This window comes from Lottia gigantea (assembly GCF_000327385.1).
Source record: "Lottia gigantea unplaced genomic scaffold LOTGIsca_162, whole genome shotgun sequence".
In the NCBI taxonomy this organism is placed as follows: domain Eukaryota; kingdom Metazoa; phylum Mollusca; class Gastropoda; family Lottiidae; genus Lottia; species Lottia gigantea.
This window is the reverse complement of record NW_008708003.1, coordinates 106,215-169,047: the sequence shown is the minus strand read 5'-3', so window position 1 is coordinate 169,047 and position 62,833 is coordinate 106,215. Positions and strand designations below refer to the sequence as shown.

The 62,833-nt window shown below is 35.1% G+C and overlaps 3 protein-coding genes across 3 annotated transcripts in view; all 3 read right to left on the bottom strand.

Moving 5' to 3' along the window:
• Positions 1-15,638: 15,638 nt before the first annotated feature.
• Positions 15,639-33,803, bottom strand: LOTGIDRAFT_141492 (hypothetical protein; the record flags this gene model as incomplete). The annotated part of the gene is made up of 5 exons (XM_009051261.1): positions 15,639-15,887; positions 18,733-18,935; positions 29,353-29,373; positions 32,151-32,296; positions 33,433-33,803. The coding sequence occupies 5 exons, from the start codon at positions 33,801-33,803 to the stop codon at positions 15,639-15,641; spliced, it is 990 nt and encodes a 329-aa protein (XP_009049509.1).
• Positions 33,804-40,687: 6,884 nt separating this feature from the next.
• LOTGIDRAFT_226093 (hypothetical protein) lies at positions 40,688-48,470 on the bottom strand (the record flags this gene model as incomplete). The annotated part of the gene is made up of 3 exons (XM_009051260.1): positions 40,688-41,194; positions 41,521-41,953; positions 48,259-48,470. The coding sequence occupies 3 exons, from the start codon at positions 48,468-48,470 to the stop codon at positions 40,688-40,690; spliced, it is 1,152 nt and encodes a 383-aa protein (XP_009049508.1).
• An 11,809-nt stretch (positions 48,471-60,279) lies between these two features.
• The window catches only part of LOTGIDRAFT_226091 (hypothetical protein), a gene marked incomplete at its 5' end in the record, with an annotated part of 10,020 nt that continues 7,466 nt past the window's right edge, over positions 60,280-62,833 (bottom strand). The window contains 3 exons of the mRNA XM_009051259.1: positions 60,280-60,919; positions 61,537-61,659; positions 62,261-62,345. Coding sequence (XP_009049507.1) covers positions 60,773-60,919; positions 61,537-61,659; positions 62,261-62,345 — 355 coding nt within the window. The 3' untranslated portion in view covers positions 60,280-60,772. The remainder of the gene's footprint in view (positions 60,920-61,536; positions 61,660-62,260; positions 62,346-62,833) is intronic.

Below are 62,833 nucleotides of genomic sequence, written 5' to 3'. Positions count from 1 at the left end.
CTACTTTTTCCCTAACGGGAGATTTCTCAGTTCTGTTTTTTTTCTAAATGTGTAGTGGGCCCAGGTGCATATGTGTGCCAAATTTCAGCTTTGTAGCTTTGTAACTTTTCAAAATAAAAATTTATTTGTGTATAAGCACAATTCGTGCAGTAGTCCATTGTAACTAAAAAAATTCAATTTTTTTCTCTAATTGTTTTTAATTCGGTTTTAAGTATTTTTCCGACTCCCTGGGGTCTAATTACTAGGAAAAACCCAAAACATGGGCCAAATCGGATTATTTGGCAAAGTTAGCTATTGCACGTTTTCCGTCTATATGGCCTATAAGAGTCGAATATCGGCAACTTTTCCTGGGCTAACTTTTTCCCTAACGGGAGATTTCTCAGTTCTGTTTTTTCTAAATGTGTAGCGGGCTCAGGTGCATATGTGTGCCAAATTTCAGCTTTGTAGCTATGTAACTTTTCAAAATAAAAATTTATTTGTGTATAAGCAAATTTCGTGCAGTAGTCCCTTGTAACTAAAAAAATTCTATTTTTTTTCTCTAATTGTTTTTAATTCGGTTTTAAGTGTTAATCCGACTCCCTGGGGTCTAAGTAGTAGGAAAAACCCAAAACATAGGCCAAATCGGTTTATTTGGCAAAGTTAGTTATGGCACGTTTTCCGTCTATATGGCCCATAACAGCCGAATATTGGTAACTTTTCCTGGGCTAACTTTTTCCCTAACGGGAGATTTCTCAGTTCTGTTTTTTTTTCTAAATGTGTAGCGAGCCCAGGTGCATATTTGTGCCAAATGTCAGCTTTATAGCTCTGTAATTTTTCAAAATAAAAAATTTATTGTGTATAAGCACATTTCGTGCCGTAGTCCATTGTAGCTAAAAAAAATTCAATTTTTTTCTTTAATTGTTTTTAATTCGGTTTTAAGTGTTTTTCCCACTCCCTGGGGTCTAATTAGTAGGAAATATATAAAACATGGGCCAAATCGGTCTGTTTGGCAAAGTTAGCCATGGCACGTTTTCCGTCTATATGGCCTATAGAGAAGAATATCGGCAACTTTTCCTGGGCTTACCTTTTCACTATGGGAGATTTCTCAGTTCTGTTTTTTTCTAAATGTGTAGCGGGCCCAGGTGCATATGTGTGCCAAATTTCAGGTTTGTACCTTTGTAACTTTTCAAAATAAAAATTTATTTGTGTATAAGCACATTTCGTGCAGTAGTCCCTTGTAACTAAAAAAATTCTATTTTTTTTCTCTAATTGTTTTTAATTCGGTTTTAAGTATTTTTCCGACTCCCTGGGGTCTAATTACTAGGAAAAACCCAAAACATGGGCCAAATCGGATTATTTGGCAAAGTTAGCTATTGCACGTTTTCCGTCTATATGGCCTATAAGAGCCGAATATCGGCAACTTTTCCTGGGCTTACTTTTTCCCTATGGGAGATTTCTCAGTTCTGTTTTTTTCTAAATGTGTAGCGGGCCCAGGTGCATATGTGTGCCAAATTTCAGCTTTGTAGCTTTGTAACTTTTCAAAATAAAAATTTATTTGTGTATAAGCACAATTCGTGCAGTAGTCCCTTGTAACTAAAAAAATTCTATTTTTTTTCTCTAATTGTTTTTAATTCGGTTTTAAGTATTTTTCCGACTCCCTGGGGTCTAATTACTAGGAAAAACCCAAAACATGGGCCAAATCGGATTATTTGGCAAAGTTAGCTATTGCACGTTTTCCGTCTATATGGCCTATAAGAGTCGAATATCGGCAACTTTTCCTGGGCTAACTTTTTCACTATGGGAGATTTCTCAGTTCTGTTTTTTTCTAAATGTGTAGCGGGCCCAGGTGCATATGTGTGCCAAATTTCAGGTTTGTACCTTTGTAACTTTTCAAAATAAAAATTTATTTGTGTATAAGCATATTTCGTGCAGTAGTCCCTTGTAACTAAAAAAATTCTATTTTTTTCTCTAATTGTTTTTAATTCGGTTTTAAGTATTTTTCCGACTCCCTGGGGTCTAAGTAGTAGGAAAAATACAAAACATGGGCTAAATCAGTTTATTTGCCAAAGTTAGCATATAGAGTCGAATATCGGCAACTTTTCCTGGGCTAACTTTTTCCCTAACGGGAGATTTCTCAGATCTGTTTTTTTTCTAAATGTGTAGCGAGCCCAGGTGCATATGTGTGCCAAATTTCAGGTTTGTAGCTTTGTAACTTTTCAAAATAGAAATTTATTTGTGTATAAGCACATTTCGTGCAGTAGTCCCTTGTAACTAAAAAAATCTATTTTTTTCTCTAATTGTTTTTAATTCGGTTTTAAGTAGTTTTCCGACTCCCTGGGGTCTAATTAGTAGGAAATATCCAAAACATGGGCCAAATCGGATTATTTGGCAAAGTCAGCTATGGCACGTTTTCCGTCTATATGGCCTATAGAGCCGAATATCGGCAACTTTTCCTGGGCTTACCTTTTCACTATGGGAGATTTCTCAGTTCTGTTTTTTTCTAAATGTGTAGCGGGCCCAGGTGCATATGTGTGCCAAATTTCAGCTTTGTAGCTTTGTAACTTTTCAAAATAAAAATTTATTTGTGTATAAGCACAATTCGTGCAGTAGTCCCTTGTAACTAAAAAAATTCTATTTTTTTTCTCTAATTGTTTTTAATTCGGTTTTAAGTATTTTTCCGACTCCCTGGGGTCTAATTACTAGGAAAAACCCAAAACATGGGCCAAATCGGATTATTTGGCAAAGTTAGCTATTGCACGTTTTCCGTCTATATGGCCTATAAGAGTCGAATATCGGCAACTTTTCCTGGGCTAACCATTTCACTATGGGAGATTTCTCAGTTCTGTTTTTTTCTAAATGTGTAGCGGGCCCAGGTGCATATGTGTGCCAAATTCAAAAAAAACATGGGCCAAATCGGATTATTTGGCAAAGTTAGCTATTGCACGTTTTCCGTCTATATGGCCTATAAGAGTCGAATATCGGCAACTTTTCCTGGGCTAACTTTTTCCCTAACGGGAGATTTCTCAGTTCTGTTTTTTCTAAATGTGTAGCGGGCCCAGGTGCATATGTGTGCCAAATTTCAGCTTTGTAGCTTTGTAACTTTTCAAAATAAAAATTTATTTGTGTATAAGCAAATTTCGTGCAGTAGTCCCTTGTAACTAAAAAAAATTCTATTTTTTTCTCTAATTGTTTTTAATTCGGTTTTAAGTGTTTATCCGACTCCCTGGGGTCTAATTAGTAGGAAAAACCCAAAACATAACAGTAATAAATAAGTGATCAACATCTGACAAGAGTCGAATATCGGCAACTTTTCCTGAGCTAACTTTTTCCCTATGGGAGATTTCTCAGTTCTGTTTTGTTCTAAATGTGTAAAGTAATAAATGAGTGATCAACATCTGACAAGAGTCGAATATCGGCAACTTTTCCTGAGCTAACTTTTTCCCTATGGGAGATTTCTCAGTTCTGTTTTGTTCTAAATGTGTAAAGTAATAAATAAGTGATCAACATCTGACAAGAGTCGAATATCGGCAACTTTTCCTGAGCTAACTTTTTCCCTATGGGAGATTTCTCAGTTCTGTTTTGTTCTAAATGTGTAAAGTAATAAATAAGTGATCAACATCTGACAAGAGTCGAATATCGGCAACTTTTCCTGAGCTAACTTTTTCCCTATGGGAGATTTCTCAGTTCTTTTTTTTTCTAAATGTGTAGCGGGCCCAGGTGCATATGTGTGCCAAATTACAGCTTTGTAGCTTTGTAACTTTTCAAAAAAAAAAATTATTTGTGTATAAGCACATTTCGTGCAATAGTCCCTTGTAACTAAAAAAATTCTATTTTTTTCTCTAATTGTTTTTAATTCGATTTTAAGTGTCTTTCTGTCTCCCTGGGTTCAAATTAGTAGGAAAAGTCCAAAACATGGGCCAAATCGGTTTATTTCGCAAATTTCTGCTGCTGTGGGGTACAAGAAATGGACACAATTGCAAACTATTTATTTAACTAAGATATAAATGCTTTAAATTTTGTTTGTTTTCCTATGAACATAATCCACATGCACAAGCCACTGGAATATTGTAAGCTTTTTGAATTGTTCTACCACTGTCACAGGTTAAAACAATTGTCTTGGTAACTGTATTGGTCGCTTGGCAACAACTACATGTATTGCTGAATCCGCGCAAGATATCTGGGTATGTCGCTGCTGAGCCACATGATCCAGAACAATGTTTCAAGTCACTGATTGCTTGTTTATTAATGCAAATTTCATTTGAATCTTTGACTTTAAAAAAGTTGACAGTATTTTGGAGTTGAGCGAACATTGGTTTAGGTTGACACGCTGAACATGAACCAGAGGTTATTGTTTTTTTAGGAACACAAACAGGACAACATCCACTGGAATCATACTCAATTTGATCCTGTAATTAAATATAATCGTCATTTTAGTTTTAAAAATGATTCACCAATTCCATAATCATCCTCATTCTAGCATACAAACCTCACTAATAGTCCGACACCCAGAGTGACTGACAGTCTAACACCCCGATTGATCATTGATAAGTCTGACACATTGACTGTTAATCTGCTAAGTTTACTATTCCGATTAACTGATTATCTGATTATATATAATAGTCTGACATGCTGGTATAATGCCCAAATAGTTATACTGTTTCTGCCAAACTTTGTAACTATGCTGGGAAAAACCATATTGCTTTGGAAGAAAGGAATTTCTACAGCTCACGGCCTTCTGTTAATGTCAAATAAACCATATCAGTTGCAGTGTGGTATCAATGACCATAGAGCAAATGCTCTGCCTCGCACTCAGCACTTATTTTGTGGAGCTCATATTTAATCTCTTTTGACACAGAGCTTTAGGCCATCCTCTCTGACACCAAGATAAAATGACAACTTACTGTTGTACAAATGGGTAGTTTAGCAGCAGAGACACATTTAGTTTGAGATTCCTCTACGTAATAATTTCCCTGTGAATCAATCATACAGGATTTCTCATGACATTGTTTCGATGATGGCACATTATGACCAGTCTGAAAAGTATAAAAATGAAATGGCGTTTTACTTCCTGTATATATTTGACTCATTATTTTGTGTAATGAAAATGAATGAAATGGATCAATTTTCATCTTTTCTGTAACTAATTATTTTTACGAAGAAGAGCCATGTCGTGCACTGTTCAATGATGGAAATTTGCCAGACCATGAGTTTTAGACTGCCACATATACAGTCGTTAAGGAATCTTTAAGTGCAAATTTTGTGGCACACAAGTCATCATATTATTGTCTGTTTGAAAAGGGAAAGGAAAAAATCTTATGTTGAGGATAATTCTTTAAGTAGCAGCCTAATATCAGTTTGCAACCAGATCTCCACCCTCGTTTTGAGATATGAATATACTTCCCTTTAACATTGAGTTTGAACGATGCCTCTTTGTGGCAGGGGAATAGATCAATCCAGATTGGGTTAGATTGGTGATTCAATATAATACATTAGGCGGAGTGATAAGGTGAGTTGGTCACAAGTTGGATCTGCTAGTTGGGTACAGTAGACGGGGCAGATAGTATAGTCAGTAGTGTACTGGTTGATGACTTACCTGATAAACTGTTCCATCCACCAAACATCCAGATGGTTTACAATCACCACAACATTGGTTAGGTTGAGATAGTCTAGATTCTCCCTGAAGAAAAAATCATGCTCAAAGCCTTTTGGAGAATGACAGTGAGAAAGATCTAAAGAATGCAAAACCCATCATCTATTAGCAGTTGGTGACAACTCAGTTGCTCTCAAATCTTTTTAGTTACAAGATTAATGTGAGCACAAACAATCTTAGCCATGTGAGAAATGAAAACAGCAAAAGCCTTAGAAAAGAATAAAGTCTTACAAGTTTACAAGCTGGACATTGTTGAGTTTGACAGTCTGTCTGGTACTTGCCATCTGTTTGTAGTTTACAGATACATGTTTTACACAAACCATCTTGCCATGTTTCACCAGCCTGAAATAGATATAAAAAGAAATGAAACTATCTAGTTTTCTACTGATGATATAGAAAAAAAAATTTTAAATCTTAATACTGATCACATGCAAACAAACAAAATTCCTGCATTCTTTCAGTCAAACAGGATGCTAAATAGAAAGCTATTTTTTCTTACCTTATGAAGGACCAGTTTACCAGTGGAAAGAGTATATTGACATTCTGACTGGTCTGGTACTAAAATAGATAATAGTTCAATCAGACATGCAGTAATGTTTTCATGCAGTGAGATTAATTTCATGAATTCAAAAATCTTTGATAGCATCATTTTGCACCATTCCAATTTTCAAACAGACGTCTGTGATTCCTGCAATTCCACTAAAACTAAATGTTTTATGACCTCACCCCAGCGAAATTTGATTGTATCACTTAGGACCTTTGCGGGAGTGACATAAAACACTTAAGTTTTAGTAGAATTGCTAGAACCAGAGACATCTGAAAATTGGAATGGTGCAAATTGATGCAATCATACAATACACATACAAAATTTAATTCCCTTTAAGCTCTATCAGCTGGTATAGTACATATCTCAAAGATTTAGCTCCATAACCGGGTCAAGAAAAAATTTGTGACTACATTCTTAGCATCAACTGTATCCCAGGACAACATGCAGTTCCATTAGTCTGTAGCCACCCTTCTTATTTAAAATCAAAACCTACCACAAACTTTGTATTTACATGGACAATCTGATGGCTTCTCTACCAGTTTGTATCCCTGAAAAATAACAGTTTCTCACTATTAACACTGCTAGTTGATGAGATGCTACCAATCAAAATATATCTCACCATTAAATCAGCATCACTAATTATTAAATCTAACAATGTATAGAAGTATATATACTGAATTTACTTTGACTACTAGAATAGAGTTTTACATCCATGGTTTGGAATGATTTGGGAAGACAAAGATTTTATCCGAAACTGACATTACCTTTTGACAAAAAGGATCAGCTGGGCAACTTGTTGGGCAATCTGAAAAGAATTTTCCAAAATTGAGAACTAGATAAAGCTTAAATTGAGCTCTATCATCTGGTTGCAGACAACTGTATCCCTTTCAAAACTTGATGTTCTGAAAGGATAACACATCTAAAACACATTTGACAGCCCTAGTCAATTACAGACAAGCCTAGCCTTTTAATCGTAGTACATTTCTTGCTCCTGATGTTTATAGTTTACCCATAATCTAAAACACAAGTCTGCAACATGAAAGATCTGTCAATTACGGTATAGGTTTTTGGGAACCTAAAAAAGCCTTAAAAACCATGGCAACTCACCACAAGAAAATTGGGGACAACAGAAAGTTCCTCCTGTACGAACCAAGTATTTAGGCTGTTCACAATTAACAATTGGTACATTACACAGGTGAGAGTTGCAGACAACAGTATATTTACGACAGCAGCCATTATGTGTAGATTCCACCTTGACCTCTTGACCTTCTTCCAGATTCGGCATTTCTAATGGTGGACATTCTAATCCTTTACATGCACCTGAAAAGAAAGAAAAAGGTTTTTTTTTTTACTTTGCACAAGTAAAATTCCATCATTTTGAAAATCCAGAAAGTCTATGAACACCATCTGACATGATATCTGGATCAAAATATTAAGAATTAAGGAGTGTTTTTTTTTTCTAATGAAAAGGTGGAAATCAAATCTTAAACCAGCTGAGTTTAGAGTTCTGAACCGACGCCTTGACATTTTTTTCTGACACTTCTTGTGACAAAATCTTTAATTCTAATCTGCTTTAGCCCCATGCTTAAAGAGAAAGCACCAAATTTGCTGAGTTATGAAAGCACAAAAAGTAAACTTCAAAAAGACCATGAGTTGTCCACTTGATAATTCATTCATCAGTCAGAGGATAGTCATCTCAAAACTACTTAACTAAGATATACATGTTCTTACTTTTACATTCACAGAAATATCGCACTCTATAATCTGAACATGGAACAGGGAAATTATCTGCTCCATTACATGATAATCCTGTTTCCAGTTTACACGTTAAAACTTCCTGGTTACTTTCTGATGAAACATTAGCTGTTGTTGTACATTCTATTTTGGTGACTTTACCATTTGGACAGAATGTATGCAGTTCTTCTGTTGTCATGGATTCATGTTCATCACCATCTCCACTAAACATGGCTACCGATGGCGTGTGCTTGTTGATATAGTTGGACCATTTGTCTGTACTACATGGAGCTGGAAAAAATCAAAACATTTCAAATTCATAAAATCACAGCATATATTGAGAAGACTAACATCCCTTCAAATTAGGATTAAATAAAATAGGAAAAGAAATTCAGAGACAAAAAAAAAAATGGCTAGCAAACATAACTCTGTATAATGTAAAACATCTTTACAAACATTAAAATCAAGCACAAAATTTGGGCACAAGAAACACCAATTAAAACACTCAAAGTTCTGGTAACCTTAACAACTTTTGTCACTTCTAAGGCAATTCTAAGAAATTTCAGAAATAGTCTACTAGCACAGGCCACTCTGTAATATGAATTTTAGCTTTGCTTGGTTCCTTCGAGCTAAAAAAAATAAAACTATATTTGAAAACGTTAATATAAAAATTTTAGGCGTCAATTACACCAATTTGAAAAGTACAAGCATGGCCACTGCAACTGTTATCCAATTCATTACTAGCAAAATACCACTCTGGAAAACCACAACCTCGAGAATCTGATGTTAAGCAAATGGCCATAGCAACCGATCATACCCCACAACAAAAACTATTTTTGGAATCTATACCTGGTTTTTCCAATATCAACCCTGAAAACATTTGAATAACTTGTAAGTTTTTTTAATCTGGGTTGGTATTTCATCCTAGTTGGGTGCTAAATTTCATAGATTTACAAACAAGGTGATTATTTTGTGTAGGGGGGTGTAGTTTCGTGAATTCCACAGAAATTGATCCACCACAAATTTTATTAATCCAAATTATATTTGATTAAATAACGAAACACAATTTTATGGTATACTACTTCTTAGTTTTATTACACACGACGTTTCAACAATCTACATTGTCATCTTCAGGTGAAGTGAGGAAATATGGTGCAAAATTATATTTGATATTGATGACAAAATATGATATTACAGATATCTGTCATAAGTCATTGTTATAAGGTGATTTAGACAGCTGAAATTTCTTCTTGAGGTCTTGAAATAGACTATATCTCTTTTTTACTATGTCACCCATTTACTGAATTAATTATGTACAAATTAAGATCTATCAGCTGGTAAACAAAATATTTTGATGACTGTGTCCCTTTCAAAACATACAAATACTTACTGGGTGCCTTATAGGTGGGTATTATTTTTCTAAATCCAAAAGTAGGTGTTGGCCAGTTAGGACTGTTTCTAGGTCCACTAGTTTTGTCTCCTGTTCCATCTTTAAACTTTTGGTCTGAAACAAACACACCAAAAATTTTCATTCCAGGATTCAAACTCACTGTTGCCTTTCACAGTTTTTATGGGAGAAGACAATAAAAATAAGGAACCATAAAGGTTTTACACGGATAACAACCTTTGGTTCTCAAGAGTCCTGTCCTAGGTTGGTATTGGTCTTGGAAGAAACAACATTGTTTTATCCAGATTATACTGGCACAGTACAACTAAGTTTTGACAACAACTTTGTTCTGAAGTTCTGGTCTACTAGCCACTACTGTCCTGCCAAAACCTCTTTGCAATGTTTTACAAGATGACAATCACAATGGAACTACCTGTCTACCAGTTGGTCTTTGGAAAAACCTAATAGTAATGACCTAACAAGGTAAACAACACAGGTTCTCTAGAGCTGGTGCTTGGCAGAACATAATAAAGAACTTATGTCCTAGTGAACCTGCCTACCAGCTGGTTCTTGGCCAAGGTTCTTTTCATCAGATTATCTGTACTAACCCAAAGAGACAGGAAAATAAAAAAAAATGTAAATACAAACACAAAAAATGAACATACTTTGACATTCACAGAAATAACGGACTCTGTAATTAGAACAGGGAACTGGGAAATTATCACCATTTTCACACTGGAGACCTCGATCAAGATTACACGATAAAATCTCTTGGTTACTTTCAGATGATACGTTATTTGTGGTAGTACATTCTATTGACGACACATTACCAAAGGGACAGAACTCTTTCAGTTCTGCTGCAGTCATTGCTTCATGGTCACCTCCATCCATATGATTAAAATCTGTGGATGGAGTTTCTCTGTTAATGAAGTCAGACCATTTTTCTACACACTGACCCTTTGCTGAAAATAACAACATATTTTTATGTTTAATTCTGTGCTTGAGCTTTATAGTTTAAGAAGTAAAAATGTTGCCTCAAATAATAGAAAAATATACACGATTTTTTACACATAAAAACCATATTAATACAGTCAGTAGCTTTTCGATTTTTGATAAAGCTGAGCTTATTGAACAAGATATAACAATCTAGAGAATAGTAAAAAAAAGAAGATTGATCAATATACTTACTGGGTGTAGGGTAAGATGGCGTTTGTCTGTCTCCAGTAACATATGGCGTTGATCTATTTCCTTCTGTAAATTACAAATTTCATCTGTTTCAAATTTTATCCTAGCTTCTTTTTGTAGAGATAAAGTGACTTTAGATCGAGGCCTCTGATTGGATTATATGCTAGCGAAAACAGTCAATCAAATCATTTCTTTCACAAACTTCTATGATACAATAAAGAAGATTGCAGTCAAGGCATAAGTAATAAGTTTGTTTGACATTGTAAAGATGATATGTTTGGAGACACTCTGATGAAAACTATTATCTCATGTATACCTGATCTTGTAGGTGTGGAACCAGGTTGATCTTTATAGGTTACTTTATCTGTACTTCCTTAAAAAATATAAATTTCAATATAAAAATTAGTTACATTGTATTTTAATATATGGAACATTATAAATAGAAAGTATTTATATAAACAAATAATATTGTTTGAAGAAAAAAGGAAGAAAACTTCATACTTAAAAAATCAATAAAAAAGTTTTTATGTATATTTTATAATAAAAAAAATAAAAACCTCGAAAAGCTGTAAACTGATCAGAGTTGTTGAAGATAATGAATAATATCGCAACTGATACTTTACTTTATTGCCCAGTGGTGAAGAATCAAGACAGAATTTTCCCAAAAAATTACCTTGAAGACATTCACACAAATATCGCACTCTATAATCTGAACATGGAACAGGGAAATTATCTGCTCCATTACATGATAATCCTGTTTCCAGTTTACAAGTTAAAACTTCCTGGTTACTTTCTGATGAAACATTAGCTGTTGTTGTACATTCTATTTTGGTGACTTTGCCATCTGAACAGAAAGCTTTAAGTTCTGCTGCAGTCATAGATTCATGTTCATCACCATCTCCTGTGAACATTCCAGTAGCAGGCGCATGCTTGTTCACATACTTTGACCACCGTGTTGTGCATTTTTCTGAAAATGAAATGATATGATACTTTAATGTCAGTGTCCAAAGAGATTAATATTTTCAATTGTAGCAAACTGCTTAAATACCTACATTCCAAATCTTATGAAAAACTAGTTGAAAACTAATGATATTGCATTTTCCAAATTTCAAGATCATTGGGTTTACTGCAGGGAGGTTAAAATTCATAGTTCATAATACCTACATACCAAGTTTTATTGTTATCAATTGAAAACTAAAATGAAAATTAGTTTAGTTTCCCATCTGAATAACTAGATGTTTTTCCAAGTCAGAAGGACTAAGGTGGGTGCAATAAATGGAGAGGATATAACATAAATAGTACTTACTTGGGACAGAATGAGTTGGTGTTATACCAGTAACCCATGGAGTGTCTTTTGTAACACCTAAAAAATAGTCACCGAATACTGAATATTTGTGAGTATTATGCCAATTTTTTTACCAAGTAAAGCGCTTGCCAAACTGGACATTACAGTGAAAAATGTGTGTTAAACATTTTTCCATCGTAAATTGTTACAAGTTTTTTCAATATGGGGTCAACACGATTCATTAAATCCTCAATTCACTGTTCAATCTGAATTACACCGCACTTTTATCCCATACAGTCATCATAGAGAATAGTACACCACCATTAGGGGGCCATACATTTTAAATTAAGTTAAATTGCCATCACTTCCAACAATTGGAAAATTTCGTTCTTAATGAAGACAATCCTCATTTTGGAATTCAAATCCGAAAAGTGATGGATGCATGCTGAAATTTAACTTTATCAATTGGCATAGGACACAATAGAAAACAAAGATGATCTCACCTGTTCTGGGTGTGGTAACACTTACACCACCATGGTTGGTTATACGAGTCACTGAAACTTTCAAAGAAAACCAAAGATTAATTAAGTACCAGAGCCCTAATTCATGGTGTATTTTACAATGCAAATTTATCATGTGACAATGATGTGGTTTTTTCTCTTTTGAGGACATATTGAAAGAGCTGCTAAATTCGAGATTAAACAGTAATAATGAAAATTTTCATCTTACCTGGACATTTACAATAGTATCTGACTTTATAATCAGAACATTCTATGGGGAAATTATCAGCACCCAAACATCGCAGACCAGATTTTAGTTTACAAGTCAATTGTTCATTGTTGCTGATTGATGATACATTTCGTATTGTCAGACATTCGATATTTGTCACATGACCATTTGGACAGAAATTCTTCAATTCTGCCGGTGTCATAGTTTCAAACTCGTCCCCATTGGCAGCAGGTTTATGTTTGTTGATGAATTTAGACCATCTTTCAACACACTGGGTAGTCGTGGGGGGTGTGATATCTATAGAAACTTTTTCATTAAAATGTGAAAATTAACAATTGTGGCTAGAATGCTATAAAAAGTTTTATCAGCAGATATGAGGTCAAGAATTCAGAATTGTTTTAATCATTTTGCTGAAAGTTTGATATAAAAGGCTCAATATTTAGTTTCAGAGATCACAGCTCAATTTTCTTGATTATGTCAGCTTTTCAAAATATCCAAGGCTATTATGTTTTTATAATAATATTTCTGATAGTTTTGCAAAACTTACGGCACTGATGTTCATCATTCGTACAGTCTTTAATACCATCACATCTTGATCGTCCAGGAATACATTGTCCATCTGAACATTTAAACTGGTCTGGTTGACAGTGACTACATTCACAGCTACAGGTCAACACATTTAATTTCTTTGTTCCTCCCTGAAATTAATCAGTTTGATTTAGAAAATAAAGAGAGGCAAGAAACTGACATGACAAGCTTCCATTTGTGCCATTTGAAATTCGCATACTTTGCAGTCGTCGATTGTGGTCTAAGTCCAAATAGCTATGGCTAGGGAAATAACTTACCACTGAACAATCTGGACATGTTTTTCTAGTACACAATACTTCTCCATTGAAACATTGACATGTATCACAGTTCTTATTTTGAGTTACATCCCCTGGCTAAAAAAGAAAATGTTTCAAATATCAAAATAAGAGAATAGCCTAGTATTCTAGCATGTCTACTGAGTGAAATCTTTGTATGGCTCAGTGAACAGTACAGTTAAACACTATCATCCAGTCTATTGGATTAGACTTCCCCAGATTCCATTTAGTTGTTAGTTTATTATAATTAGTAAGAAATTATAAGAATTCAAGATGGTGAATCAACTCCAGATACAATAACTTTGCCATACAGTTGGTAATATGAAATACTTTTCAGGAGCTGCAACAATTTCATTATTGAGACAAGATAATGTGGATAGACCAACAACTTTCCCTACAAAATCAGTACAGATAGACAGCCAGCTGTGTCAACAAAATCATTACTTACTCGAATGATCTTTCCATCCACTTCACAAGGACATTGTGATCTGGGAACGCAGGCATATCCATTACAGAATAACCCAATATGACAGTATAGAGGACATTGAGATCTATCCATACCCACATAACAGGAAGCTACCGGAATATTATAGTCTCCTGGTGAGGGAGATGGTGTAGGTGGCACTGAAAGAAAACAAGATTAGGGTAGTTGGGCAACATTATGCAGTGTGCAATAAGAAACTGCAAGGACAGAAGCAATAGCCTACTCTTTTTAAATTTTGAATTATTCATTGATCTTTTATGTGAACAGCCAATAGCAAACAGGGCCTTGTTTTTTCCCATCAGAGTGATGTGTAAATACACTCAATTTAATTAGTAATCAAACATGGTAAATTTTCGTAATTCCAATGATTTCTGTATGCATAACTTTATCATCTTTTCTTTTCAATGGCATCAAATTTTTAAGTTAGAATGTATTTTTTCCAAGAGAGCAAACTTTTTCTGTTTTAATTTCATTGGGCAATTCAACTGAACTATAAAAATCACAAAAATCAATTCCCACTGTAAAATGTAAAATTCCACCATTGTGTCAAATTTCTATTAAAATAAGGGATTAATCTAAGAAAATTTTTTCAACTTACTGCAGTCTTTAGAGTGTTTCAGACAACCAAGTCGAGCTTCGTAATTGTAACATTTTTTAAAGGTCTTGGATCCTGATTGGTCAGCATGTTTACAGCGTAAACCATCCCACAAATTACACGTAACTTTCTGTCCCGCTTCATCATATCGAGTTCCATCAGGCGTGGCTGTACGACATTCAATCTTCACAGGTTGACGACAATATTGACTGCGAGCCTGAATCTCATTGATTGGTTCCCTATCTCCGTCAGAGCCAAGGGTTACTGCATGAGTATCCACCCATTTATCCCAAAACACACAATTATCTGAAAATTAAAAAAGAAAAATGATTTATCTAAGCATACGATATAACACAACTCTGGCCCAACCCAGTACCTAACTCGTATACCAATGTTATATAGATGGTTGACGTTTAATTTCATTTTATATTGAAATTAATCCTAACTATGAGATAATTATGGTAGTGAGTTCTTAGTGAGTCACATGATCAAGTGTTTTGTGCAAAAACATTATGCCACTCGATAATCCAAGATTAACTGTATGGAAATTTGATTGGTCGGTTGTAACCACACATCAACCAATCAATCATGAAATTATATAAAATATATGATGAAAGTTCAGTGATAATATTAACCAATCAGATTACTTGATTATGAAATATGACCACCTACCAGGTATATATGATGTTGGTATAGTTGGTATTAATCCTGGAGAAATACCATCTATTGTATTGGGTTTGGCAGCTGTAAGGAAACAAATAACATAATAGCCTATAAAGCTATACAAAAGTACAAAATTTCCCACACTTAGGGACAGATATGAAATTTTGGTGTCACTTGATTGGCGAGTTCTGGACAGGTTTCATCCGTTTCAATTCTGGTCAAAATTTAACACCACAGAGCCAGATGTCACATTCAAAATGTTCCCTTCTAGTCTTCTATCTGCCATTTTGAAATCTGTCCAAATTTCAGTGGTATTCTTTCTGTGCTCTGTTTCTACTTGTTTTATTCAATATCTGGTTGATACTATGAATCCTGAATGTGCACTAATCGAGTGGCCCCATGATTACAAAATATTACATGAGCATGCTTTTTTGGGGAAATTATGGCAAACAACTGAGTTAAAGAAGTCGTAAAGCACAAAAACACTTTCTGCAGGGACAAACATTCTATTATTATCTATAATCAGTTGAATATCCATTAAGAACTGTGTTGTCTTAAGTATTTATAAATGAATGCAAACAAATAACAGCTTGACATACAAGAACAATACATTCCTATAATGAAATGAAACTTACTGGAGTATGACTGATAACAACCATGTATCTCCATTCGTAAAGCTATTTTATTGTACCATGTTTGTGGTAAGATACGAAGATATCGAGTTCGTATTGGTGTTTGGAATATGTTGGTTACTGGTGTTTCACTGTCATAATTACCACTAAATATCTACATACAGAAAATAACATGAACACACCAGTTTTCAGTAGATATTGGTTAAAGAACTTCTTAAGATTTGGATAGTGAACGAAATAAGCAGCGAATAAAAACAATATGAATTGAAAATTCTAGACTGTATTTCAGAAATCCCCAATATTATTCATCTTAATATCATTACACCCAAAGATCAAAATAAGATTGTAGAAAAACACTATTACCTTGTCATTTCCAATACTATCTGTTAACGTGGCAAAATTACTACCATCTTTGCTGAATTTGACAATGTATGATGTAACATAGTTAGGGACATTGGGTCGACCTTGGGTTGTTATTCCACTTAATACACGCATATCTTCAAAATCAACCTACAATAAATACAAATTATTAGCATTAATAGTGGAAATTTAATGGAGTTTTACATCTTCCTTTCTGCTCTGAACTAATGAACAGAAGGTATGAATTGCACTATTGCATCCTGAAGTGCATGGGGCATCAGTTTATTGTTATATCCAATTGATCAGATGTCAGCCCCTCCTACATGTGTCAGTGACAAGGGGAGAATGTGTCGAATAATCTGAAGATTATACCAGAATAGAAGTCTGGACTTCTAAGTTTGTGGGGGTACCCCAGGTTTCACTCTGGAGTGGTGCAATTTGATAACAAGAGAAGGCTGATAGAAGAAGATATTTCTGCAAAATATAATGCCATACTGACCTGAATAAATTGTAGTCTGTTATCAACAGCTGCCAACCAGCCTGTCTGTGATCCAAGCCGAGCCTGAGATGGAGAATGTTGACCATCATAATATGAAGAAGCTGACAACATGTAATCTCTTATAGCTCCATTACCCATTCCCATTTCATCTGTACACACATCTACAATCCCCAATATAATTCAACTTTATATAATGAGCCCAACACCCACAAAGATCAAAATATTAAGATTCTTGGTATAGATTGGTCGGTAGCGAAATGGGTTGGTATCTGCTATGGCAGTGGGATAGCTCAATCAGATGGAAGCTCATTGGATTTTACCTGCTCAGTGGGAATACTCATTTAGTAGCAATTTTGATTGGCATAATTATGTGAGGTCAGTGGGATAGCTCAGTTTGTAGAAAGGTCTTTTTGTCTGCAAGGAAATAGAATTCAATCAGTAGCAAGAGGAATTGGTATCTGCGGGCAGCTGAATTGGTGTCTGCTGCATGTAGGTGGTTAGTTACAGTAGGAATGGCAATGGAACATCTCTGTCTGATGCCAAGGCCAGTTTTGTGAATCAGCAAACCAACTGCATTCATTATAGTACAAGAACCATATTCTACATGGTTTGCATATTAGACAATTTTTTTTCAGATATAGCCTGAAATACAGGTGTTATCATTTGTTTAAATACCTTCGAGTCATATTACCTGTAGGTTTGGGTACAATAAATAATGGTGGGGTGGGTGTTACCATGGTGTTAGGTGTTGTTGAAACTTGTTCTAGAATACAGAATAAAAATAAAATTTATTAACCAAACACACATTCCTGTCAATTTTTAGAGCTTATAGAACTCCTTCCAATTTATAGCATATGCACATCCTTAAGTGAATTTCTCACCAAAAATAATGCACAAAAAATATCAAGTTGGCATAATGCAGACACCATAATAATTAGTGGTAATAACGCACAGTAAAAGTAAATGTGTGAAATAACTTTAAAATATAAGGAAATATGACAAAATTTTCCTTTTTCTTCAACACAAGCCATCAAATCAATGTGTGGGTTAGTTTTACAATATCAAGAGAGGTGAGTTATTGCTTTCTCCATTGAACACAGATCTACAGGTTTTGTTTACAAGGAAAAATCATCTTTGTTTTATCCATTAACATCAATTGTAAGAGTTATCCTTGATGGATTAAAATTTCCTTATTTGTCAAGTCAAAAATTCCCTATTCCACAATACTAAACCAAAAAGAGATATCTCCACAGTCAAAAAGTACAGAAGAGTTCAGCCACTCAATCACAAAATGAGAACAGGTGTGTAAAAAAGAAAAGAATCAACCTACTAGGACATTTACAGTAGTATCGAACACGGTAATTGGAACATGGAGCAGGAAAGTTGTCAGCATTTTCACATTGAAGACCAGATTCCAGCGTACATGTCAAAACTTCCTGGTTGCTTTCAGAAGATACATTATTGGTTGTGGTACATTCCACCTTTGTAACCTGACCATACGGACAGAAAGCTTTCAGCTCATCTGGTGTCATTAGTTCATGTTCCCCTCCATCCATGTGATTAAAACCAGAATACGGCGTGTGTTTGTTGACATACTCGGACCACAAACTTGTTTTGCAAGGTGTTTCAGTACCTGGTGCTATAAATATAATGGAATTTTTAGCAAATCATTTTTTCAAATAAAGATTGAAAATAGATGATTTATTGAAGCTCACAAGAATTTTGCTTGCTGATCCAAATTAGAACCCAGAATGATGATTTTATTTTTTTAAGGGAATTCTGATTACACCATGTGTCAAGTTACTCTGCTCTTACTGGCTGTCTTCATATCTAATGTGTGCAAGAACCCAGGAGAAAATTATATTTTCAACATTTCTAATAAATACATTCAAATCAAAAATTTAACTTACCTTGACAACCAATGACATCAAATTTGAGAGCTATTGCACCATGCCAACTAAGAGGTAGCAGACGGACATATTGAGCAGTGGTTGGATACATTTGTTGTTTCACTGTTGTCTTATCATCATAGTTACCAGTGAATATCTGCAAGACAAATCAATCGCTTAGTTTTTTAGCTCCTTACGTCTTCTATCCTTGTCTGCTATAATCATTCAATGGTAGTTTTATAATACCATACCTTAACCGTTCCAGAAACCTCTTCATAATATTTATATTTAATTCCGTCAGTAGAATATTGAACTTTGTATGACTTCACCCATTGGTCAAAACCATGACGACCAGCTGTTCTGATATCGGTAATAACATGGGGTACATCAAATTTCACTTCAATCCATTGTCCAACATCATTCTTCTTTGCTATCCATACACCAGTGTAGTCACCTTGTAAAACCCAACAAGAAAACAAATTAAACAAATGAAATGAAATAAATGGAGTTTTACGTCCTACTTTTCTAAAACCCTGTTGGCTAATGAAGACGGGCAACACCATGCAGGGTGCAATGAGGGAAATTTTGCCAGGACAGCAGCATTAGCCTGATCTTTTTCGATTTCCAACTGTCGAGGGATCAGAAATTAAACAAGATATTGTAACTAAGTGCTAAATATACCAAGACTGATAATGGTGTAGACAATAGGATGTTATCTAAGCTAGTTATAAGCTTGTTGTAAAGCAGGAAGTATAAGTATATGACTACAATAACCCTCCCCCATCCCTCTCTAAGAATTGACATTCCTAATGAGTTCCTTAAAATACCAGTGTATTGGCCAAAACAAAATATTGTGGTCAGATTTTCAAGAAGTTATCAGACATTAAATGATGTAAGAAGCTCTCACTTTCCACCAATAATTTCTTCGTATCGTTAAGATAAAGTTCTGACCTGTGGGTGTGTGTCCAAGTATTCCTTGGTTTGGTCCGCTATAAACAGACAGACTGGAATTGGCTTTAATATGGCCATCTTTAATTGGGATAGAGTTGACTGTATTCATATTTCCAGCACATACTGAAAACATAGTCAAATCTCATTTTGTTATACATTGAGTGAAATGAATGGAGTTTTTGAAAGTTGTATGTCCTACTGTCAACGCGCCAATAAAATGCAGCTTTATGGTATTTTCTGAAAGGTTTGCTTATGAAATGCAATTCATCATTCTAATTTATTGTACCTGATTGTGATGGGCAAGGTCCATGTGTGAAATTTGTCAAGACAATAACATATTCTGATTCTTCCTCATTTCGAATTTCAAATGGGATGTTTTGCCTGAGGCACACATCAGTTTCTTGTTCCATCTGGAGGGCTAGATGTTTGTACCTGCACCACATACCAGAACCTCCTTTAGGAAAGAAAATCTTTCCAAATGTTTTATGTGTATCAGGGACACTGATATCATTGATTTGCCTTTGGGTCTTTTATTGAACGATGAAACTTAAAGCCATGAAGAAGGGAATACACACACAGTTTTGAAAATCTCTCCACAATCTCGAATCCTCTATCAAGAAATTGAAGCCTACCTGGTCTAGTGGTGATGACATGGGTAACAGGAGGTGGAGTAGAATGAGCCATTGTTGGAGGTGTCAATGTATATGGTACTGAAATATAAGATTTCAACACATAATAATAATAATAATAATGCATTTATATAGCGCCTATTTTCTAGAAAGTTCTACTCAATGGCATATCTGGTATTCACAAGTAAATAAGTGTGTCTTTAGAAGAGTTTTGAATATATCCACTGACTTTACATCTTTAACATGTTTTGGTAGGTTGTTCCATGGCACAGGTGCTACAACTGAAAAAGCACGATCACCAGAGTAAGCTCGCAAAGTTTTAGGCACAACAAGATCTTTTCTTGTTGTTGAACGTGTACTCCTTTTTTTAGTTTCTATCAAATCACTTAGGTGGGTTGGGGCAAGGCCCTGTATACACTTATATGTGAGAAGAAGTATTTTGTATTGAATTCGTCTGTTTATTGGAAGCCAATGAAGAGTCTGTAGGACTGGTGTTATATGATAACATGCTCTTGTTTTAGTATTGAGTCTTGCAGCAGTATTTTGTATTTTTTGCAAACTTCGGAGACTGGATGCTGGTAGACCGTACAGTTGCAATAGTCCATAGTCTTATGCTGTCAATACAGCATTCAACACATCTAGTTGGTAACTTGATACAGATATTGAAAGATTCAGAAAAACCACAAACCATATGGCTTTCTATCTGCCATCTTAGACTTAAATGTGATATTCTACAATGAGAAATATCACATCTGCAATCAGGGCTGTTGATTCCACTCTATTATCTAGATATGTTTGTTAGGGCAGCTCAAATGTCCAAGGAACAATATCTTTTGTCGGACATCAAGTATATAAATCATTGTCTGTCATTTAAAGTCTGTGTTGGGTGTTATAGAAGATACTCTCCTATAGAAAGACTGGCCACGTCTGTCAAATACAAAATACAAATACAAAATCCAAATAAAGTGTATCGTTAAAAACAGCCCAAGAACTCTCATGAATATCACAGATTATACTTACCACACACTTTACAATGGTATTGAATTTTATAATCTTGACATTTATTCGGGCGATTATCAGCGTTATTACACATAAACCCTGTTTTCAGGTCACACATAGTAATCTGCCCTGTAGACAAGGACATCTTGTTTGTCTGTACATCATTACAGGTTATATCAGTTATTTCCCCTCCTGAGCAGAAGTGATATTGAGACAGCAGACGTTCTGGAGTTACGCTTTCGAAATCGCCTCCATGGCTTGGATTATTTTCATTAATCCATTGAGAGACATAGTTGTAGCATTTCAGAGCCCCTGTGTAAGGGGTTGGTGTTTTTTGTGTTGGTAACATTGGTGTTGGAGGAATCTTGTTTGAACATAAAATATTTTGCTCATCACAATGGAATCTAACTTCATATTCAACACACTTTCCAGATGGTTGTAGTTTATCCTCGCAGACCAGCCCGCTATGTTTCAAATCACAGATCACACCTGATTGGTTACCGCTATTCACTGAATTATGAGACACTCGTTCCCGACATTCAATTGCTGTGATCTGATTGTTGGGACAGAATTCATAAAATGGCCGTAGTTTGGACAACAATTCCTCTTCACCATACTGAAAGAAAAATTTGATGATTCAAATATTGGTTCAATTGTTTAAGAATAATAACTTAGATTCTAAATGATCTAGTAAATCAGCTGTTTCTTGACCAAACCTCTTAACAAAATAACAATCAAGATTCTTCAGGATCCTGTCTACCAGCTGATTCTTAATCAAACATCTTGGAAATGATCTTTCCAGTACAGTTGGAATAATGAGATAAGACATGCTTTACCTCGCTCTTCTCAAGTGAATGCATCCATGATGTCCATCCACAGACTGGTTTAATCACTGGGATAATTCCAGTAACTCCAGTCGGGACTGGGACAGTTCCACTATGTCGGGCTGCAATAGAGAAATACTTAATTTTCAACCAAGGGATTAGTTTCAGGATAACTCAAGATGATCTCTGGTTAAAACAATTTTACAGAGGAAAAAAGCATCATAAATAGCATACACCTTAGTTCTAAGCAGAAATAGTGTTTTCAGAAAATTACTCATTCCAGCTCTAACCCAAATTTAACATGGATGCTAAAGGCTGTAGGAAATTGTGCTTGGTACATTGGCAGATTCATTTGGTCAGAATGCTTATAGAGGACAAGAGTTAACATTCTTACTTGTGATGCATGTCATATCTTGACAGTAGAATCGGACTTCGTAGTCATAACAACCTTTTGGATTAGCATCCTCATAACATCTTAAGCCTTTCTTTAGATCACAGCTGACTTTTTGACCTGAGTTTTTGGAAGAAACACCTCCAACAGTTCGACACTCAATGAACTGTGGATCTGCACAGAATTGGTTTTCGAGTCTAAGAAATAAAATATATGTGAACCTTTAGTGTGATATTAGGTATCATGTATAAATAACTGAATATACTAAGTTTAGAGTGATACGTCTTAGAATGAGCATAAAATTTAAGTTCTCAAGAATGGTCAATATGAGTAATATTCATCAGTGAACTTTCCTGGTGTCATAAAGTTACAACAGAATCCCATGTAAAATCTGGAAAATTCATAAAAATAAGTAATTATTGAAAAACGCTTTTTTCATAGTTAATTGCATATTTATGGATAATCACTAAGTTTTTTGGATTTATCGGATTATATAAGGATCCTGTTATGTTATTGATGACACCAGGTATATCTACTGATGGCCAAGTTTAAAATTCTTAAATTTTATGTTCATTCTAAGACATAGTATCACTTTAACAACCTGGAAGTGACAATATTATCAACCTCAGTGGTTTGTTTATAATTGTTTAAAGGGACACCAAAAATTAGATTTCAATATTACGGAAGACCGAATTTGAGTTCTGATAAAAAGCAATTTATCCAACTCTCTATTTAAGCAAACAAAGGCTGGGGCAATCTTTTCTATTAAAGTATTGTTCCTACCTTAAATCATACAAAATTTCAAAATCACCGTCATTGGTTGGTTTATCATGATTCATCCATTTGGTCCAACCACAGTCAGGTTGTATGGTGGGGGTGACAGTGTTAGGTGTAGGCACGTACTGACAGTCACTAGTACAGACAACCTTGTTGTTGTTACATGTACACAATGATGGGCACGTTGTATTCTGGTTGTACCAGGTTTCTAAAGGCTGAAATAAGAAATAAATGTCATTTGGCCAAAATGGAAATGATATATTGAACTTAATTGTGGTTGTTAATACCAAATTGTTAAGGCTAAAATTTACTCAAACATACAATAATGAATGTCTTCCAATATGTCAAATATTAAAGTTATATCAGGCTTTAATATAATTCAATAAAAAAATTACTCAAGTCTCCAACTATTAACTTTTAAGGTGTAAAGGGTATAATTTTAGTAAGTCAACCTAATGGCTTATTACTGTGTGTTGATTTAAGATTTTTCAGGCAACCAGGTCATGTTGAAAAAAATTCCAGATGGCCTACAAAATCAATACATACAAAGCATTCTACAAAATATTGATGCAAATTGATGGTTACCTGGGCAACACCGCCATCTTGTTTCAAACATGGGCACATTTCTTCTTTGACACACATGACTTTATTTTTCAGCTTGTAACCAGGTTGACAGATTGGCGTAGAAATTTCTGTTGTTTTTCGGCAACCAGATACACAATCTGTTGGTTGACACGATTCTAGAGCAGAATTCATCTGACACATGTCGTCACATTTATACGCACAGGAAGTGAATGTCTCACTAGGTCTGCAAGTAACTGTAAATCAAAAACAGAATGAAAAATGTGAAAAATTATCAAATGCACAAATACTAATAGGTAAAATGACCTGTCCTGTTGCTAACGCATGTTTTGAATTAAAATTCTCAAGAGGATAGCTGGTTTTAAAAAATGGCCTTAATCACAAGATAGTGATTTTGAAATTTCTGGTGTTTCTAAGGATAATTAAAGAATTTCATAAAAAAGGGATTAGCATCCTTCGTTTCTGCTCCCTATTGAGCTAATGAAGATGGGCAACATTGTTCATTGTACAAAGAGCACAATTTGACATAGACAGCAGCATCCACTTGTTTTTTATCTCAAACTATGCTGAGTTGATTATTACCTGTTGTAGTTGGTGTGGAACTTATCTCTGTAGTCAAGGTTGATCCAGTATAGAGTGTAGTAGTGTCTAAAACAGAAAATCTTTTGTTTTATCTTAATCATAGAATTTACGAAAGATTAAACCAGTATAGTTGTCTAATTAGCTGATGAAGCTCATAAAAACTATACACCATAATCTATAGACGTGTTGAATAACTTATTTGAAAGTTTTTACTTAGAAAATTCTGCAGTTAATTTTTTACGCAAAAATATTTAAAAGGTTTATGTAAACGTTTGATAAGTGTTAAAAAACTACTTAAGCAAAAGACTAATCTTGTTTCAGAAACTTTGTACCTACCAAGACATTGTTTGTTCCAACACAAAACTTTCACTTCATAATCATAACACTTTTTATCCGTCTGTTCATTGTTATAGCAACGTAATCCATTTTGGGCATCACATTTGACATCATTCTGATTGGCTTCTTTCACAGACGTGATGGTACCTGCTACACGACACATTATATCATAAATATCTTCACAAATACCATACATAGACTGAAATAGAAATAAAATAGAGTTTTACATCTTACTATTCTGGCTTTTGCTTTGAAAGAAAACTCCTACGTTAGAAATTAACAGTAAAACAGAGTTTCACAAATACAGATATATGTTGGAGTTTTACATTTCTAATTGTCTTGCAACTTGTTATTTTCATAAATAAATTACATAAAAATTAGCTATCAAATAAAAGACAAAATTTTTGAAATATCCCAAGAAATATAGATTTTTCCCTGATTTTTTGTATTCATACCTTCAGTTTTTCAATAGTTTCCAGGTCACCGTAACCAGTTTTGGGAGAGTCAATATTATACCATGGAGACCACCTACACTTGAGGTTATCTTGGGTGATAAAAGATGTAGGTGATGTAATGGTGTGAGTTGTAACTGAAGAGAAGAAAATGAAATGAAATCAAGTTTTACATCTCACTTTTCTGATGTAGATTGGGCAAATGAAATCAAATAGAGTTGTACATCCTAATGCAATGATATTGCTGCATGATAATGATGATTAAAAAAAATCTGAATCAAAAGCGCACAGGATATCTAATTCTAATGGTACAAAAAACACAGTGAGAACATACCTGAACATTGGCAGTAGTATCGAACTTTATAATCATGACAAGGGATAGGGGGGATAATTGTATTATTACAAGCTGACCCATGGTCAAGGTCACATGTGTTCCCTTCTGCTGTACTTGTGTAATCTATTCCTGAAATTTCAAATTAAATTTGTCATATCTTTGGTAAAATTGAGGGGGGAACAAGAGATTTGAATGACACAAAATAAAACTAATATTATTGTATGAGGTATTATTGAGGTAAAGGTGGACTGAAAGACGATTTTTGATACCAAAAAGAAGTAGCCATAACACCAGGATATTTTCTAAAGATAGCTTGCGAGGTAACATATGCCCACTGGCAGCTGTCAGAAATGATAAAACAGTCTTTAGTGACTAAAGTACGAATTTTCTCATATTGAAGAAATTTTATTAGTTTGAATTCAATTACATATAAATATGCCAGTTATTTATGCTGAGTAATTCCACAAAATTTTTTAAAATCAATATCAATAACCCAAATACAACAAACAAATCACACAGCTCTAATCAAGGGCAAAAAACAACTTTTGACGCGTGTTTACAAAGTCAAGGGCAATAACTCAAAAAAAGTTCATCAAAAATATCTCAAGTTGTCTTGTCCTAGATCTTATCAATTCCAATGATCACACCAAGTTTCATCAGAATCGGTTGAAAACTGTAGCTTCTATTGTACTCACAAACAAATTTTGAAGCGTTTTTACAAAGTCAAGGTCAATAACTCAAAAACCGTTCATCGAAAATGCATCAAGTTAGAACTTGTCCGAGATCTTATCAATTCCAATGATCATGACAAGTTTGATCAAATTTGGTTGAAAACTGTAGCTTCTATAGTGCTCACAAACACACTTTGACACGTTTTTACCAAGTCAAGGGCAATAACTCAAAAACTGTTCAGCAAAAATGCGTCAAGTTAAAACTTGTCTGAGATCTTATCAATTCCAATGATCATGACAAGTTTGATCAAATTTGGTTGAAAACTGTAGCTTCTATAGTGCTCACAAACACATTTTGACGCGTTTTTACCAAGTCAAGGGCAGTTACTCAAAAACTGTTCAGCGAAAATGCGTCAAGTTAAAACTTGTCTGAGAACTTATCAATTTCATATTAATGTGGGCGTATAAAAATGTTCCTGAAAGTTAAGGAAGTGTAAACTTAGCATTGGAATACAGAGCCATCTAATTTTTTTGATTTTGAGTAGACGCCCAACGGATATTCGAGACTCTTAACCAAGGACCTGTTCTCACCTTCTACTGTTTCACACTGAATGTCAATCATAGTTCCACCAGGACACAGATGGGCTTTTTCCTGAGTGGTTAATCTTTCAAAATCTCCTTTGTCACTTCCTGACCCCGGTTTGTCACGATTGATCCAGCTCGTCCAGTGACTTTGTGTACATCTTGGAAGACTTTCAGTCGTTGTTGGAGTGGTGATTTCTGTATGACACAAACAAATGTTTTAAGTAATCCTCAAATCGGATGGCATTTATGAAATAAGCATGTCCTGACACCAATTTCACGAACAGAATTTCAGCAATTTATATTGGTCAATTAATTTCTCTTCAAGCAATCACAGTATTATGCAAGTCACTTACCTGTACATTTACAAGTGTATCTGATTTTAAAATCGTCACAAGGCATAGGATTATCAACATTATTACAGACAAATCCTGAATTCACATCACAAGTTGCTATAATCGGCAAATTGCTGTATACTTCTTCATCAGATGCTCGTAAACATTCAATACCAATAATTTGACCTCCGACCCCACACCAATTCTGGATCTCAGCAGACGTCAATAATTCTTTCTCTCCATCACCAGTTGATGGTTTGTCACGATTGATCCATTCTGAATTCTTGTTGCCGATACAGTGTGGTTGGATGGGTGTTGTAGATTGAGTAGGGGTGGTTGTGGTTGGTTCTGAAAAATCAATATTTATAGAATGTTATGATTTCAATCAATAGAGCTATACAGAAGAGCAAGGTCATGCAGATGAGTGTTCAATAAGGGAAATTTGTAAGACAGGCAAAACCTTTTTTTTGCCTGACAAATGCAGATGAATCTTCAACATTCATATCCTTCTGCAAACCAGTCTATTGTCCAATACAAAAAAAAGATGAGATGTTTTTTTCACGTCTGTCCCACTGATATGAAAAATCCAGATTAAACTTTCCTCCCCATCCAAATCTGGGATCAATCCCTGGATACAGGTTCATTCAACTTACCTGTACATTTACAAGTGTATCTGATTTTAAAATCGTCACAAGGCATAGGATTATCAACATTATTACAGACAAATCCTGAATTCACATCACAAGTTGCTATAATCGGCAAATTGCTGTATAATTCTTCATCAGATGCTCGTAAACATTCAATACCAATAATTTGACCTCTGACCCCACACCAATTCTGGAGCTCGGAAGATGTCAATAACTCTTTCTCTCCATCACCAGTTGATGGTTTGTCACGATTGATCCATTCCGAATATTTGTTGCCGATACATTGAGGAGTGGGGGTTGTAGTTGGTGGACATTTGTCACATGAGAATCGTACTTCGTAATCCAAACAATTGGTTCCACCTTGATCAGAATTGAGGCAGGTCAAAGACTGTGAACTGAGATCACACTGAACAATTTGACCACTTTCAAAGGGTGACTGTTTACCCACCACTGTACGACATTCGATTTTGTTCACATACATTGGATTACAGACATGAACATATTTAGAAATTTCTTGTAATGTTTCTGTTTCGCCTGAAAATATATAAGGGGAATAAATATACTATATATTTATATATACTATAAATAATATAAAGCATTGGCAATTGATATTTTTTCTCAAATTCTAGATGAAAAATGTACTGATCAAGAGCATGTTTTTGTTTTCTGGTAATGCTTTCCATTCATACGTCTGTCAGATAAGTGACACCTTTGTAAACAAATTTGGTGATCAAGATTTGAGCTTACAAAAGTTAGGATAGTAACATTAAATTTTGTTTTTCTGTTTACTAATTAATTTGCATCAAGACATTTGTCATAGAAATAAATTAATTACCTTTTGAATCTGGAGTGTGAACACTGACCCAAGGTGTATAGTAGCTACAAGTTTGCTCGGTCACCAAACTAGCTGGACTGGTGACTGTGTCAGTTACACCACTTCCAGTTGTATAGGAACCGGTATGGGTTGTGGATGTAACAATTGACAATATAGGCGTGGGTATAGGAAGTTGACAACCATAAACATCAAACCGTAAACCAATACCATTGTGCCATTCCATTGGAATAATTCTGACAAATCTTGCAGAAACTTTTTCAAAAGTGTTCAAGACAGGTTTCACTTGATCCAAGTTGCCTGTAAATGTTTTCGGATTGCCGTTGCTAAGGGTTACAGGTGTGAATTGATATCCCTCCGTGCTGTATTCCACATGATATTTCGTCACCCATTTACCATCTGTGCTACCTTGTGTTTTGACACCTGAGACATCATATTTGTATCCAAAATCGACCTGAATCCATTGTTTTTTATTATTGATGCTGAAAAATTCAAGACAAAATACTCCAATACTAAATTGGGAACATTTTGTATACAAGCGTTTAAGAGATAAAGCAATCTGAATGTTACCTTTTCAGAGCGCAAAGAGCTCAATTTCAGTTATACAGCACTGTCAGATGGAATATTCAGAAAAAAAATGTTATTTTTTATTTTTATTTGTAATTTTAATCAGGGATCACTCATGGAAATTTCAAACGAGAGAAATAAAACTTAAAGGTCTGTATCTGACCTGGTACCCTATGAAAAGATTTTAAAAAACATTTTGCACACCTGTGTCTTTACACAACCTTATACCAACTTTTTATCATTCAAATTGAAAGAATAAAAAAATTAATACCTAGGTTGCCATCCTCCAGAATTCGCGCCATTAACTTGTGTATAAAGACGACCACGTTGAGCAGAATGATAATGATCAAGAATAGATGAGGCTGAGATTTGGTAATCACCTACGATACCAGGATTATTCACTCCCATTGGTAGATCACAATCTATGAATAGTAACACAGATTTGGGATAAGGGTGCCTTTGTTACCTTTGACAACAAAAAACTAACATTGTGCTAAGCATCATGCTTGGTAGCTTTTAGCTTCCAAGTTGTATTTGGGGGCATGGCTCTTTTGGGTTTTGATGATGTGGACAAAATGATGATATCTAAGAATTATAAAGAGATTTTCGTTTTCCAGTACCTCACTGGGCTAAATAAGAAGGCCAATGTCACACAGCATCAAATGAAGGAAACTTTACAAGGATAGCAGTGTGAGCTCTTTTTTGATTTCAAATTGTTCAGGAATGTGCACAACCTGTTTCACATTGGGCAAAATAACAAAACATATTCCATGTAAGCTCTTCAATCTGCATCATTGGCAGAGGGAAACAAGAAAGATACCTCACTGACTGTGATGTATTATAACTTCAATGGAAAAAAAATCTGTGTGAGGTTTTGAAGCAAAAAGTTGCAAATCACCTTTAAAGTAATGTAGTGTGGGGGTTACCATTGGCGTTTCTCCAGAAATGTGTGGTGGTGTTATATAGTTGCCATGGGAATCTGTCTTCAGTGATGGCGTTTTTCCAGTACCAGCAGTTGGCGTTATTGGATTGCCACTTGAATCTGTTACTGGTGTTGGTGTTTTTCCAGAATTGGCTGTTGGTGTTATATAGTTGCCATGGGAATCTGTCTTTAGTGATGGTGTTTTTCCAGTACCAGCAGTTGGCGTTATTGGATTGCCACTTGAATCTGTTACTGGTGTTGGTGTTTTTCCAGAATTGGCTGTTGGTGTTATATAGTTGCCATGGGAATCTGTCTTTAGTGATGGTGTTTTTCCAGTACCAGCAGTTGGTGTTATTGGATTGCCACTTGAATCTGTTACTGGTGTTTTTCCAGAATTGGCTGTTGGTGTTATATAGTTGCCATGGGAATCTGTCTTCAGTGATGGCGTTTTTCCAGTACCAGCAATTGGTGTTATTGGATTGCCACTTGAATCTGTGATTGGGATAGGTGTAAGAGTTGATCCAAATGGTGGAATAATTACAGAAGGCTTATCTGGGTGGCAACCAATCAAATTAACCCGTAGGGCAAGACCAGACGATGTCCAGGATATAGGTACGATTCGAATATACTGAGCCACCCAGTTGCGGTTAAATAAGTGTTGTATGGGAGTGAAGCCATTTTGGTTCCCTTTGAATATTTTTGCACTTGAAATGCCTGGATAATCTACATATGGTTGGTAGCCCACATTGTCAAGACTTCCGAGGATCTTGTATTGTGTTACCCATTTGGTGTTCTCGTTGTTGCCCTGGGTTGAAACTCCAGATATCATTTTTGGTTTTCCAAAACTAATTTGAAGATATGGCGTCTTATCTTTAGGGCTAAAATTATTCAAGAAACAATTCAATGGAAATGTACATCCTATTTTCCTTCCTTGATATTATATATATATTTAAATTATATTGAAATAAGAGTTCTCTGTATCACTGTTATTTTTTGCATTCTACTATTCTATACCTTATGAAGGTACATCCTTATTGTACTAATGAAATGAAATTGAGTACTGTAATTGTGTTTTATGTCCAGTTGTTCTGGAGATAATGAGCTGAAATTGAATTTTACACCCTAGCAACCTAAAACTTTTTCGACTATTGAAAATGGAGTTGTCAAAGAAAAAACAAAGCTTTTGAACAAAAATACTTACCTTGAAGCCCAATATCCTCCAACTCCCATAATGGCATTGAGATGCAGTCGTCCCTGAGATGGTCCATGGTGTTGGTCAAGACTGGAAGAGGCAGTCATCTGATCAGGATGGACAATGTATTTTTCATCTACACCCATTGACACTCGGCAAACTGTGGAAGATAAACCAAGATTAAATATTATTGAGGTTATTAAGTATCATACAGAAACTATAACAGATCTACAACAATGGTATTATTAGCTTTGTAGATTCTCCAAAAGCTATGCAGCTTGGACTCACCGGTTTCAGTATGAGGAGTTGTACCAGTTGGTGGGATAGCAGTGGTTGAGGATCCAGTATAAGGCCCAGTTTTTTTAGGACTGGTTGTTGGACCTGTGTTTCCTGTAGTGTCTGGCATAACAGTTGTAATATCCAGTCTTTCTGTTGATGGGTTACAACCAAGGATATTAAAGCGCAGGGCTCCACCATTGTGGACTTCATGCGGAATCAATTTTACGTAACGAGACACGATATTTTTGTTGAACATGGTTGTGATTTTTTCATATCCGTTTTTATTTCCTCTAATGGTAGCAAGAGTATCAGCAGACTTCCCAGCAGTGTAGGCCTGATAATGGACGCCGTCTCGACTAAAATAAAGCTGGAATTTCGATACCCAGCTGTTTTCTTCTCCAGCCTGTACTACAACACCAGATAAAATCTTATTTTCTAAAAAGTTCACCTCGATCCATGGATTTGTATCCGTTTGCCTGCAAAATAATGTATCTATGTAATATATCAAAAAGTTATCAAACCCATGGTACAAAGAGCGGTATCAATCTTGCACAAAAAGTATTTTAATCTCTAAGGTGTTTTTACAAGCCAAATCATGAAATAAATGCCTATTTCCAACTAGCTACTAGCTAAGTTCTATTTTCCAGCAGCATACCAGGCTATGCTGTGTACAATAAGGGAAATATTTCAAGACAACAATCTTTTTTATATTCTATTTTGAGAAAGAGTTCTTTCTTACTTAGGCATCCATGATCTATAGTTTGGGAAATGAGGTGTAGGAATACGTGCTGAACTTGGCAAATAGTAAATATTTTTATTAGAGGAAGCAGTGAGTTGGCTTTCGGTGACGATTCTGTAGTTTTCAACACCCATTGATGTGTTACATATTCCCTCTGAAAAAAACAGTGACATGATATTATCCATGTGGACTCTCCCAAAGAGAGACGTTTAGTCATAATTAATAACTTGTAATAAACAAAAATACGAAATAAACGAAACTCTTTGACAGTAATGTTGAGACTACAAACTAAATATCAAATCAACACCTAAAATTATATGGACTCCCTGAAAGCAATTCTAAGTCATTTGCATGGAAAATGTACTACCAAAATCACAGCACATCAATGAGTTATGCAGGTTTGAACCTACCAGGTAAATGAAGAGTGGGTGTAGTCTTTGGCGGTTCTGTTGTGTAGCTGGGATTAACATAACATCCCAGAACATTGAACCTCAGTCCTTGACCGTTACTAGACCATTCCACTGGTACAATACGAACATATCGAGTCCAAACATTATTGGGTAATACATTCTGTTTCATTCCGCTTTCATCTGTATTTCCATCAAACATGCGTACTGTTCCATCCACCTTGTATCTGACGAATCTTATACCATCTGGGCTAGTCTCAATGTAGAACTTAGTGGCCCACCCTGAATTTTTACCACTGCCTTGAGTTATGATACCTGTGATTTTCTTGGATTCCATGAAATCTACTTGAATCCATTGGTAGCCTGATGCGGTACTACAAACAAAAAATCAAAAGCAATGGTGAAGAAAATTTATGATAAATGCATAAAATATAAGAGGATTACAGATATTTCAGGAAGATCATTACCAAGGACAAGCTGGTAGAAAAGATTCTTGAAAACAAGTTGTTTCTATCAGATAACTTTATAATAAAATAATTAGACCAACCTCGGAGCCCAGTAGCCATTGGAGTTGAACAGTCGCCCATAAAATGCCTGTGTTGAGCCATTCAGATGAGACGATGAGGAAATTTGTTTATTTTTTATCTCAATTGTATTATCAATACCCATTGGTAAATTACAAATCAGAGCTGAAATCAAATGAAATGAGTTTTAGACCTAATGACCAAAATCACTTTAGATGTATTCTCTACTGAACAAAAAAAAAATAGCTCTTTTTAAAGAAAAAACATTCACCAAAATCACCTCTTGACACCTACGGTATAAGATTCAGTCAGAAATACATCAAAATTTTACTTACGTGGTGTGACCTCATCAGTAACACCTGAACCAGTAGTGTAATTGACACTAGGGGTTGTTGACTGAGCATGCAGGAAACATCCCAACAATTCAAATCTCATCGCTATCTGACCTTGATAGGTCACAGGATAAATTCTTACATAACGGGCTGGAACTCGGTGATCAAATGTCTGTTTCACTTTCGTGTTGCTGTCTGTGTTGCCATGTAATATTGTCGGTGACAGATTGCCTTTGTCGGAATAAGGGTTAAAGTTCACACCATCAATACTGGTTTGGACAATGTATGATTTCACCCAGGCAGGATGATCTGGTCTACCTTGAGTTATGACACCTGTTATGTGCATCACATTAAGTAAATCTATCTGAAGCCATTGTTGATCATCGAAAAATCTTAAATAAAAAATAATCTTAATAAATATTTGACTAATGTTCATGTCCTGATGTTAACACAGCTTAAAATTCTAATCAGGTCAACCATCTTTCAAAATGGAGGTTAGTTTTCCAAATTAGCCCCACTACATATGAGAAAAATAACTATTACTGAATATAGATTTGCTTATATTCTAGGGTAGATGACTTATAATTGATGCTGGACCTTACCTTGGAATCCAGAAACCAGACCCGTCTAATCTAGCAAACTTGGGTTCAGTACGATAATTAAAAGATGTGGAGGCCGACAGCTGACTGTTCGCAATCCATTCTGGTTTAGATACTCCCATAGGCAGGTTACATCCTGAACAAATAACAATTAGAAGGTTTATGTCATCAAAATATTTACCTTACTATGTAGAAGAGCTAAAATACAGCTGCCTTCTGTTTAGGATAATGATGACAGACAATGCAATGCTCTTTGCCTTGAGGGAAAATTAGTTTGAACACTACATGATCAATGAACTAAACAGGCTAATATACTATGTGCAATGAGGGAAATTTGAGAAGCATCAATTATTCTTTAGAATTTGCAATTCAACAAAATGGTACCATGTAAGCTTAGATTGTCATCACATACAGGCTTCTGTAAATATTTTCAATGTAAAGACTCCTAAAACCCACATGTTTTTAAGAGGTAAGGCTATACAAAATAAATAGTCTGTTTTACAGGCCCAAAAATGTCTGATTGTTGCCTTAATATTAAATGTACATTAAATTTGTGGTAATAAATAATACATGCTTTTGCTTGCTCCAATTTATTCCAGTTGAAAATCTAAAAAAGCGCTTATAAATGACAAATAATAAATTCGCTCTCTCGCCAAGATTTTTGAAAAAAAGGCCTGTAAAACTGACTATTTATTTTGTATGGCCTACTGCAAATTTAAATTCCACAGCCTCAAAAATGAAATATTATTTACCAGTATTGTTGTATCGGGGTCTTGTCACTGGAAGAAAAGGGAAAAATACTTAAAATTGGTAACTAAAATGAATTTCATCAGGGAGAAAAAGTAATCACTTGTTTGTGGGCTTTGTTCTATATTTTGAATGTTGTAAGTGGATATATGGGGGGTTCATCTGAACATGAAACATGCAAAACTGTAATTTAAATGTGGTACAAGAAGAATTTTCTAAATTTCACTTACCGGTACCACAGTCACAATAAAACTGAATTGAATAATCAGAACATTTCCCTGACGACTGCTTAGCATCTATACATGTCAATCCTGACTTCCTGTCACAAGAGACTTTTTCTTCGGTCTTGGATGATATTACTCCATTCTTGCTCTTACAATTAGCAGACACTATATTTGCTGTATCGCAGAATTTATGATGGAGTCGAAGACGAGCAAATGATTCAATGTCGCCTCCGTCAGTGTCACCAGGTTTATCCACATTCATCCAATCAGTCCATCCAGTTTTGCAGGTCAAGGTAGGAGTGGTGGTGATTGGGCCAGTATATGGTGTGTGTGAACCAGTATATGGTGTTGTTGAACCCTTATATGATGTTGATGAGCCTGTATATGGAGTCGTTGAACCTGTATATGGAGTCGTTGAACCCCTATATGGTGTAGTAACAGTATTTTCACCTACAAACATTGACAATCAGGTAAATTAGAAACATAAAATGTGAAATGCTCCCAATGCTATGCTCCTATTTGTGATAATGAAGATGGGAAATGTCATGGAGCGTTCAATGACGATAACTTAACTTTGACAGCAGATTTTAATGTGCTCAGCCTGTAGAACATAGATACTCAGCTTACAGTCTCTTCCGAATAATTAGGTGCTTTTTCAACTCAGTCCCTCTGACCTACATCACTGACATGGGGAAGCCAGACATGATCCTCAAACCATTAAGTTACTGAGCAAACATCTTAGTCCCTGCATTGCCTAAGCTCCAGAGATACCACTAAATATAAAAAGTAAATAAGAGACTCTAAAAGCTCACAACCAAATAAGGTAAAGGGACTACTTACAGAGGCAGTAGAATCTGATGCGATAGTCTTTACACTTCTGGTGTTGCGTATTAATACAGGTTAATCCTTCAATTCTATCACAGATGACATCCTGCCCTGTAGTTTTGTAATCCATATCGTTATTGGCTAGTTTACAGTCAATGGATATTGGTGTCATACATGTCTTTGGGTAACCAGGAAGATTTGAAATAGTTTCCCGATCTCTATCAGATCCTGATGGATGATTGTTATTAATCCAAACACTCCATCCAGTGCTGCAATGTGGTTCTGTCACATTGAAAGTTACCTCAGGAATACTTGGGGTTTTTCCAGTCATTTTTGGCGGTATGTCTGTCTTATCTGTTGGTCCAGTTCCAGGAGTTTTCTGGTCACCTCCAGATGGTGAGACATAAGGTGTTTTACCACTAACACCTGATGGTGTAACGTAAGGTGTTTTGCCAGTTTGACCAGATGGGATGATATATGGTGTTTTGCCAGTTTGCCCAGATGGGATGATATATGGTGTTTTGCCAGTTTGCCCAGATGGGATGATATAAGGTGTTTTGCCAGTTTGCCCAGATGGGGTGACATAAGGAGATTTACCAGTTTGTAGAGAGGGTGTATGATCTAGACAGCCATCAATACAATACAATCTAACTTCATAATCATGACAGATTTCTCCTGCTTTCTGCATCACGTCCTCACAAATCAAACCACGATTCAAATCGCAAGTGACTGCCATTTGACCAGCTCTTTCATATGATAAACCATGTGGGAACTTCCAGTAGGGCTTGACACGACATTCGATTCGAACTGGATTCTTGCAGAATGAGTAGTATAACCGTAGACGACTGATGGTCTCATAATCTCCAATAGCTCCGTTTACACGAGGATACGAATTCATCCAATCTGTCCACATACAGGATGGAAGAAAAGGATAGGGCGTTCCAAGATTTGGAATTAGAGGACTGCCCGTGAGTGGTTTCAGGGTTGATCCTATAACATCAGTTATTGTGGGTGGCGAAGTCACATAAGCTGTAGCTGAAATAAATATTAACTTGTATAATCAGATGAAACAATAAAAATCAAAACAAAACAGATATCTGTTTGAAGAGTTCATCTCATGCTGCAACCATATGTTTCTGTAATATTAATCAACAATAGTATTCCAATAATTGGATTTCTAAGTTATAAGACTCACTTAAAAATATATTGTAGTAAGAAAAAGATAAGGTGGGGAATAGAAGGAGAGTCAGCCAGGATTGGTGAATGACTTTACTTGACTATACAAGGAAAAAATTTGTAAAAAAATACAAAAAATACTCACTTTTACCACAATCACAATGGAAACGAACTTCATAATCATCACATTGTTTGTCTCGTTGTTTATCTGAGAAACATTGTAGACCTGTCGCGATGTCACACTCTACTCCTTTATCTTGTGTATTTATATACAGATGCTTGGATGTGGAACTTCTACACTGGATGCTGTCTGGCTGCGAACAGAAACTGTAGAAATAACGTAGCCCATCAATTAATTCAAAATCTCCCTTATTATTGGACAATGGAGAGTCGATGTTCATCCATGTAGTCCAACCAGGGTAACAGGAAAATTCCATGGTTGTTCGCTCTGTTGTATGTGTAGAATTGGGTCTTTGATCTGTTGGTGTAGAAGTGGGTCCTTGTTTTCCTGGTGTAGAAGTGAGTCCTTGTTTTCCTGGTGTAGAAGTGGGTCCTTGTTTTCCTGGTGTTGTACTGATATCATTATCACCTGAAATGTCAATTAGCCTTAAGTTGTAAAATATGCATTAAATCAAGAATGGGTATAAAATGGTGGTCATTGCAGAATGGTGACAAAGAGATAAAATAAGATAAAAAATAAAAAATTGTCAAATTCACAGCTGGACATATTTGAGTTCGATCAGAGATGACTGGCATTTTCAATCGTGCGCTTTGGTGTACATGCCTATTCAAGTGGACAAAATGCACACAATTTTTAAAACACTGTAAACTTTTGAAGGAGGGTATAGTTCTAACTTACAATTGCAATAAAATCTTATTTCAAAATCTAAGCAGATTTCACCAGGTTTTTGATCCTTGTTGTAGCATTTTAGCCCCTCCTTCATATCACATGTGAGTTTTTGGCCAGACCTGTCATACAATGTGTCGCGACCAATGACACGACACGATACAGATTCAATCTGGGAATCTTTACAGAAACGATGAACTGTTCTCAAAGCAACAATTGTGTCAATGTCTCCGATGTTGGAAAATGATGGCGTCCCTACACTCATGTACGGAGTAAACCCAGTAGAGAGACATTGAGGTTCAAGGGTTACACCAACTGTAGTTGAAACATCTAGACCACCAGTTACTGTGGTTTGTGGTGATGGAGTTGAGCCAGTGTAGTTAGAAGAGAAGGTTAAGGTTGAGTGACCGTGAGGCAACGTTGTTGAGGATGTTACCATCTCTGGAGTGGTACAAAAGTCTATTCTTTTTATAGAACCTTTTTCACATGTACTGAAAATTAAATGAATTTGAGTTGTACATCCTGATTTTTTTCTTTGGATGAAATTCATATTAGGTATCTTTACCACTTATGGGTTTAATGAAATAAAACTGGTTCAAATGCTACTTTTCTGCTCCAGAGGGACTTATTCAAATGGAGTTTTATATCCTACTGTTTTCCCCTGATCGTTAGAGCAAATAAACTATTCAATGAGGGAAATTTCCCTAAGCCAGTGGTATCATCATGCTCTTTTTTGATTCAAGCTTTCTGTGGAAAATTATGGTAAACAAAATGTAACATTCAGTTTTAATTCAATTGAAAACAACTAGATAGCTTGCCAGGCAAGGTATTATACGCCCACTGGCAGCTTTGATTTTGAACATAAATATTTAGCAGTACAGTAACAATGACCAGTATGAAATATTCAACCTTCAGTCATACACTTCTTTTGAACTCTTTAGGGCGATACTGAATAATATTGAGTATGAGTTATTGCCCTTGTTCTTGAAAACGTGTTCAATTTTTAGCTCGTGAAAACTCTAGAAGGCAAATATTCAATCTTCAGCACGGGACTGAATAATAAAACCCAGTATTGTCAAAATCCAGCAAGAATCATGCCTTCTAGTGTTTTAGAGCTAAATTTGAAAGCGTTTTCAAGAACAAGGGCAATAACTCATACTAAATATTTTTCAATTCTTTAGATTTTCAATAGGGTTCATCCTTGGGTGATTACAAATACTCATGCCAAGTTTCGTTAAAATCCATCAAGAATTGTCGCTTCTAGAATGTTTACGAGCTAAAAATTGAACTCGTTTTTAAGAACAAGAGCAATAACTTATACTAAACATTTTTCGATTCTTCTGATTTTCAATAGGGTTCATCCTTCATACCAAGTTTTGTCAAAATCTGTCAAGAATTGTGTCTTGTAGAGTGTTTACGAGCAATTGCGGTCGGATCGACGGACATGGGTGACGGCAATATACGCCTCCCATTTCATGTAGTGATTCCAAAAAGAAAAACAGGCAGCAATAACCAATCACAAAAGACTTTTTGATGGGATCACCAATACCACTAGTAGTATAGTGATTCATTTGATGTATACTAAACTTGGTGTAATAAATAATAAAACTTGGTGGAAGGCAGTTAAGATTAGTAAAATCAGTAAAATATGTTAATCTTAACTGCCTTCCACCATTTGTAGTTTTTTTCTTCCCCTGTCAAAAGTCAAAAGTCAAAACTTTTTTGACGAAACATTGGGTACTAAAGGATGGTATTTGATGTCAATTTTTTTTATTTATTACCCCATTTCATGTGGGCGTATAAAAATAAATTTCAGGTATCGAACCCTTTAATGGTTGGTTAGCAAAATTGGAAGTATTGAATGTAGATCTTGTTATGATTATGGGGAAATCAAAGTTGTTTCATCATCACAATGTACATAAAACTGAAAGGGTCACATTATAAGGCAGCATCTTTTTACCACATAATATTTTCTTAAATGTACTCACCAGACTTCACAATCTGTTCTGCAGACAGAATGATCTTTAATTCTCTCCCCTTCTCTATAGCTCTGCTCATTGACAACACACGAGGTTCTATTACAGAAGATTTTTGGTACACACTGGATTGGCTCTATTAGACCTGAAAATTTCATTTAGATGTAGAGGAGTATGATTACCTAGTCAGAAACATGACTTTGGCATTTCCCTGCTCTTTTTACAATTTCCAACTAAGAAGGGATTTTTAGCATGAAATATTCACCCAGATGACACAGATGACTGAGATCAAGATCAGGATTTCCTTGATGTTCACAGATACCTCTTGGGGACTTCTTTGGTTACTACCAGATTCTAAAGATATTAAAAAATATTCTTACCATTATATACTTGGCCTGAAGCACATGGTTTCAAATCACAGCCTTCAAAACAAACATCCTTCTTACAATTCTCTGTCAGTTTATCATAATCAGGGTAATTATCGCAGGTTATTTTTGGACATGTTGAAATACATGGATTATATACCTCACAGTCAACACATTCCAGTACTGAAAAACATACAAATAGAGTTTTACATCCTTTGGTCCTGTGACCTGATATTTATGGGACAAAAATGCCTACCTACCTAATGTGCTATTGAAATGAAATTTGTCCTTTAGTTAATGTGCTAATGAAATGAAATATGTCAGTTCGCTAATGTGCTAATGAAATGAAATATGTCCTTAAGCTAATGTGCTAATGAAATGAAACATGTCATTTAGCTAATGAAATATGTCCTATACCTAATGTGCTAATGAAAAGAAATATGTCTGTTAGCTAATGTGCTAATGAAAAGAAATATGTCTGTTAGCTAATGTGCTAATGAAAAGAAATATGTCTGTTAGCTAATGTGCTAATGAAATGAAATATGTCTGTTAGCTAATGTGCTAATGAAATGAAATATGTACTATACCTAATGTGCTAATAAAAAGAAAGAAGAGTTTTTTTAAGAAAGGGTTTTTTTGAGTTACAAAACTATAATTACAAACTTTAAACTTACGACAGAAACCAGAACTTCTCCAATCTATTGGTGTTCCTTTCACAGCACATTCATGTGCGTATGCTGCAACCGTTGTGCATATTCCTTCACATTCCCCTTTAATATCACAGGCACATGCATCCAGCATACATTTATCATGGAATGTGTGATAATCCACCAAAGAATGACAGGGTTCAAACACTTTATTAGAAAGAATATCACATTTTTGCTTTGCCCATGCTTTTTGTCCAGCATTCTTCAAACATGTGTCAATATATTCAATTGGAGGTTGACAGTAATCATGAACTTTCCATTCGTTGCCAAAATCGGTGACCTTGATTAAAGGAGGCCCACCTTGACGACCTTTGAAGTCATCTCGTGTATTTCCGTTGAAATTTCCACATAATCCTTCCACCTGAAACAAAAGTTGTTGAAATGTCCCTGCATGTAATTCATTTTATATCATCCATAAATGAAACCATTTCTGCACCTTATTAGCCAAAGAGTTTCATGTCCTCATGAAAAACATTTACATCCAGTGTACTCCATCTGATTTATTAATCTAATTAAGCAATTGCCATACAATGTGCAATGAGAGGCAATTTTTTATTATACAACAGAGTCGACTTTTCTATGCATTTCCAACTGTCATGTGCCTGGCATAAATGCTAATCAAAATGTGTCGGTACAAAACAATAAGCCTACTAATTTTTATGTTGACAAAGCTTACTGTCTACCTACCTTTCCCTTGTGTTCAGCAGTTAATTGAACATATATTTGTGTACCTCTGTCCCACTGTAGAGTTACTCCCCCTGGTATGGTAACATAAACAAAATTACCAACACTCTTCACCTCAAACGGTGACCTTGAATCGACCTCAATGGGACGACCTCTGATTAGACTGAGGTGGTAAAAATTGGACGTTCCTGGAGTTCCCACATTAAACTGAATGGCCTTGGTACAGACTTCTCTGTTTGAACCACAAGGGACATTTTCAGTGATGATCTCAAAAGGATATCGATTTTCATCCAATGATTTGGCGAGAACATAATCACAGTTTCCAAGAAGGTCATAATGTTTGCCATCGAAAGTCGTGTAGTGGGAATCACCAAAACTGGAGCAGATGGCTGGACATTCTGTTTCATTACACATCCAATTTCTGTTGTGACATTTGCTGTAACAAAGCATACAACAATTTTTTCATTAATGAAAGTTGGTGAGCAAGCTCATTACTCAGACATTTATCTAATGCTACAATTCTGATAAATTTTTATGTCCTCCATCCTAATTTATTATAGGCTTGTAAATCCATGTCAAATATTGTGATCTGAGATTAATTACATAAGAGTTACTTCCCTTCCGTTATTGTGGTGAGACATACTTTAACAGCTTAACTGCTCTATTTCATGTCATATAGCCACAAGAATATTGAACACAGTGGCGGAGACCCTCACAGCCCCAAAGGCTAGTTTTTTGGGCAAGGCATTAAAAAAAATTTTTTTTTGAACAGCCTGATTTTTTTTTTTTTTCGGGAATTTAAAAATGAAATCATATCTGTGCCCGAATATCCTATACTATAACTGTATATTTTCAAAATTGATAGCCCGATTGTATTCTATAATAATATTTCATAATTTATATTATTTAGGGATCGAAATCACTGCCCGAATGTCATTCATATGATTATATTTTACATATTTCAAAAATTGAAATCGCAGCCCGAAATTACACTACCAAAAAAAGGCAATTCGGGCACAGATTTCAATTTTTTTTCAATAAATATTGTATGACATACAATATTTGTTAAAAAAAAAATGAAATCTGTGCCCGAATTGTCTTAAATTAAGATAGGCTGAAGACAAGCTCTCAAATTTATCTTTGATAAATATAGGAAGGAATTTTGCCAAAGATGATTTCGACAAAGTCATTCAGACATTTTCAATGATGAAAAACAAGGAGAAAAGCTATGTATGACTAAAGTTGATAACTATGATAATTGAAATTAAAAAAAAAAAAAATCGAAATAATAAAATCCATACAAACATAACATATCCATTAGCCGAAAATCTCACCCAACATTGAGTGAAAACATCCCGTAAATTAAACTGAATACTTGTGGATCTCCTAAGGGAGGTAGTATCATGTGTTCTAGAATGAGTGAAGATACTCTGCCAATAACTATAGTGTTTCTCTCGAAGAGTTTGCAAAACTAAGTTAGAAATTCGGGCAACCGCTCCGCCACTGATTGAACAAGATAGACAGCCAATACAAAATGACTTACCACTCATTACAGTCCATTCTAATTGCCTCCCCTTCATGATACGGTTTACCTCCATGATAGCACGGACATTGAGCACTGTGTACACACATATCTCCATCAACCACATATTCTGGAGCGCACACACACCCAGGTGAACACAATTCTTGTGTGCAGGTAGGAGGATCATGCATGTTAGCACAAGTGACTGGACAGTATGTGACACAATCTGTGTAGATCATATTGGCAGGACATAAGGTCAGGATTGGTTGGGAAGTGCCAATTGATATGTTCATGGTGTGTTCTATTGCTTGTTTACACACCCATCTGGCATCTTTACATTCACTGCAGAAAAAAAATCTTTAATTAAGGTGAAAAAAATAAAGCAGAAAGGTTGTTCATTTTTCAAATGAAAATTAAAAGAAAGATTGCAAATTGTGCATAAATGTGTGCATTTTAGCATAGATTTTCAGCATCTATTAATAATATTTTTGGTAGTTGCATAAAGCAATACAAGGTAATATTCTCTGGCTGGCTTGGGCAAATATACATAAGCAGAATAACATAAAATACGGCATCAAAGATCATGCACAGCGTAGGAAGAAGGACTGAAATCAAGTTCCATAGGTTCAATTTCCCTTTTACCAAAATAGCTGTCATTACCAACACAAATTTCAAAAACATCTTACCAAAAATCTTTTCCTTTCAGAGTAGTGAAACCAGCTGGGTATTCACGTCCATCAAAAGTACATGGACACTGACTGACCAATACACACTGTCCTGTAGCATCTAATGTGTGACCATGTGGACAAGTACATCCTTCTACACATGTTGGCTTACAGTTCAAGTTCTCTGCAATATTGCTGCATGTTCTGGTACATGGGTTTCCACATACAGTGTAGTTCTGACCAGCTGGACATTTGATAGCTGAAAATCACAAGTTAACTTTAATGAAATAGAGTTTTACATCCAACATCTCTTCCAACATTGCCTTCCTTTCCCCCATAAATTAACTGAATCTTTTGGAGTTTGCTGAACAGGTATGAGCAATCGACTACAGTTTGTATCAAAGCAATCATTTCACCTTCTAGGTTGGCTTACTGTTATCTTTCATTTTCTTAAATTTGAGATAAAATGATTTATCCCTTCCACAAAATGAAAATTAAAGATAGCTTGCCAGACAAGGTAATATACGCCCACTGGCAGCTTTGATTTTGAATAAAAATATTTAGCAGTACAGTAACAATGACCAGTATGAAATATTCAACCTTCAGTCTTACACTTCTTTTGAACTCTTTAGTGCGAAACTGAATAATATTGAGTATGAGTTACTGCCCTTGTTCTTCAAAACATGTTCAATTTTTGGCTCGTGAAAACTGTAGAAGGCAAATATTCAATCTTCAGTGCGAGACTGAATAATAAAACAAAGTTTAATCAAAATCCGGCAAGAATCATGCCTTTTAGTGTTTTAGAGCTAAATTTCAAGCGTTTTCAAGCACAAAGGCAATAACTCATACTAAATATTTTTCAATTTTTCTGATTTTCAATAGGGTTTATCCTTGGGTGATAAACACTCATGCAAAGTTTTCGTCAAAATCCGTCAAGAATTGTCCCTTCTAGAGTGTTTACAAGCTAAAATTTGAACACTTTTTCAAGAACAAGGGCAATAACTCATACTAAATATTTTTCCATTCTTCTGATTTTCAATAGGGTTTATCCTTGGGTGATTATGAACACTCACATCAAATTTCTTCAAAATCCTTCAAGAATTGTGCCTTCTAGAGTGTTTACGAGCTAAAAATTGAACGCGTTTTCAAAAACAAGGGCAATAACTCATGCTAAATATTTTTCGATTTTTCTAATTTTCAATAGGGTTTATCCTTGGGTGATTACGAACACTCATACCAAGTGTTGTCAAAATCCGTCAAGAATTTGTCTTGTAGAGTGTTTACAAGCAATTGTGGATGGACGGATGGACCGACGGACATGGGTGAAGGCAATATACGCCCCCCACTTCATGTGGGCGAATAAAAAGTACTTACCACAATCCAGAATTTTTTGTCTCCAATTCAGGAAGATTCCAGAAGCTGAGCAGGTGTCGGCATATTCTCCTAGATTTGGACACAGACATTCTGCAGCAGAACTCTGACAGGCACAGACATCATACATACAGTTCTCATAGAAAGACTTATATTCAATTTTACCATGACAAGCTGGAAAAAATGGAGGTAGAATGAGGTTTTCTAATCCTACTTTTACTTCCTGACTTAATTAATGAAGGTAGTCAACACCATACAGTACGCAAATAGGGATATTATGCCATGAAAGTAATATAAATCCAACTGTTGAAGTGATCTAAAAAATGCACAGCCTATAGCATACCATCTTCACAATATAACGAAACACAAGACAATATTAAGGAATATAAAGCTAAGATTCCATATACGCATCATGCGGATTCGTCATGCGGACATATACCATGTGGAGCCTTTTGAGTCTTTTATGAGTATATTTACCATCTATTCCTCCGATTCTGATGACCCTGGCAATGCTGCTCCAGCTATTATACATGAAATCCACATCATGGTATAATTGCGATCTATTATCGTAAAGATGAGGGGATTTTTTCACTAACTCTATGATTTTTTCAGAAGTTTGTATCGAGTACATTCATTTCCCCATCTTCGTTGTCAAAATATGGCGGGAAAAAAGACAGGGAATCCCCATAAAATACGTCACATTTGGGAGATCTCCGCGCGGAAAGGCGTCTGGATGCGTCAAAAATCGGTACACCCAGTGATTTTTTTTTTGACGCATGACAGAGACCTTTTGACTGATTTTTAACGATGACGGATGACGGATTCGCATGACGCGTATATAGAATCTTAGCCTAACACACTTCTTTAATAAGGTTAGGCACATAAACAAGTGTGTTATATTCCATAATATTGTCTTGTATTTTGTTATATGTGCTCCTCGCTTCTATATGTTGTTCAAATCTTACATCTTCACAATTTCAAGATTTTAATAACTCAGTCTTAGACCTTATCATTAAATAGGATTTCATTTGATTGGACTGTGTATGCTAGCATATACAGCCAGTCAGTGCTTTAAATCCAATCAAATCACTCAATTTACAAACTGTTGTGATGCAAGAAAAGTGCCTAATGATGTAATCAAGGTGTAACTTTGAAATACCTCGACATTGTGAAGATGGTAGAATACAGCCTTGGTTAAGTGAGGAGATTTGAACAGCTTGAAGCCAATTTGCATCACTGACAAGTAGAGACGTGTTGAAATTACTCACATTTAAAAACAGCTCCTTTAAGCAAACTACATTCCTTTTCAGCAGAAGCCTTTTTAACAGGATCCTTGTCACATGGGTGGCTCATATTAGGTGAAACATTTGCACAACTTATTTCAGTTTTCCATTGGTTTCCAAAGATATTGGGATTAGTTTCAACGTTTCCTTGAGGAGTTTTCAAATCATTGGTCTGCTTTCCATCAAAATATCCACATAAACCACCCACTTTATGCATAAAGCTAGGTGGAGCAGTGATATAGGCTCGAGTACGTCCATCCCAGAATATTGTTACTCCATTTCCTAACTCAGCCTGAAATGACATAAAACATAATTTATTTTGTCATTACATCCTAAATCCTCGATTTGCTAAAAAAATTCGATTTGATTTTGTTAATGTACATACTTTACGTGGATTTTATGCTCTTGAATATTGAAGAAAAATTTAAAGCAGGCAATTTGCAAACAAGTTCAGTCTGTAACGAGGTCTTTTGAAAGGCCCTTAGTTATTATGAGCAACTTTTGAAATAGTTATGTCATAAAATGAGCTTTAGTGTAATTGCAAGAACAGCAAATGTCAAACTAAAAATTGGAATGGTGTAAATCGCTACTGTCACAATCTCTATTACACCAAACAAATTAAGAAATATCTTAACAATCCTTGACAGTCTCAAACTTAGAAAACAAGTCAATATATTCTTCAGTTAGACTTACTTAATGCCATGAATAGAAAATAGAATCTCTATATCTATAAGACGAAATATCAATTAATCTAAATAATTACTGAAACACACTTCTAAGAATGGTTCAAAATAATTTATTTCAATGAATTATTACTTAGTTTAATGAATTATTACTTAGTTTTATAGATTTATTAGATTATAGAGGGATTGTGTTGTATACAGTATAGTTTTGATAGCAGGTAAGTCAACTGATGAACCAGGGTTCATACAGCACTTTGCCTCAAAAATTCAAAGACTTTTCAAGGACTCTGGGCTTTGAAATTCAAGGACTTTTCAAGGACTCTGGGCTTTGAAATTCAAGGACTTTTCAAGGATATTGTCTGACAGAATACAGGTTTTTCAAGGCTGTGCGAACCCTGTGAACAATGACTTATTTTGACCAAGTAAAGAAATTTCAAAAGGTAGTTTACCTTTAAAATTCTTGATTAAACACTATCAAGTCTCACCTGCATGAATAATGAAGAGACCATATAGATCTTAATACCAGGTGTAGTATATGGTAATTTGGTAATGGCTTTACCGTTGACGAATAATTGATGATTATGATCCATCTTGATATTATAGCCGTTGTAATCTAATGTGATGGACTTGGTACATGTCGCCTCTCCGTGACCACACTGGATGTTGTCCACAATCACGTCAAAATTATTGTCCTTCATCAAATAATAAGAACAGGTACCCATAAAATCAAACGCGGTTCCATCAAAAGTCAAATAATGGGGATCACCAGTAGCAGCACATCTTCTGTCACAATTTTTGCTGGTGCATGCCCATTTTCCCGAGCCACAAGTACTAAAATAAATCAATTTAATAGCAGCCGGTCATTACTTTTAAAATCAGATGTCCTCAAAACACCTGCTTAATTCTCCGATAAGAGCTCAATTTCACTTTATATCTATTAGTTGTTCCTAATGCTGGTCTTTTTTTAAAAAATCTAAATTTTGACTTAAAAAAACCCAAGATTTTTTTTGATGTCGTAGTTTTTCTGTTACCAGGTCAATGTATAGAAACAATACAAAGGACATAACATATAATAAACCCAGTTCACATGTTAAAATTAAAGCAGAATGCCCCTTTAATGTTCTAAATACGCTATAAATTGTATACAGTGGGGAAAATTTTGATTGGCTTTAACGGTTTCTTATCCATTTTTAGAAGTGTGAGCAGTGCCTACTTACCATGTGTTACATTCATGAGGAATCATCTCTCCCTGCTGATAATCTTTTCCATCGTGGGTACAAGGACATTGATCAGGCACAAAACACTGCCCGTTATGGAGAACGGTACCATCAGGACAGAAACAACCATCTACGCAAGTCTGATCTGCACAGGTTGCAGAAGGTGCTGAGCATTTTTTAGGACAAGATGATCCACACTCCTGGTATACCATTCTGTTGGGACAATTAACCTCTGAAAGTTTTTAAAAATATTCAATTTTTAATGCTATACATGAGTTATCTACCTTTTTTCTAAATGAGTTGTCTCCCCTAATATATGTGAGTTATCTCTTTTAGTCTAAATGAATTATCTTCCCTACACTACATAAGTTATCACCCCTTCCTTACCACAGCGTCCAGACTTTCTCCAGTTTAGCTTGATCATGTTTCTACCACAGTCTCTAGCGTAGGCTTCCATACTGTTACAGACACAATCTTGGTTATTGTTGGCTTGACAACAGTCTGATTGACATGCCTCAATATATGATCCCGGGTCAATTTTCTGAAAAAGAATTCAAATTGAACAAATCAAAATAGAGCCCACCAAATAAGACCTTTCAGTTCTATGATTATGAATTCTGTACATGGGATGCCAAATTAACTCACTGACATGGTGGTACAGACTGCAGTTTGATAGTTGTTAAAGAAGAATGGAAAAAAATCATCATTTCTGCATTTTCAGTTTACAGCCATCTTTAGTAATAGACCCTTTTTTTTAAATCAAAACAATGCAGCTTTCCGCTTACAGACAGAGCTTTTCAAAAACTTAAAATGTTATTCGCCAATTGACACTTGCTACTTACAGCATTACATGCAGCAAAGTCACCTCCTCTCATTTGGTTACAGGAAGTAGTGGCTTGTTGTTTGATGGCTAGATGAGCTGGTGTGTCCACCTGACATCCTGATGACTGAACTGAATCCAAACACGGTGCTACAACAGTCAAAAATTATCACTAGCACAAGATCTAAAATGACTACAGAAGGGATTCAAAGAGTTTTTTTTAAATAGTCTTTTACTTTTTACATTGGACTTTCATAAAAAGGGTTTTTTAGTCTGTTTATTTTATTGGGGAACAGTTAGGCTACAGCTTACAGCTGTAAATTATATAGAGACGGAGTAGGCACCTGTTTCCCCCTTTTAGTCAAAATTATGGATATTGCACACTGTTGGACCCTTCAGATTCAGGGGGTAAGGAGGCCATAGAAACCACAGAAAGAAAATGGAAATGGTGCAAGTAGTAACTAAAGTGTACTAGACACAAATGATGAATCTTTTCTGAATGACTACAATCAGCTCCTTATTCTTAATTCTGAGCTTTTTGATCAATACCTCAAACCCATTTCCAATTCTGCAACCCAGGTTCTTGGACTTCCTCCCTTAAACATACTTTCGGTCTCGGCGTCCAACATTTAAAATGACCCCTGGTCAGTACTTAATTGTACTTTCTTGTTGCTAGGAAAATTCTACTTCCTCTAAATGAGGTTGGAGGGTAAAGGTCGGTGAATGGAGTTCATACTTTAGAAGTGTGAAATCACACATTTGCTTAATTAGCAAATAACCCGTTCTTAGGTAACAGCTCATCAAAGATAAACCCTGTTCACGTATTATGTATAAAGGCTTAACCTCAAATCAATAAGTTTCAAAACTTTTGGGCTTCCCTTTTTTCCTTAAACCTTGGGCTTCAACAACTTTGGCTTCTACAACTATGCCTTCATTGACTATTTAAACTTTGGGCTTCTACAACTCTACAACTATGACTTCATTGACTATTTAAACTTTGGGCTTTGCAACTATGACTTCAATGGTATTCAATAAGTTTATTTCAATATCTTTTTCACTTGACCTTTTGAATTCCGGTTTGACCTGGAAGGTTTCACTTCATAATTATTATCTTGACAAGGGTTGTACTTCTGAAGACTGATAACGACACCGAAAACAGTTGAAAAGGGCACCAAAAAGCAGTCAGAAAAAAACCTCAAAAGCTAGACACAAATAGTGGGGGCTTAGGGCTTTTCCGGTGGAGACTTCATCTTAACGGTCGAGAATTGTTTAGTCTTCACAAATTTAGCAGAATATCCACATCAATTTAAGCTTCAACTCATCACCAAAACACTCGTGCATTCCTGATTATTATACTTCTAGAAATATGGGAGTCAAAAAGGTACTCCCCACCCCTTCTCTACAATGTAATCCTTTTTGATTTGGAAAATGGATACGTACCATCACTTTGGACTTTGTAGAAAGAGCCGAAATCAGCTATGGACTTTCCAACCCCGTTAACCATAAAATCATTCAAGGGATTTCCATCATAAAGTCCACAAAGACCGCAAGTCTTCTTCTTCATGGCCTTCTCCACTTGGACAAACACTGACTGCTTACCGTCCCACTTTAATTGAAAACCAAGCTTGCTGCGGACGGTCAGGAAGGCGCCGATCATTTCAAAGGACACGTCGTCTTTGAAGCTGGGGACATCGATTTGATCCGTTCCCCAGGTTACCTCTGGTGTTGGATTATTGTCATCCTTTCGGATTGAGATTTTGGAAGACCCAATGAGAACTTGGAGCTGTTTGTGGCATTTCGCTCCAGCTTGACAGTTTGCATCATTTACGACGTTGACGGAGAAAGAGTTAAAGGTACAGTCGCCAACCAATTTGTAAGTACATTTCCCATCGAAAGTGAAGACTTTGTTGTCGAAGGTTCGATAATGGTTTTGACTCCAAGTTACACAAGTAGCTGCTGCTTTAAACTGGGATAGAGCTGGAAAAGATTCATTTTCACTAGTTATTCCCGGTACACACGTTATGTGCCTATAAATTGGTTTGATGGTATTTCAGGCCAAAAAGTAAATCGTGTTTTCTGTAACATTAAATGGAGTTACGTTGGGACGATTTATGAAATATTTTAAGTATATTATTCATTAATATATGTGGTAAATGATAAACATATTAAGGTGTTCCTGGAAAGTATACCCTTGCAAATGCTGAAATAGACATTGATAGTTAAAATATCTATCAGATGCTGATTTGAGTTCTGGGTCTTGTGATCCACAAATATTTGATTAAGAAACTTACTTTGGGTAACAACAGGTAAGCCGACAGTTGGAACTGAAATGAAAACAGATATACCTCAAACACTGAGAGCAGACGCCAGGCAACGCTTGGCAGGATTAGCCGTACCATCAGAAGTTTGGTAAGCATGAAGTGGACTCTGTGCCATTAACCCGTGCTTCCAGATACACTATGACTTTACTATCGTATTGGCTGTGCATTTGTCAGAAACCCCCATGATTACGTCACTGTTGTAAAAAACATTCAAGAAAGTTAAGTCTTGTGGTATAGATGTTTATTAATTGAAGATTATCAACGAAGAAGAAAATATTCTGAACAACTTGAGACTTACTTGGCATACAGTCGGGGATTTCTTCCTTTGGTGGATCCCATCCTGTAGCTTGTTCACATTTGTACTGCACGGCGGGCAAACTCTTGAACGTAAAGCCATCGTTACATGACACTCGACAGGAAAATACACCATCCTCCAACGTCAAACAGTTGATAGTACCGAATTCAGGGGCTTTAGGCTTCACACATGTCGGATCATCTGTAATAAAATAGAGTATTAAATATTTTTACATTATTTTTCTATGAAATTTGTTCATGGGGACGGGCGTGGGTTTATTGTCCCCTGAAATACATCATTATTTTCAGATAATACGTTTAGACCTTTGTCTGCGACGACACAAAATATACCGGACAAAAACTCTGAACCTATCCAGTTCCCAAGACTTGATATACGGGTGTCTGATAAAGCAAATATTTTTTAGCTATACCTCGGCCTCCACTGGCTTTACACCTTCACTTGGGCAAAAATATTGTACACGAACTTTATGAAATTGCTATATCAAGTAAACAATAATTTGCTGTTTGAAGGGGATGCTGAGATGCATCAGGTGTCCTGGTGGAAGAGAAAAAAGTGACAACGAGAAACTTACAGTGCTGGCAATATGCCCCCTTCCATCCTTGTTTACATTCACAAAAATTGGGTCCTTTACACGTTCCACCATTCAAACATTTTTGAGCACACACGGCTAAAAAATAATTTTAAAGTGATGTCATTAATAAATCATTTAGCATTGACATAAAACTTGTTCAATCGAAACTGTCAACGTCCTTAATTTGCCTGTACTCATATCCATTTTCATCGGTGTCAATAGACGCTTAGTGTTCGCGATTCACATACCAAAGCTAGAAAACCTTCCCAATAGATCAAATCATACGAAACTAGACATATTAACCAGAATCAGATTATGTATCAACGACAAGTTGTTGGATGTTTACTGAAGATTACTTACGCAGACATTCTGGAAATTTCTTGCCGTCAAACCATTCTCCAGCAAACTGATCACATGTTCTGTCCACTGCCGCTTCTCGTGTTGTAAATTCAAAACCGCTGTTACACGTTGCCGTACACGTACTGTGAGGAAAAATGAAGGTTTTATTATAGGCCTATTAGTTTTTTTCAATAGTTTTTCGTAGCTCATGTAAAAACGCTTTGCAGTGCACAATGCACAATGCTCTTTTGTATGCGCAACATGACGTTTGATGGCAAAAAAGTCAGATCAAATGGTCCAGTTTTCTGTTCGTTGCATGGTTAAATTCGAGCAATATGCTTTGCAACAGTATTCAAACACACGTGAGAAAATTTTGCCTTTCCTACCAACCGATTTCGTTAGTGTTCAAAGCTTCTAAATTTTGATTAGTGATGGAGATTGGGGTATACTTACTATTCAAATCCAGAATTCTGACAATTGACTTTTCCGTTTTTAGGTCCAGGTATCGCGAAACATAGTGAGTTTTCTGTAAATAAAACAAAAATCATTCACGAAATAAGATTACAGATCTCGAAAACTGCCATTTTTATGTCGTGTACAAACTTTGCGCGATGGAAACGATACTGCAATCAGCTGTATCTTCTTCTGACGGAGTATGTTGGTAAATACTTTGAAATCTTCAAAATAAAGCTTCAAATGCAAAATTCTTAGAGAAAATTAATACATTGAAAAGGAAAATAGGCAAATCCTTAAAGATAAACTTACGAACAGAACCATCCGCCAGAATCTTCATTTGGGCCCTGAAAGAGAATTCGAATATCCAAAATCGAATTCAGAAAGTCTTTAGGTTGAGATTTCTTTTGCCAGAGCGTAATCATTAAACTTATTACTTGAGGAATTATCGTTTTATTACAATACTTCGGTTTTTTGGTCTTACTTATGGTTAGAAAGAAGGAATTTTATATTCAGTTTCAAAGAAATGAAGACCCCCAGATAAAGGAATTGAAAATCCAGTCATGTTAGGAGGTATTAGATCTAACGAAGGCACCATTCTAATAAAAGAAAAAAAAATCTGTCTTACCGTGCTTGTACTTGTGGCACCGATAGTCCTAAGAGACAAAGGAGGGCCAAGGCACCAAGTGCCATGTTGGTTATCCGAGTATTTCTAGAAAGTAATTGCGTTGTTCCTATCTAATATCGAGATATATTTTATTACTAAGCGTGTTAAGATCCTTTCGGCAACTTGGTTACTTGCGAATTGTTATCTAAGAAATTTGGGGCTTATATATATTATTGATTGAGGGGCGTGCTTGACAAAGGGCTGTTACTGAGATCAATAATTTAAAGTATATTTAAAAACGTACATCGCCAACTTTATGCTGTTTCAAGGTGCATAAAACGGGGGTCACTGTCCGGACTGGAATTCTTATCAAGTGTACTAAATAGGGGAAGAGGCATTTTGTGTCCAACTTGTTTTCTGATTTAAATTAGAACAGAATTTTCTACCGTGGTCAGATTGGGGTATGGGAGTCAGTATAGTTTTTGAACCATAGGATATTTTGTGATGAATCGTGGTACCTGTATGTGCCCTTTCTGAATATAGGACCCTCACCAAGGGGTGGAGACAATGAACCCTCTAACCTAGATTAACCCATAAACCAGAAAAAGACATTTCCCCTGATTTATCATATTAGTCGTAATTGCGCGATAACGACCCGCTTGTCTTTCATTAGAACAGCAACACTACTGGGGAATTTGCATAATATGGTTGTTTTGAAACTTATCTGAAGTGAAAATTTCAATTGAAAAAAACAAACAAAACCAATTAAATGCAAGAAAATGGTCGCGTGATATTTGCCTTCGGTGTTCAGGAAGGATTAATTCGTTGAAGGTATCCACAGATAGGATTGCAAATGTTTGGGTTTGATGTAGTTCTTGCATTGTCTTCTTTTTGGGATGTTTTGTGGAACGAACGGATTGTTTTGTACGAGTGAACTTTGGTGTAAGGATAAGGTTAGGGTGACAGCCAAACATTCCCAAGCTTTTATGATATTTGTAAATGATATTTTGTTATCTTTTAAAAGGTAAATCACATCCTATAACGTGGACATCTTGGATATTTGGGAATGCGACGGAACCCCACTGGTGTTTTATCTCTTTAATTAGACCCCTTGAAGGTAACTCAGTCCAATTTGATTAAAAACAATTTGATGTGCTAAAAGTGCGGTCAATGCGAGGGGGCAAACTTGAGGGAATTTGCGCAAAATATGCCGTTTCCATGTACTAATTGAAAATAGCTAAAACTGGCAGTGGAATAGCTCAGTCCGTAGCGATTGTCTCCCTGGCGATGAGGTAATGTGGGTTAAACCCCTCTGTAGATTTCTGATTCAACGATCAATCAAAGGTTGGCTTTCGACCCCCCCCCCCCCCCCCCCCCCAACAAACATTGAAAAATAGGTGGGGGGGGGGGGGGGGGGTCGGACATACATTCATAAACACGAACAGTCTGTTGAGTTCAAGGGTAAGATATCTTGAAAGTATCTTCAATATGTTCAATACAATTTAGGTTACCTCAAAATAAAATCGTCCAAGGAACTCGTCGCTTTTACAAAACCTTGTTTTATTAGCCTCCTTGCATTTAGTATTGTTCTATATCACCCACCCATTCACTTGCCAAGGAACACAAAACTATTTTTCGACGTAAAATCTTTCAGAATTAGAAAAAGAATGTCACTCAAACCGAAGATAATAAAGTAAGGGCGATAACCGTGTGTTATTCTAATCATTCAAAGTAAAATATTTCTTTCTTGCACTGAATAGATTTTAGTTCATTTTGGTGTTTGGACAAACCCAGAAAAAAAATTAAAAACATTTTTTTATAGAGAGAACTTGATTGCGTTTATTAATTATATAAAAGATATTATGAAAAAAGACGGCAAGGTACATGAACCTTGCTATCTTATTCATTAGCTAGGCTAAAATCGACAGAAATATACTCAGAGTGAAATATACACATCAAAAAGACATTACAGAATACACATAAATTATACATCGATTGTTATACGTCAAGCTATGACGAAATATGACTTATACCTTGACATAATAAGGCAGTTTATAAATGAAGCGATATGATTGGAATGTACACTTATGATTGGCTACATTTGCTTGCATACAATCAGATCAAATGTCTACATTAATAAACTTCTGTGATACAAGAACAGTGCCTAATGCTGTCAAGGTATAAGACATAGTAACACATTGACATTGTGAAGATGGGATAGACAATTAAAGAAATTTGTGCAAATTCACATACTATTCAAAACATTAACCTCAGTAAGTGTCTAGCCAATTGCTATTATTTTACAGCTCTTAATGGTCACAAGACAATGAAATAGATCTACCATCTACCATTATCTTGAAGGGTTAGACCTTGGATTCTTTTTATCAAACCTGAATGTGCACAAATCTCTTTGCTTGACTATAATGGGCAAGTAGCTACAAGAGAATTGATTGTGACACAATATTTAAAGAAATTTGAACTTAGCCACAGCTGAGCATGTGTAAAGTTCTTATGCTACGGTCTGCCTCATTAGAAACCTTTTATAGAAAAAATATTAAAATCAAACTAAGCCTCTCGCCATTACCTGAATTATATTGCTGATCAAAAGAAGGAAAAAAATTGTTGGGACATTGAAATTTCCTGATATCCAACTCTTGCTGATTTCTAACACAGCCTGTAGCACAAAAAAGGCATTGATTACTGATTAATTCCAATTAGACTTCTGTGGTTCTTGCAATTCTACTAAAACTATGCGTTTATAAAGTCACTATCACAAAGGTCCTTAATATGCATGTCAATAGCAGCTTTTGCGATTAATGACATCATAAAACACTTACTTTTACTTTAATTGCCAGATCCACAAACATCTGACTGAAAATTGGAATGATGCAAATCGATGATATCAGTGTTCCCGATACACACAAAAGTTCAGAAAGCCTCTTAACAATCTTTTTAATGGTTCAACTATTCATTAAGTCACATTAAAAATATGACTAGAAAGAAAAAAAATATAACAAACTGATTCAGAATACAATCAAAAAATACAAGACAAATGTTGAGAAAGATTAAACATGATAAAATGAAAAAAAAGTATATAAATATTGCAGTATTTGAAAAGCTAAAATACATAAAAAATTTATGGCAAGCACAGTGATTCAAAGGGAATTTTTTTTTATCCATTTTGTGTGGGTATTTAGGACCCTTAAAGCTTTTATTTGTACCATTCTGGTTCTTTACCTGATGTCTTTGGTAAGGTAAAGACAATCTTACCAGATTATGATGCCACTATTGGAAATAGTGTTTAGGCCAAACGGTTTTGTGTTATAATGCCATCATAATTTGGTCTTGTATTTCTAGAATAATGTGGAAATCGCAATGGTAAAAATAGACGCTGTAAGTATTACTGATACACATACAAAAGCTAAAAAACTTAATTCCAATCTCTAGGATATAGTTATCTAAATCTAGCCTGATAAATATCTTAAAGGGATTGTGAAGAGGTTTCTTAAACTTTTAATGAGTATCAGTTTTCAGTCAGACATCTTTGCATCATGCAAATCCACTAAAACAAGACCCTAAGATCATTAGCAGCATTCAAATCAATGCCATAAATGGTCCTGACATATATGAAAAGGCTAGAAAACCTCTATACAATCACTTTCAGTCACTAACATAATTCTAAAGGGATATATTCATCTAAATATTTGTCCTACCATATTTAGATTACTATATCTATTTAAAAGACCACCCCTATTTGACATCTAAAAAATTACAAACAACTATGCAATGGCACAATCTTAAATTATAGGGAATTCCATAACCAATAGAATGCAAATGAAACTTATTTGCATATTGAAAATAGGTAGTTTAAGTAGAAATGACATGTTGAAGTTTCAGAAGTTTAGGTGGTTGAAAGGTAACATGTTACTATTCAACAAGGTGTCATTCCTACCTCTAAATAAAATAGATTTCTTATTTATATTCAGCAAGGTTTAAACTATTATTATTATCAACAAATAGATGGGAACATGGCTCACTTTTTATCCAAATAAATGAATGAAAAAAGACATATTTCATACACTACTTCAATAAGTTCATTACAATCTATACTAGAATTGTAATATTTATTCACAAAACTTGTTGTCCTGATGAAGACTTTGTATCCCAACCGTTAGGATGTGTCTTTGGATGATGAACTCTGGTCAATTACACTACCACATAGAAATGAAAGTGTTTATGGTTTATGGTTTTGTTTTTACCAGGGTGTGCACAACTATATTTACTGGACTGATAAAGTGGCTGAATCAAGCGAGCTCCCTGAATCAAGCCTAATTACTATAAGAGATTAGGGCTGGGTATTGATTACCAAATGTGTCATGTAATTTGATACAAAATCACACAATGTGTAATATAATATGATACAAAATCACACAATGAGACACAATGTGATATAAATCACAGAAAATGACAAAATGTATTATAAATGCACAAAATGTGTCGTATAATTTGTCACAAAATCACAGGATGTAACATCTTACTGTTATGTGTCACAGAATGTGATCCCATATCACACAAAGTCACAAAATCACACAATGTCACAAATGTGACGACCAGAAATCACACTCACACATACAGGTGTCACAGACGCCCAACAATAAATGTTATATAAACATAGAATTATTATGAAGAGTAAATATATAAAAAGGTGTATAAACAGTTTACACTTCAATTAATATGCATAAATTATAATGTACAAGAGGTTGATATAAAATGGAGTTATATAAAATGACTTAAAATAAACTAAAATGAAAATGGTAAAATGAATAATAATACAAGAAATTATTGGTCAGCAATACTGGTGTACACCCAGGGACAATTTGTATATAAACATAAACTGTTCATTTTATTCTCAGGAGCCTAAATCATCAAACAGATTATTTTCCCTAAAATTTATTTCCATTTTAATAGTCAATCAATTAAAGGGGCATTCCATTTTTGGGGTTTTTTTTGTAGATCGAAATGTTTTTGCTCATATTTATGAAAACTGCACAAAAATCTAAAGAAATGTGTCCGGTAATGTATCTGATATACATGCCTACCTCAAAAGAGTCCAACCATTTATTTTTAAACCAAAATTGTTCAAAAAGATTATATAACTATTCAAAAAGATTTCATAAACTTATAGTTCATTATGATTTTTGGAAGCTGTTACTGACTACTGTATGGATCTAAATATGTCTCCTACACAATCTCAAGGTTTCAACTAATACTATTGAGCCAACACCTGAATTAGGTCAAACTGCTTAATTAACTATTGTTTTTTATTGAATCCATGTTAAACACATCCAGTCTTATAAAGTAGATACATAGATATAAAGACCCTTTTTAAATAACTATTTTCAGGTAAAATTTACGATGTGTTTGATGGTGAGAATTTTGCAGTCCGCCCCTTTAAATTAACTTTAAAATTTGTTTTATTCACCTTAAAATTTAGAGACTATATCAGAATTAAAGTATAGGTCATCATTTTTTTCAAGTGTCATTATTATCTTTTTTATTGTCCCTGAATATACACTATGATCATTGACCTACATCTCACACTAACAAACCATTCTCAAATACAAAATTATCTCACATTAATATCTTCAAAATAGGCAACAATTTAATAAATTTTTAATATCTGACTAGCTTTAAGCTTTCAATCACTGATTAGCTCTTTCAGAGACTAGCTAAGAATGCTTGAAGTAGAGACGGTTGAACAATAGCTACAAGTTACCCAAAATTTTAGACTGGAGCTCATTACCAAATTTGACTTTTAATTAGGCAACTGTAAACACCCCTTTGTTAGCAAATGGATTCTTCTTTTAAGTAATAATGAATTTCTTCGAAGCGTATCAGAACAAGTTTACAATGTTTTTTAGGGGTGTTACAAGCATAATTCACGTTTTAACAAAAACACATTGAAGGTAGTCATTATGTAAATATGACTGGTAAAAAAAATAATCAACAAAAAGTGGTTTTAATGCAATTCATGCATAGGTTACAAAAAATATCTTGATTTATACAGTTGAGTTGACAGAAACGTAGATAGATAGAGAATGCAGTGTACAATTAGGGAAATGGGGTCATTGGCAAACCTTTTTTGCGCTTTCAAACTGTTGAGGAATCTTAAGTAGTACATAGGACCTGCACTGTCCTATTTGAATGACTAGGCACTTTTTTTCCATGTCAGCCACTTAACATGAATCAAAGACAGTGGGAAACAGGGTTGACATTTTTTTAATGTAGTCTCAAGCATGAATTGCACTGAAAAAGAAATCACTAACAAAACGGAAGTTATGCAGCCTTTGTTAAATTGCTTGATGAAATATTTATATAAATATTAATAAATTCAATAAATATCACTAGTATGTAATTAACTAGACTGACAAGTAGACTCTTAATGACTATAAGTCTAATGTAAGATAGGGACCATCTTCTAAATAGCTCCACACTTGAATATTTTAACTTAGATTAGAGACAACAATTAGTGTTTTTTTCTGTCTAAAATAATATGGTATGGAGCTGAAAATTATCAGTTTTTGGAAAAAAAACCTTAAGACAGAAGAATATTTCAACGCAACAAAATTAGTATTTGAAGATATATTCATAGATGGTCTCCTGACCCTTTGCTGACAGCATTGAGAGACAGAATGTTTCGGTCTAATAATTAACATGCTACACCAGCTCTCAACATGAATATAATTTAGATGCAAATATAGATATTGCATTTCCCATTTTACTTTGCATGTGACTTTACTTTTACATTCATGATCTGACATAATTGTTATGCATCTTGTATTCTATGTCATGAAATATAATGCCAGTCAAGAGTATTTTTTTATGCCACCTGCTTTATCCTTGGATGAAGCCAAGTGACATTAATTAAGATTAAATATTTTTACCCTAGAAACTAGCAGAGTGAGTTAACTCTAATTGTAGAACCAACTTTGATCTACAAAAGTTTCCCAGAGAATACTTAAAAACATATAAAATAGAGTAAAAAACAAAATGAAACAAAAAAAAACACTAAGTTTAAAAAAAAATTTCAATGATTGTTAGAGTTCGAATTAGCTTGAGTCATTCGCTTCTCATGATTGACACCATTGTGTGACATGTTACCCTCTAATTTAGCTACTGGATCATTTGAATCTGACAACTCTATATCACTGTTGCTTCTAGCATCTCTTTCCAGCTACGATAAAAAAAAAAAAAAAGAAGTCAAAAATAGCATCAATATACATCGCAATCAATGAATTGAACTTTTACATCCTACTAATATGCGGTAATTAAACAAGTGGTTGGCAATCAAGATATGCCCACTTACCAAATAAAATTTTCAGTTCAAGAATTTGTGTTGCTATGTAACTTTAGTACCTACAATCTTACTTATTACATTTACAAACCACTTTTAAATGAATTTCAGTGTATCAAGGGTAGCAATTCCTTTATCAAACCCAAATTCAAACTTGTCCAAGATCTTGTGTATATTAACCTACACCAAATTTAATGAAATTCTGACAAAAACTGTTGCCTTTATCTGGTTAACTTGTCTTGTGGTTAAAAACCCACATACAAAATTTGTAAACTTAGATTGACAATTGAGGATACTTCATACAAGCGATTCCTTGTCAAAATCTCTTGGTATTCATCTTTCCCGTATTATCCATACCCATTGACTGGAATCATGAGTGAATGTAACTTATTCAAAGTCATCAGACTTTTACACGCCAATCGAGATTAGAACCCAGTATGCTTGATGCCATGTAAAGTGGTAGACACCCTCCCTTTAATAAAACAAGTTCAACTCACCTGACCACTTTTAAGGGTACTAATGACAACTTTAAAGATGATAACCGACCAAAATATATGCAAGATCTGGAGAATAATCAACATGCCGTTAATAAACCAGTAGATTGGTATCACATCAAAATACTCCAAGGAGATTACCAATGCACTGTATACAACCCTAGAAAATAAAAAAAATACATTTTAACATCCTACTTACCATTGAGTTATTTGATATGTATTTATTTTCATGTTATCTTATTTCACAGGGCAAAATTCTATTGGCCTAATTTTTCACCTTGATTATTAAAGACTTTATTATTATCATTATTATTATTAATTAGTAATATTATCATTATTAATAATTAACAATATTATTATTATTATTAATAATTAACAAAACCATTATTAATAATTAACAATATCATTATTAATAATTAACAATATCATTATTAATAATTAACAATAATATTATGATCATTATTAATAATTAACAATATGTGAAAATTGTAGCCTGTAGAGTGAGCACGAGTTGCACAATATAGCTAATAGAGAAAAACGTCAAGTCAGACACAATATTTCGGTGAAAAATTATCCGATCATCACGAAAATCAATAGGGATCATCTTCATAATGACATTGACACACAAAATAAAAATCAAAAGAATCCATAAAGAACTGTAGCCTGTAGAGTGAGCACGAGCCAAATGTGAACGGACGGACGGACGGACAGGGTGATTACAATATACGCCCATCTTACGTGTGGGCGTATAAAAAAGGTATACAGGTTTGACTATTTTCAGTGTCCTCATTACTACAATAACATATAAAGATCTCCAAATTTCAAAATTTAATTGTCTTTGTCTTATAATTTAGTCATGTTTTATTAAAATTAAAATTAGGTCCCACAATATACTGACTGAATATTTCAGCGCTTTATGTAATGATAATGTTTAACACAGAAAGAAGTGGCGGTTTGATTTAGATTTGTCATTGATCCCATTGGAAAGTTTGCAATCCAATGGAGTAAAATGGAGGGCCTTTTGGCTATAGACTGTGTTAGGTACGGGTTGGTGCCAAGTCGGTTGATTATTTTGACTGGTGTGTCTCCCTTAGCATAGATAGGTTAACTTCTTTAGAATTATCTTTGGCTAGTAAAGCAGACCGAAACATGTCTCTATTCCAGTCTCTGATAGGTATTTGGATAGATGGTGGATGGTGTAGAGATAGAAAAAATAGGTAAAATTAAATGGGGACATTCTGCATCATCGCAGGTTCAAGGGTTTTAACCTATTTAATCTGCAAACCCAGATATATTTGGA